At 45.9% G+C, this 72,089-nt stretch overlaps 3 protein-coding genes across 7 annotated transcripts; all 3 read right to left on the reverse strand.

The window, feature by feature from the left end:
- Nucleotides 1-16,153: 16,153 nt before the first annotated feature.
- LOC147976505 (uncharacterized) lies at nt 16,154-18,364 on the reverse strand. The gene is made up of 5 exons (XM_087519798.1): nt 17,679-18,364; nt 17,182-17,341; nt 16,897-17,063; nt 16,495-16,768; nt 16,154-16,331 (listed from the first exon to the last, which is right to left on the reverse strand). The coding sequence occupies exons 1-5, from the start codon at nt 18,362-18,364 to the stop codon at nt 16,191-16,193; spliced, it is 1,428 nt and encodes a 475-aa protein (XP_087375924.1). The 3' UTR covers nt 16,154-16,190.
- Nucleotides 18,365-21,404: 3,040 nt separating this feature from the next.
- Nucleotides 21,405-23,655, reverse strand: LOC147976506 (uncharacterized). The gene is made up of 5 exons (XM_087520884.1): nt 22,819-23,655; nt 22,347-22,512; nt 22,051-22,229; nt 21,651-21,933; nt 21,405-21,545 (listed from the first exon to the last, which is right to left on the reverse strand). Exons 1-5 carry the CDS (start codon nt 23,604-23,606, stop codon nt 21,405-21,407), a joined length of 1,557 nt encoding a protein of 518 aa, XP_087377010.1. The 5' UTR covers nt 23,607-23,655.
- Nucleotides 23,656-26,459: 2,804 nt separating this feature from the next.
- On the reverse strand, nt 26,460-31,675 carry LOC125552636 (scarecrow-like protein 21). Of its 5 annotated transcripts, none has more exons than XM_048716257.2 (4): nt 31,510-31,664; nt 29,859-29,933; nt 27,831-29,596; nt 26,460-26,944 (listed from the first exon to the last, which is right to left on the reverse strand). In XM_048716257.2, the coding sequence occupies exon 3, from the start codon at nt 29,469-29,471 to the stop codon at nt 27,861-27,863; it is 1,611 nt and encodes a 536-aa protein (XP_048572214.2). In that variant the 5' UTR covers nt 29,472-29,596; nt 29,859-29,933; nt 31,510-31,664; the 3' UTR covers nt 26,460-26,944; nt 27,831-27,860. The 5 variants fall into 5 exon arrangements, with proteins under 5 accessions (XP_048572214.2, XP_048572215.2, XP_048572216.2 ...); XM_048716258.2 differs by having other exon boundaries at nt 29,859-29,936; nt 31,510-31,646; XM_048716259.2 differs by lacking the exon at nt 31,510-31,664 and adding an exon at nt 31,152-31,343.
- Nucleotides 31,676-72,089: the final 40,414 nt, after the last annotated feature.

Consider the following 72,089-nt stretch of genomic DNA (forward strand, 5'->3'; position numbering starts at 1 on the left):
GACATTTGGAATGCACTAAAATGTTGGTATGAGTAGGTTACATGCATTATACAACAAGCGAAAAAAATTAATCGGACATAACATGGATTCATACTCCCTCCTTCCATCTATATAGGGTGTAATGAGATTTTTAAGACCGCCTTTGACTATTGACAAGATTAATAGTACATGACATGCACAATGTGAAAATTATATCATTGAAAGAACCTTTCACAGACGAATTTAACGGTGTGCTTTGTGTAAGTTGCATGACATATATCATTGCTCTAATATTTGGTCAAAGTTAGCATTGAAAAACGCATTAGGCCCTATATAGATGGAAGGAGGGAGTAGCTTTGAATAGCATTTGTATAGTAAAACGGGGCAAGACTCTCTCTTTGTGTGGTGTGAATAGTTTTATTTTTTTTGTTTTCTTTTTGGTTGAGGGAAGTGCGAATTGATTTGGTACGTACAAGTACAATATTAATACACATTAGGCTTGTCCCTAAAATTCAACCCGCGTCTTGTTATATCCCGAAAATTCAGATATCGTGCTCCCAAAACTGGCGCCTTCACAACCCGCGCCTTGCTATCCCGAAATTACAACGCGCGCGAAAACTCCCTCCAGCTGCCAAATCCTGACACGCGAAATCCCCCTTCTAACCCTGAGCCGAAAGGGACGCTAGTTCAAATCGGTGGGGGGTACTTTTGTAACACACCCTACATTTTGGACAAGCGCGTTCCTAAGTCATGCTTCACCCCCTCCCATCGCCCCCTTTTCGCCATTCGAAATCCCAGGCCGCCATAACCTCTCCGCTCCAGCCGCGAAACCCCACCCTCCTCCGTCCGCCACGTCACCGCTGCCCAGCCGGAGCCTCTTCCCCGATGATGTCGTCCACCGCAACAGCTCGACGTCCCTCGTCCACCTCCCCGGATGAGGATCCTCGTCCATCTCGCCGTCCCGCCGGTTCAGCCGCCCCGTCCTCCACCTCCAAGGAGCTGCTCCGACGATCGCCTCATCTATCGCGGCTGCTCCATCCCCACAGCGCCGCCTTAAGCTGCTCCACCGGAACCGCAGCATCCTCACTGACTCCTCGGACGAAGCCGAGGCCTACTCGGCGGCACCAAAGAGGTTGTACACTCATCGCATCGCACCTTCTCCTTAACTCGACCTCCCGGCGCCAACGGTGCTCCATCCCGCACCCCCATGGAGCGGCTACCTTGAAGCCGGCGCCACGGGCGACATCTCCACGGCGGCTCTCCCCCAGTGCGAGGCCCCTTCGGCGGCGGCGGCCATACCAGCCAGATCTCCTGCTGCTGCTCCGGCTCTCGCTCGATCGCTCACTCGCCCAGCTACTGCTGCTGCTCTCCCCCTCGCTCGTGCTGCTGCTCTGCTCCGATTAAGCCACACTTCAGTCCACTGAATCGACTTTTGGGTCAGTCGATTTTCAGGGGTTGGGGGGCTCACCGGAGTTAAGGAAGAACCACCCGCAGCGGGGACGGGGGCTCGCCGGAGAGGTACCCCACTATCTATCTTAGGGTTCAGGGCGGCGGGTGGGGGCGGTGGGCCTAGAGGGCTGGCCGGGGCGGCGGTGGCGAGTTGTTTCGGGGCGGCGAGGCAGCGCTGGGGCAGGCGGTTCGGCCGGTGGTGGCTGGCGGCTCAGGGGGGTGCAGGTTGAAGATGAACTGCAGGCCCCCCCTAAACTACATGTCAAGTGCCTCTCTGCTACCATTGCGTTCAGTTTCAACAGTAGCATTCAGATTCCACAGTAAATTTCAGTTTCGACAGTTAAGTTCAGAGTCAACAGTTTTTACCTCATCTATTGTAGTCAGGTGGTTTTTGGTGATGTTAATTTTACATCCATTTTACATCATCTATTGGAGATACTATTAGAATCCCACTTGAGATTGACGATGTCTGTCTTGTGCTGCTTTAGCCTTGACGTCTTACGGCTCACCGGAGCTGCTCCAACGACAAAATGATCCATCACAACAAAGCAGTGCCCTGGACACCATCTACAGATTCCTCAGATCTTCCTCCACACCTCCGACAGCCACCTCTGCCTCAACTGCTTCAGCGACCAACCCAATGATGTTGAGGTCGACACGGCTACGGCAAAGAGGTTGTACACTTGTTGCATCACTTATTACTATACATTCACGTCGATCCATTAGGGCTATTTTGGTTCAACGGAAAAACATCGATCCACTGGTTGTTACCATCACTCTAAATTTCTGCATGCTCTCCTTACATAATCTCACCATATTTTTTCGTATGCATGTCAGATATTGTACACAGTCATGCTGAACATGTAGAGAAAAAGAGAAGAGTTTTGCGCGGCAATACAATGTCATGCAGACATCGCTCCATGGTGGGTTCAATGGCAAACCCTCCCCACCCCTCTCCAGATTGTAATCCAGAGGAAGATATCTGTTCTGAGGCGGATTCGGACGCCGCTGACCACTCCTATTTACCCCCCAAGGTGTTTGCTCTACCTTGGCATGATGATGTTAGTCATATCATGCATATGTTGCCTTGCAGTGCCTACTTTTGACATCATATATGTCATCTGCTTAGTTTAGACATGTTCTGTAATGCCACCTGTTTAGTTTCTATATCATATATGGGAATTATGCAGTCTCATGTCTTTTAGCCAGTCATAATATATGTGAAATGTGCAATGCCATCCTGTTTAACCAGGCATCATATATTTGAATGATATCTTGCCCATCCTTTTCTTCATTACATTTCCATTTGTCGACAATGTTTGTACATTAAACTACTCTTCCTGTGAATCAGCCATTTGGGTGGGAGATGGAAAAATCTGGAGTGAAAACAAGGCCTTCGGAGCAGACAGTGCTACCTGTCGAAGCAGATCTCTTGTTGGGTCCCGATAGCTCCTCAGAGATGGATTCAAAGACAGATGGCCAGTCCTATTCCCCCACTGAGGTGTATGCTCTAACTTGGCACGGTTATACTGCTCATATCATGCATACGTTGTCTTGCATTGCATAGTTTAGACATCATATACACAATATTCAACACCATGTTCTTAGTTCAGGCATCATATCGAATGCCCTCTGTTTAGCATATAAATCACATATGTGAATTAAATGATGTGATCCTGATTACTTAGATAACATGTAGGTGAATTATGTCATGCGATCCTATTTAGTTATTCATCATATCTTTGAATTATGTTATGCTATGCTATCTAGTTTAGATAGACATCATATATATGAAAATGTCATGCTATCCGTTTTAGTTAAACAATATACATGTCAACTATTTCATGCCCTCTTTTTTCCGCACTATCTATTGCATCTGTCTCTCATACAATGTCTGCACATTCAACTATGTTTCCTGTTTATCGGCCATTTGAATTGGAGCGGGTGATGCCAGTATCTAGCGGACTAAAAACACGGTCTTCAAATAAAACAGTGCTACCTCTTGGTGGAGATAGCACCCCGGTTGTACATGCGCAAGAACCAGCCCTACCACACATAACCCAAACTCTCGCAGATTGTACCCCTACTACAATGGACAGAGAACCAGCTTCACCCAATCTAACCCCAACCCCAGCCGATAGTAACCCAGTTCCTGTTGACACAGCACCATCTCCACCACAGAGCTCCCAAACAAGAGCAGTTAGTAAGGCAGATCCAGTGCCCAAAGGGCCAGTACTATCACGGCGAACCCCAACTCCACCAGTTAGTACGCCTATTCCTGTGGAGGAAGGACAACCAGCTAGTCGTAGTTTAGCATCTATCGCATTTGATGTTGTTAAATTGTATGTGCGTATCTTCCCATCTTGGAAATATTATACTGAAGAGGAAGGAAAATGATAGTTGCAGGTGTTTGTCCAGGAGTTATGTGTAAGTAATGTTATTCATGGCAATTACTTTGCTTCGTCCCATACATCCTACCTCCATGATGGTTACTAATGAACTGGTTCACCGAAATGAGTTTCATATACTAGTACATGCTAAACTTGTTATGTGTCTGCTTGTTTCTTCTTTTAGAATGCTGACAGAATATTGGGGAAGAGTGCCTTATTAAGCAACGGTAAAGGAAGTAATGCAGATAAGGTTCAGGATAGTGACACACTGTCTTGGTTTAGTGTTGGAGTTACTGGCCACTACCGCTTGCACAAGCTATTCAAACTCACTGTCTGAATCAGTTCGGTTTCTTGAGTCTCAACTACAAACTGAAAGACAACGTTTAGCTATGCTGTGACAAGAAGCGGAAGGACTGCGGAAGTCCCTAGAGCATTCAGATGCATACTTTCTAGTGCAATAGCAAGCATTGGAGGATTTTAGCGCCAAACAGGACAAAGCTAATCAACTTGCTAAGCTTACTGCCAGCATGGTGGATACCCAGGATAACGTTTCTTGAGCTCTTCTGAAGTTGTTTCAGTTATGCTCTTGTTTTGCTGCCGCGTTTATTTGCACTGGTGGCCAATTTTGACGGCCAGCGTATATGATATGCTGCTTTGTTCCCTATATTTGCACTGGTGGCGAACTTTGATGCCCAGTGGATGTAATATGTGTAATAGCCGTGATAGCCTATCGTTAGTTGCTTGCTTATTTATTTCCTTGTTGTCTTGTTTATTTGTTTGCTTGTAGTCATTGCAGTTCTTTTTCCGCGGTTAACTAGTGGCTGCAATAACCTATTTTTTAAAACTAGGCCACAATAACTATGGGCTAATATTTACTGTAGTGACACTGGGCCTCCTACGGGCCGTAGAAACAGTGGGCCTTCTACGGGCCGTAGAAACAGTTAGGCCTTCTACGGGTCGTATCATCAATGGGCCTTATACGGGCCGTATGATCGATTGGCCAAACATGGGCCAATAACAGGCCGCATTATGGCCGTAAACGGGCTAGAGTTGGAATCGTCCGTTCATGGGCCGACCGTAACGGGCAATCGTTAATAGGCCGTATTTGATGACGCTATGGAAACGGCCCAACATATTAACGGACCACAAATGGGCCGACTGTAACCACGGGCTGAATTTGGCCCACAAGAAGAAAATGACAGTCACGGGCCATAAGTAAACGAATGCTGGAAATGAGCCCAACAATAAATGGGCTCTGAGAAGGCCGAAAGATAACATGGGCTGGAAACGGCCCAACGGAATAACGGGCCGTTAATGGGTATAAAGTGATACACTGTTCATTACGGGCCAGTTTCACCACGGGCCGTTAATAGGCCAAGAGTTACATAGGGCCTCATATGGGCCAAAAGACGTCATGGGCCATACATGGGCCAGAAGTGAAAACGGGCTGGAATCATATTGGATGGCCCAGATGACACTACTGGGCCTAATTCGGATAGGGCGTAACGGGCCTTGGGTTAGCGGGCTGTAAATGGGCTATATGTGAACAGGCCGTTAACAGGCTTTCCATGGGCCGGCCCGCCACCTTTTGACCAAGTCAAATGGGCCGGCCTTTTCACAGGAATGGGCCTTTGTTGGGCCGTGCCACGTGTCGACGTATCATAGGCGCCTATCTGACCCACTGACGAGCTGACACGTGTTTCGTCCGGCCAATAAGATTTTACACGTGGAAATTTCCCATTGGTCGGGGCTGTTAATGGGTTATCGGATCCAAAACCCGACCCAATAGCTTAACGGTGTTCCGTTACGGTGGATGCCACGTGTCGGTCACCCTTGATGAAAGCACTTCTGTGACGCGCAATTTATCGTCATGGAAGTGGACACTTCCGTGATGATAATTTTGGTAATGTCATGGAACACTTCTATGACAGCACATGTATGACTATCTTGATTCTGTCATAAATTTGTCATGGATGTACATGCATGACAAAAAAAGCGACCTACTGTGACAAACACGTATCATCACAGAAGTGTATTTTTTTGTAGTGTAATACAGGCAAGAACCCTTTCTTTGCCTGATCCATTTTGAACTTCTTCAAAACTTTGTCAAGGTATGTGCTTTGTGAAATTCCAATTAAGCGTCTTGATCTATCTCTATAGATCTTGATGCCCAATATGTAAGCAGCTTCACCGAGGTCTTTCATTGAAAAACTCTTATTCAAGTATCCCTTTATGCTATTCAGAAATTCTATATCATTTCCAATCAACAATATGACATCCACATATAATATTAGAAATGCTACAGAGCTCCCACTCACTTTCTTGTAAATACAGGCTTCTCCAAAAGTCTGTATAAAACCATATGCTTTGATCACACTATCAAAACGTTTATTCCAACTCCGAGAGGCTTGCACCAGTCCATAAATGGATCGCTGGAGCTTGCACGCTTTGTTAGCACCTTTTGGATCGATAAAACCTTCAGGTTGCATCATATACCACTATTCGTCCAGAAATTCATTCAGGAATGCAGTCTTTACATCCATTTGCCAGATTTCATAATCATAAAATGCGGCAATAGCTAACATGATTCGGACGGACTTAAGCATCGCTACGGGTGCGAAGGTCTCATCGTAGTCAACTCCTTGAACTTGTCGAAAACCTTTTGCAACAAGTCGAGCTTTGTAGACAGTAACATTACCATCAGCGTCGGTCTTCTTCTTGAAGATCCATTTATTCTCGATGGCTTGCCGATCATCAGGCAAGTCAACCAAAGTCCACACTTTGTTCTCATACATGGATCCCATCTCATATTTCATGGCCTCAAGCCATTTTCCGGAATCTGGGCTCATCATCGCTTCCTCATAGTTCGTAGGTTCATCATGGTCTAGTAACATGACCTCCAGAACAGGATTACCGTACCACTCTGGTGCGGATCTTACTCTGGTTGACCTACGAGGTTCATTAGTAACTTGATCTGAAGTTTCATGATCATCATCATTAGCTTCCTCACTAATTGGTGTAGGTGTCACAGGAACTGGTTTCTGTGACGAACTACTTTCCAATAAGGGAGCAGGTACAGTTACCTCATCAAGTTCTACTTTCCTCCCACTCACTTCTTTCGAGAGAAACTCCTTCTCTAGAAAGGATCCATTCTTAGCAACGAATTTCTTGCCTTCGGATCTGTGATAGAAGGTGTACCCAACAATTTCCTTTGGGTATCCTATGAAGACAGATTTCTCCGATTTGGGTTCGAGCTTATCAGGTTGAAGCTTTTTCACATAAGCATCGCAGCCCCAAACTTTAAGAAACGACAACTTTGGTTTCTTGCCAAACCATAGTTCATAAGGCGTCGTCTCAACGGATTTTTATGGTGCCCTGTTCAACGTGAATGCAGCCGTCTCTAAAGCATAACCCCAAAACGATAGCGGCAAATCAGTAAGAGACATCATAGATCGCACCATATCTAGTAAAGTACGATTACGACGTTCGGACACACCATTACGCTGTGGTGTTCTAGGTGGCGTAAGTTGCGAAACTATTCCGCATTGTTACAAATGTAAACCAAACTCGTAACTCAAATATTCTCCTCCATGATCAGATCGTAGAAACTTTATTTTCTTGTTACGATGATTTTCCACTTCACTCTGAAATTCTTTGAACTTTTCAAATGTTTCAGACTTATGTTTCATTCAGTAGATATACCCATATCTGCTCAAATCATCTGTGAAGGTGAGAAAATAACGATACCCGCCGCGAGCCTCAATATTCATTGGACCACATACATCAGTATGTATGATCTCCAAAAAATCTGTTGCTCGCTCCATTGTTCCGGAGAACGGTGTCTTAGTCATCTTGCCCATAAGGCATGGTTCGCAAGTACCAAGTGATTCATAATCAAGTGATTCCAAAAGTCCAATAGTATGGAGTTTCTTCATGCGCTTTACACCAATATGACCTAAATGGCAATGCCACAAATAAGTTGCACTATCATTATCAACTCTGCATCTTTTAGCTTCAACATTATGAATATGTGTATCACTACTATCGAGATTCAACAAAAATAGACCACTCTTTAAGGGTGCGTGACCATAAAAGATATTACTCATATAAATAGAACAACCATTATTCTCAGATTGAAATGAATAACCGTCTCGCATCAAACAAGATCCAGATATAATGTTCATGCTTAACGCTGGCACCGAATAACAATTATTTAGGTCTAAAACTAATCCCGAAGGTAGATGTAGAGGTAGCGTGCCGACGGCGATCACATCGACTTTGGAACCATTTCCCACGCGCATCGTCACCTCATCCTTAGCCAGTCTTCGCTTAATCCGTAGTCCCTGTTTCGAGTTGCAAATATTAGCAATAGAACCAGTATCAAATACCCAGGTGCTACTGCGAGCTCTGGTAAGGTACACATCAATAACATGTATATCACATATACCTTTGTTCACCTTGCCATCCTTCTTATCCGCCAAATACTTGGGGCAGTTCCGCTTCCACTGACCAGTCTGTTTGCAGTAGAAGCACTCAGTCTCAGGCTTAGGTCCAGACTTGGGTTTCTTCTCCTGAGCAGCAACTTGTTTGTTGTTCTTCTTGAAGTTACCCTTCTTCTTTCCTTTACCCTTTTTCTTGAAACTGGTGGTCTTGTTGACCATCAACACTTGATGCTCCTTCTTGATTTCTACCTCCGCTGCCTTTAGCATTGCGAAGAGCTCGGGAATTGTTTTATTCATCCCTTGCATATTATAGTTCATCACGAAGATCTTGTAGCTTGGTGGTAGTGATTGAAGAACTCTGTCAATGACACTATCAACAGGAAGATTAACTCCCAGTTGAGTCAAGTGATTATGATACCCAGACATTTTGAGTATATGTTCACTGACAGAACTATTCTCCTCCATCTTGTAGCTATAGAACTTATTGGAGACTTCATATCTCTCAATCCGGGCATTTTCTTGAAATATTAACTTCAACTCCTAGAACATCTCATATGCTCCATGACGTTCAAAACGTCGTTGAAGTCCCGGTTCTAAGACGTAAAGCATGGCACACTGAACTATCGAGTAGTCATCAGCTTTACTCTGCCAGACATTCTTAACGTCATCAGCAGCATCTGTAGCAGGCCTGGCACCCAGCGGTGCTTCTAGGATGTAATTCTTCTGTGCAGCAATGAGGATAATCCTCAAGTTACGGACCCAGTCCATGTAATTGCTACCATCATCTTTCAACTTTGCTTTCTCAAGGAACGCATTAAAATTCAACGGAACAACAGCACGGGCCATCTATCTACAATCAACATAGAGAAGCAAAATACTATCAGGTACTAAGTTCATGATAAATTTAAGTTCAATTGATCATATTACTTAAGAACTCCCACTTAGATAGACATCCCTCTAATCATCTAAGTGATCACGTGATCCAAATCAACTAAACCATGTCCAATCATCACGTGAGATGGAGTAGTTTTCAATGGTGAACATCACTATGTTGATCATATCTACTATATGATTCACGCTCGACCTTTCAGTCTCAGTGTTCCGAGGCCATATCTGCATATGCTAGGCTCGTCAAGTTTAACCCGAGTATTCTGTGTGTGCAAAACTGGCTTGCGCCTGTTGTAGATGAACGTAGAGCTTATCACACCCGATCATCACGTGGTGTCTCGGCACGACGAACTTTGGCAATGGTGCATACTCAGGGAGAACACTTTTATCTTGAAATTTAGTGAGAGATCATCTTATAATGCTATCGTCAATCAAAGCAAAATAAGATGCATAAAAGATAAACATCACATGCAATCAATATAAGTGATACGATATGACCATCATCATCTTATGCTTGTGATCTCCATCTCTGAAGCACCGTCATGATCACCATTGTCACCGGCGTGACACCTTGATCTCCATCGTAGCATCGTTGTCGTCTCGCCAACTATTGCTTCTACGACTATCGCTACCGCTTAGTGATAAAGTAAAGCAATTACAGGGTGATTGCATTGCATACAATAAAGCGACAACCATATGGCTCCTGCCAGTTGCCGATAACTCGGTTACAAAACATGATCATCTCATACAATATAGCATCATGCTTTGACCATATCACATCACAACATGCCCTGCAAAAACAAGTTAGACGTCCTCTACTTTGTTGTTGCAAGTTTTACGTGGCTGCTACGGGCTTAGCAAGAACCGTTCCTACCTACGCATCAAAACCACAATGATAGTTTGTCAAGTTAGTGTTGTTTTAACCTTCTCAAGGACCGGGCATAGCCACACTCGGTTCTACTAAAGTTGGGGAAACGGACACCCACCAGGCACCTATGTGCAAAGCACGTCGGTAGAACCAGTCTCACGTAAGCGTACGCGTAATGTCGGTCCGGGCCGCTTCATCCAACAATACCGCCGAACCAAAGTGTGACATGCTGGTAAGCAGTATGACTTGTATCGCCCACAACTCACTTGTGTTCTACTCGTGCATATAACATCTACGCATAAAACTAGGCTCTGATGCCACTGTTGGGGAACGTAGTAATTTCAAAAAAAATCCTACGCACACTCAGGATCATGGTGATGCATAGCAACGAGAGGGGAGAGTGTGTCCACGTACCCTCATAGACCGAAAGCGGAAGCGTTAGCACAATGCGGTTGATGTAGTCGTACGTCTTCACGGTCCGACCGATCCAAGTACCGAACGTACGGCACCTCCGAGTTCAGCACACGTTCAGCTCGATGACGTCCCACGAACTCCGATCCAGCAGAGCTTCACGGGAGAGTTTCGTCAGCACGACGGCGTGATGACGGTGATGATGTTGCTACCGACACCGCGCTTCGCCTAAGCACCGCTACGATATAATCAAGGTGGAATATGGTGGAGGGGGGCACCGCACACGGCTGGAATAGATCAACAGATCAACTTGTGTGTTCTAGGGTGCCCCCTGCCCCCGTATATAAAGGAGCAAGGGGGGAGGCGGCCGGCTAGGAGGAGGGCGCGCCTGGGAGGGAGTCCTATTCCCACCGGGAGTAGGACTCCTCCTTTTCTTTGTTGGAGTAGGAGAGGGAAGGAAGGGAGAGAGGAGAAGAAGGAAAGAGGGGGCGCCGCCCCCCTCCCCTCCTTGTCCAATTCGGACTAGAGGGGGAGGGGGGGCGCGGCTGCCCTGGACGCCCCTCCTCTTCTCCCACTAAGGCCCATGAGGCCCAATTAACTCCCCAGGGGGTTCCAGTAACCCCTCGGTACTCTGATTTTTATCCGAAACCACTGAGAACACTTCCGGTGTCCGAATATAGTCATCCAATATATCGATCTTTATGTCTCAACCATTTCGAAACTCCTCGTCATGTCCGTGATCATATCCGGGACTCCGAACTACCTTCGGTACATCAAAACACAAAAACTCATAATACCAATCGTCACCAAACTTTAAGCATGCGGACCCTACAGGTTCGAGAACTTTGTAGACATGACCGAGACAGGTCTCCGGTCAATAACCAATAGCGGAACCTGGATGCTCATATTGGCTCCTACATATTCTACGAAGATCTTTATCGGTCAAACCGCATAACAACATACGTTGTTCCTTTTGTCATCGGTATGTTACTTGCCCGAGATTCGATCGTCGGTATCTCAATACCTAGTTCAATCTTGTTACTGGCAAGTCTCTTTACTCGTTCCGTAATGCATCATCCCGCAACTAACTCATTAGTTACATTGCTTGCAAGGCTTATAGTGATGTGCATTACCGAGAGGGCCCAGAGATATCTCTCCGACAATCTAAGTGACAAATCCTAATCTCGAAATACGCCAACTCAACAAGTACCTTCGGTGACACCTGTAGAGCACCTTTATAATCACCCAGTTACGTTGTGACGTTTGGTAGCACACAAAGTGTTCCTCCGGTAAACGGGAGTTGCATAATCTCATAGTCATAGGAACATGTATAAGTCATGAAGAAAGCAATAGCAACATACTAAACGATCAAGTGCTAAGCTAATGGAATGGGTCAAGTCAATCACATCATTCTCCTAATGATGTGATCCCGTTAATCAAATGACAACTCATGTCTATGGCTAGGAAACATAACCGTCTTTGGTCAACGAGCTAGTCAAGTAGAGGCATACTAGTGACACTTTGTTTGTCTATGTATTCACACATGTATTATGTTTCCGGTTAATACAGTTCTAGCATGAATAATAAACATTTATCATGATATAAGGAAATAAATAATAACTTTATTATTGCCTCTAGGGCATATTTCCTTCAAGCATATGGGTTGATAGTCTTCAAGCGGGTCCATAAGGGTGGTTGTTATACTTTTGCCAAGTGCTTACAACTCTCGCTTTCGATACATTTGGTTCTTTTGAGTTGTAACACTTAAACTTGATGGTCGTCTGCTACCTTTTCTGTCAACTATGTGATGCAATGATAAATTCCGCATGTTCGACGATAAATTCCGCACAAAGTCATTTTGCAGATGTCCATTTATCATTATTCATGTCATTATCTTCCTTATATTTTTTCATGCATCATGAATTGTCTTCATAAGTTGAAGAGGATCTCCACAAGTACAACCTGCCATGTGCATTTGCATTCAAACGCAAAATACGTATATATGCACTACTTCAGGGGGAGCCTTTTGCTACTTATGAAGACAATACCTTAATCCTTTACAATTTCACATACTTTTATCCCCGTTGAAAACTTCAACCAGTTTGTCATCAATCACCAAAAAGGGGGAGATTGTAAGTGCATCTAGTGCCACCCCTAGTTGGTTTTGGAGTATTGACGCTGGTTGAGGGACTAATGTGTTTGTGAGAATTGCAGGATAACACAGGTAGTAGTCCCTCATTGATTCGGTTTACCTACCGGAGATTACCCCTAAAAATGTGTGAAGACATTGAAGACAATGGTGGTCTGTGAAGAGTTGAACATTGAATACTATGACATGAGAATACATCGTATGAAGACTATGGATTGCGAAGACATAGTTGTTTCGTAGTTTCCTTTTCTTCTTTGTTGAGTCATAGGAACCACCGTACTGTTAAGTGTGGTCCAAGTGAACAAAGTCAAAGTGACTGAAGTGATGCTCAACCAAATCCTAAGTCTTCGAGTGAAGACAATGAGAGCAAATCTTATCCAGAGCTGGATGAGTCAGCTTTACTTGTAGCCCAAGTTAAGCTGTCGCGTGTGTTTGAAATCTGACCGTTGGAACACGTGTCAGTTCCTTAGTGACCCATGGTCATTTCGGACAAATCAGGTCGGGTTGCCTAGTGGCTATAAATAGCCCACCCCCTATACCATAAAATGATGGCTGCTCAGAGTTAGTGCACGGCTTTTGTCGTTTGAGAGCAACCCACCTCGAAGCCTTTGAGAGAGAAATACTTGCGAGGACAAAGCCCTAAACACCCAAAGCCAAAGAGTGTTAGGCATCACTGAAGTCTTTCTGTCTACGTGATCTGAAGACTTATTACACTCGATGACTGTAAATCCTCCAGCCGGTCAGGCGTCGCGTTTTGAGCATCCAAGAGTCATTGTGGATCGCCGGTGAACGAAGTCTGTGAAGGTTTGGAAGTCTACCTTGAAGACTTACCAGAGTGATTGGGCGAGGACTGTGTGTCCTTAGCTCAAGGGGAATAAGGTGAAGACACGGTCTTCTGAGTTGAATCTCAGTCTCCCTAACCAGACGTACAGTTGTCACAGCAACTGGAACTGGTCCAACAAATACCTGCCCTCACCAAGCAACTGGTTCTATCCTTACCTCTCTCTTTACTTACAGTTTGTCTTCGTGAAGTCATTGCCTGCGTGCATGATATGATTGACTTCACTGTGTGAAGACTGTTGTTGATTAGTTTTATACTTTCTTCCATCTTGATCCATACTACCTAGCTGCTGATAGTCTTCGTGTTTTCACTTCATTGCTTACTTGACTATGGCTTGTCTAGTGTAGTCTACCTTCCGCTGCATATCAATAGGTTCATTTCTACTGTTTTTCTTCAAAGCCCCCGTGTTTTGAAGACTTTCATAAAAATCGCCTATTCACCCCCCCCCCCCCCTCTAGTCGATAACTAGCACTTTCATCATCTACCCGTCAAGGTCCCAAAGTTCAGGCAACATAGCTTAATCCGAATAAACACATCGTCTAGGGAGTAGTCATCTACATAGATACTCACTCTGTCCCATAATATAATAGTGTTTTTGACACTAGTGTAGTGTTAAAAACGCTCGTAATTATGGGAAGGAGGGAGTAGATTATAAGACGATGTTTCCTTTTCTGCTAGTCAAGTGGGAGTTTAGGTGCTTATGCAAATTTACCTGGCTTCATAATTCGATTCATTTTCTCCCATTGATTTTACTTTTATAAACTATAATAGATGCTTGGATGATGTACCAGATCTATTCTATTTACTTGTAGCATAAACTTTGTCTCTAACCTCTTGCATGTATTATTTGCCCCATGTTTTAATGCTTTTTCAGCCATTTTATTTGCAAATAACTAGACAACTAAATTCTACATATATTGAGTGCAAGAGCACATTCACTCGCAAAAAAGGAGTGCGAGAATTCATGCCCTTGTTTTTAGAGAAAACATGCAAGCCGAGCCCGAAAAAAGGCTCGAACCTTGCCCGGCTTTGACTTAACAAATCCATCAACCGGCCAGGATTACAAGAGCAGGACAATACAGGGGAAGTAGAAAGCGAAACGGAAATAAAGGATACAAGGTACATAGTGGAACAAACTCTAAGGAAACGACAACCCCAGGCGAGAGCTTGAAGCACCGATGCTAACATCCACCGCAACGCCATCACCGGCATACCAACATGTACACGAGAAGGAAGCACACAACGCTTGCATTGTGTCACTAACCGCATCCAGAGGACCAAACCGGGGCCAAACATGGTCTGTCTCTGCTGCCACAAAGGGCCACTACCCTTCCCCCAGGCTCAATGGATGTCGTACCGCCAGCCGGCAGAATGGTTCCCAGAACCATGGTGCACAAGCTGTCAAACGGAGACATGGCAGAAACAGACCCCGCAAGCAGCAACAAACCAACCACCCTGGCGCTGTCATTGGCAACAGGCAAAAAAACACACGGGTTGACAGCTGTTAATCGAATGGAGCACCGATGGTCCATCATGCTACCGGAGATAAGAGCAAACCAAGAGCGCCGCCACCTAGCCATCACTACTCCCCAACACCTAGCAGATCCCGGCCGGCGCCTTCAAGAAGGAGCACAACACCACGGCACCGTCGTCGGCCAAAGCAGGGGACCAAGGGATTTCTCCCATGCTCAGGGGTGGGGGTGGGCAGGGGAGGATCCTCACCGGAGCCTCCAAGGAGGGGATCACGCCAAAAACCAGTGGCTCTTCTTGAATATGTTCCCGTCAGCCTGAAAAATCATTTGCAACGTGGATAGAAGCCGTCACGGAGGTGTTACCTTCTTGATGGTGGCACACGTACCTAGCGGTTATAAAACACGGCGTCATGAATGTACCGTCGCTTCGCGTCGGCTGGTCATCCTTGTCTGGACCGGCATTTCATTCATGACGGATGATGCGAGGCGTTATGAAAAATCTAGTCGTCTGCAATTTCTCATTTTTAGGTAGTGAGATGGTACTCAAAAGATGACCTTTATTGCATTGTTTTACTTCAGAAGAGTAGCGGCTCCCCTAATTATGTTAGGCTGTTGCCAATGCATGGGTGCTTAGATGAGGTGCTAAGCACATTAAATAGCTTAGCAACTATACTTTCCAATGCATAGGTGCTTAGCTTATGGTTGCTAAGCTTGCTTCATTTAATAATTTAGCAACTAAAGCTCTTCATGTATTGGTGGGCTCCTTTCTTTTAAATGTTTTGCCTAGGTTCATGCGCTTAGCATTGGTTCTTTCTGGGGTCACCACACTCATCTCTCTCCTCTTAAATAACTTGCCGCATCAAATTTTTTGCCTACGTGGAAGGCTTAGCACCTGTACAAGGTGGAGCATTGGGAGGGGCCTTAAGCAAGCAATCTTCTTATGAAGTAATAAAGTGTTGACAAGCAGAAGAAAAAAATGATGACCATTTTGATCCCGATTTCCAAAATATGGGCCAACAGCTAGCTATGAATTTTAACATGTTAACGCAGCATTTCAGCCTTCAGATCGATAACCATTCATGCAAAAAGGGAGGTAAACTTTGACATGCTGCAAGTATTCATCATGAACCGAGTTTAACCGGTACAGAGACACACTACACATAAAAGAGAAGTGAAGGAGGCCAGATAAGATGGCAGAAGTTCCAGCAACATGCCATATCATATCAGTTACATGCATGCATGGTGATCCAAGCATGGTGCAACGACAAGACATATGTAGAGGTTAATTTGATCAAGAGAAGCTAGTCGCCCAAGTTGGGCAGGTTATCGGCGAGGACCCTCGTGACGGCCGACATCAACGGCTCCAACTTATTGTGTTCCCGGATATGTGCAGGCAGTGCTTGAATCTTGAGCGCCAACCTCCTCGCCGTCACCGGGTAGTCCTGCAACGTCGGGCATCCTCACAGCATGTCAGTATCAAACCGAACAAAGTCGGGCAACGGAGAAACGTAAGTATGTGTTGCGTACTTGAACTAAGATATATAAGAGCTACTGTACTAGTCAAGATGCATGGGCGACGCTAATGAAGGCAGGGTGGGTACTTACATTGCCTTCCTGGAGCACCATGTGGAGGGGCAGGATCTGCATCACCAGCGCTTGGACGTCTCCCTGGGGCAGGTCAGCACAAGCCGTGAGCACGATGGGCTGCAGTTCCTTGTGCTTGCTCATGAAGCAGCGCCGCAGGACGAACCTCCCGTACCAGTGGTTGGACAGGCTAACGACGTGCTGCATGAGCCTGGACAGGAGCCGCCGCCTGAACTCATTCCTGTCCATGTCGGGGTCGCGGTCGCGGTCGAGGAGGCTCTGCACCAGGCGGTTGCTGCATGTGGTGGCGAGGCGAGTGCCCATGCATCCATGCAAATTGGGTGAGTAAAATCAGCGATCGGGAAGCACCAAACAAGCTAATAGTTGAGGCGAGAATTGTGTAACGATCGACCACTAAATTACCTGTTTGGTCCCATGGCCATTGTTACGGCTCGCTCAACGAGTGCATCCTCGAAAAGAGGGAGCTCCTCGCCTTCCGCGTACCGGAAGCATGTAGGCAAGCACGCCAACCGGCCGAGCGGGGAGTCCAGCTTGTCATCGATGGTGTCTATGGCGTCCCTGACCAGAGCCTGAAAGCATTCCAGACCGATCAGTAAGTACAAGATACGGAGCCAAACATGCAAATGATGCATCATGCATATATACAGTTCCCAGTAATTGCTGCTATATATTGTGGCCGGCACTTACCCTGGTCGCCTCGTAATCCATGCTGAGGAAACAGCGGGTAATCAGCTCGTTCCCTCCGACGTTGTCCATCACGCGGTCACGCAAGAAGTAGTTGACGAGCGCGGTGGACAGGCCGGGGTTCCACGCCACCGCCGTGATGAGCAGCTTCAGAGAAGTCACCCTGCACCATGCATGCATACAGATGAAGGCAAAACAAATTCAGCAGCAGGCCAGACAGGGCACTGCACTAGTACCATACATACAACTACTCCGTTTCGTTGTATATATATATAGTGCCTACCCACGATAATAATAATCTCACGACAGACAGAATCACAGCAGGTAAGACGATTGAAACTGTGTCATCTGCTGTTTATGCTATAGAGATGTTGATTTATTAGTACGTCGTAGTACTGTAATTTGGACATGCGAATCACAATGGTAAATTAGTTTCGATCAAACTGGCAGTGGTACTGAAATGGCAGTGAGGGAGGGGAGTCGTCGATCTTTGAACGTACCCGTGCGTGGAGGACCTCCCGACGAGCTCTGGCGTGACGGCGGCTTCCACGATGATCTCGAGCTCCTCGCGCCGCCTGTCGTCGTCTACGATGACCTGGATGCTGCGCAGGAGCGCTTCGAACACCGCATGCCCCTGCCTGTTCTCCATAATCCAGTGCGCGCACTGCTTGAACCTGTCGAGCACCATCCCGCGCATCTCCTCGTCGCCCACCTCGAGCTGGTGGAGCAGGATTGCCGAGCGCTCCTCGTCCAGGGACATCATCAGCTGATCAAGCGTCATCGGGGACCCGAGCAACTCCGATCGGATCTGCACCAGCCTCCAGTCTTGGTGAGTCGGTGGTGGCGGCTGCAACGGCTGCGGCACGAGCAACGGCGGATACTGCACGAACTGCGGCTGCTGCGGCCAGGTAGGCGCCGCGGACATCTGCGGGTGCAGCGGCGGGATCGGCCACGTCGCCGGTACCCCGAACTCGAAGGGAAGCGGCGGGGTCGGCTGCCACACCCACATCCACACGGGCTCATGCCCCTGCTGCTGTTGCTGCGGCGGCGGCGGCGGCACGGGCTGAATCGCGCACCCCTGCTGCTGCGGCGGCCGCGGGGACGACGACGACGAGGCCTCCCCGTGGCTGGCAGCGCGGCCACCGGCGTGGGAGGGCGCGGGGAGCGACGGCTTGCTCGGATCCATGGCTTGTACTAGTTGCGATTGCTCTTTGGATTCGGATGGCTGGGATTGGGGAAATGGAGATTGAATGAATTGGACGAGAGCTTGCACTGTGTGTTTGTTTATATAGTGGAGGAAGAGACGCGGCGGCCGAGAAAAGGACACCCGGCCGATTTACACGGGGAGGGGCCAGCTGGCACGCCACCCTACCAACTGAAGATCTGATCGCATAATTATTGCGTTGTGAATTACTGGCGCATTCACTGCATGGACGATCTGTTCAGATCAGTTGCGGTAAAACTAATTTGGTTACTGACCGAAAAGCATTTCGACTCTAATTTTTAATGCGCTTGACCATGCTCTCAATCTTGATCTCAATAGGAAGATGAGGCCTGACCGTGCTCGTGTAAATACAGGGGATTGACACCCACAACCCTTACAATAAACTCTGCTTTGTTTCATGTATATCTTGTTCCAAGTACATGGAGCTACATGAGGGGGGGGGGGGGGGGGGGGGGGGGGGGCTTTATATTGTTGTAACCCCTTTTTATTGACATCAATATTTGTTTAGTTCTGTTGGAAACAATTAAGTCATGCGCCGATTTTTAGTATTGCTTGAATCTACATCATTATCTCTTTCGTTTTTGGCCGCGTAAAAGCCATGCATCTCATCAACACAAGAACAAGCTCGGTGCCTAATTTTAACCAAAAAATGTGCATCCCTACTTTATAAATAAAGCACCACTACCATATAATCAGTCACAAATGATAAACTTTTTTTACGGAAGGATCGGGTCTATTGTAAAATCTCATCAAAGCAGCTCAAACATAATAAAAATTACGTCGAGATTCTGAGGTCACCGAACGACCACTACTACCATCAGAACAACTCGTTGTGGTCGCTTCTCTATCGGAGCCGGCTTGACCTTGTCGATGACAGCCGGGAAGTCTTCGAGCCAAAGTTGTCGTCATTGAACCCTTGCATAGATATGAAGCATCTGACACAAAATCCTGCCACATGATGAGAAATCCTAACCTCATTGCCCCAATAGACAGTATGGGTCTACGCCAAAGCTCCATCGACTACATCTAGAAGGACAAACTCGAGGACGATTGGAGCTCGGAAGACAAACTCAAAGAAGAAGCGCCGCCATCCGCCCGTCAAGGTCCCAAAGTTCAGGCAACATGGCTCAATTCAAATAAACACATCTACGGAGTAGTCATCTACATAGATACTCCCTTTATCCCATAATATAAGAGTTCGTCCTTGTTATGGACATTCTTGATGCAATTGTGCGGGCATCTATCAATGTTGAAGTGCTTCCCACTCTTGGGCGGAACCTACCGTCAATCAGAGCCTCATTCTATGCAGATGACGTTATGATTTTTGCCAGACCCAACCTTCACGAAGTCACTGCTGTTAAGAAGATTCTTGATATCTTTGAGATGCTTCCGGCCTTCGAACTAACTTCATTAAGAGAAGTTTCTGCTACATCCGGTGTGAGGGTATTGCCATTCATGACCTGGCTGCGATGCTACAATGCCCCATCAAAGAGTTTCCTGTCACATACGTTGGCATGCCTCTCAGTTCCACGAGACTTCAGAAAATACATTACCAGCCAATCTTTGACAAGCTTCAGCGCAACACATCTGGATGGAACAATCTTATGCTACCCACTGCCGGAAGACTAGCTCTGCTCACCTCCGTTTTATATGCCTGGACAATATTCCAAATTTTGGCTATTGAACCTCCTCGCTGGGCTGTCAAGAAGTTTGACAAATGTTTCCTAGGTTTCCTTTGGGAAAATAAAGATGAGGCTACTGGGGGCAAATGCCTAATTAATGAACTGGAAGCAAGTTTGCCTGCCTAAAAAGCTTGGTGGCCTTGGGATTCCTTGTCTGGACCAAAAAAGTGAGGCAATGCGATGCAAATGGTTATGGATCTCTTGGATGGACGCTTCTCGGACCTGACGTGGGTTACCTTTGCCTATTAATTGCTCGGTCAGGTGTCCTTTCGAGGCATCGGTTCAATTCAACATTGGCAATGGCGCAAACACCAAGTTTTTTGGACCGACCCTTGGCACAACAGAGAGAGTTTCTGTAAGAGGTTCCCTGACTTGTTCATGCAATGCACTATCAAAACAATCTCCATCCAATATGGTATGACAGATGGAAAATGGATGCGGCACTTCAAGGGTAATCTCTCTCAAGACTCAATCACTCAGTTCATGACCATGTAGAATGACCTGCAGCAGGTGCAGCTAGCTCAAAATCAGGAAGACACTTTAACTTGGCGTTGCTGCAAATGGCCAGTTCAGCTCAAGCTCGGCGTACACGACTACCCTTGCTGCAAACATCAAACTACTATTTGCAAAGTTGGCCTGGAGCTCTGATGTACTTGGCGATTATAAAACATGTCGTCATGAATATACCGTCGTTTCGCATCGGTTGGCCATCCTTATCCGGACGGGCATTTCATTCATGACGTTTGCAATTTCTCATTTTTAGGTAGTGAGATGGTACTCGAAGATAAAGATGACCTTTATTGCACTATTTTACTTCAGAAGAGTAGCGGCTCCGCTGATTATGTTAAGCAAGCAATCTTCTTATGAGGTAATCAAGTGTTGACAAGCAGAAAAAAAAACTGACGACCATTTTGATCGTGATTTCCAAAATATGGGCCTACAGCTAGCTATGAATTTTAACATGTTAACACAGCTTTTCTGCCTTTAGACCGATAACCATTCATGCAAAAAGGGAGGTAAACTTTGACATGCTGCAAGTATTCTTCATGAACCGAGTTTATTCGGTACACAGACAGACACTACACATAAAAGAGAAGAGAAAGTTTCTCAATGAAGCCATATAAGATGCCAAAAGTTGCAGCAACATGCCATATACTATCAGTTACATCATGGTGATCTAAGAATGCAAGCATCCGAGACAGCTAGCTAGCTCCAGATCCACAACCATCATGTATATGCAAGTTATCATGCATGCACACCTATCCAAATCTAAAGCAACTCCAAGCATATATATGTAGAGGCTAATTGATCAATAGAAGCTAGTCGCCCAAGTTGGGCAGGTTATCGGCGAGCACACTCCTGACGGCCGACATCAACAGCTCCAAGTCATCGTATTTCCGGATATGTGGAGGCAGTGCTTCAATCTTGTGCGCCAACTTCTTGGCTATCTCTGGGAAGGCCTGCACACGTACGTACGTCCTCACAACATGTCAGTACGTACGTATCAAACAGAACAAAGTCGGGCATGCAATGGGAGACGTTAATGAAAGCAGCAGGGTACTCACAGTGCTGCCTCTCTCGAGCAGGCTCTGGAGGAGGTGCAGGACGAAGTCGCGGCTGGCGCGCTGCGTCACCAGCAATTTTAGGTCTCCGGAGGCCAGGTCAGCACAGGCCCTGAGTGCGATGTTCAGCAGCTCCTTCTCCTCGCTCAGGACGCAGTGCTCCACGACGAACTGCCCTTGGCATATGCGGGACAGGTGAAGGACGTTTTGCATGAGATTGGACGCGAGCTCCTTCCTGAACTGCATGCTGCTGGCGTGGTCGAGGAGGTGCAGCACGAAGCGCTTGCTGCATGCATGCGTGGTAAGTAAAATCAGCGACAAGTACGCACGTCCTAGTAAGCTGAGAATCACCAGACAAGTTGACGCGAGAATTGTGCAAGCGTAACGACTAACGACCACTTACCCGGCACGTTGCGTGGCCATTGCTACGGCTTTGGCAAGGATTTCAGTCTGGAAACGCGGGACGTCCTTGTCTGGCGCGTACAGGAAGCATGTAGCCAAGAACGTCGTCCCGGCCGGGGACAGCATCTTGTCATCCATGGTGTATATATATGGCGTGATTGACCAGGGCCTGAAAGGAAACTAAACCGATCAGTACGTACACGTACAAAATATATACGGAGCCAAACATTCCGTATCACTGTCGCTGATCCCACATATATTCCCAGTGATTGCTGCGCATGCCATTGCGGCACTTACCGCGGTCACGTTCGTAGGCATCGTGGTGAAACAGTGGACAATCAGTTCGTTCCCTCGGTCGTCGTCGATCACGCGCTCCTTCACGAAGCTTTCGACGAGCAGCGCGGACAGGCCGGGGTACACCGAGCTCGCCACCGCCGTGATGAGCAACTCCAGAGAAGCCACCCTGCATCATCACACAGATGAAGGCAACACAAATTCAGCAGCAGGGCTCACCACACACAGGGCACTGCACTAGCTAACTTTGATCGGCTGGCTGTTTATGCTAAGTATGTAGAGATGTAATCAGAATCGCAGCAGGTGCTGCGATCGAAACTGTTTGTTAGATCAGCTAGCTAGCTGTTTATGCTATATAGAGAGAGATGTTAATTTACTACTGTAAATTGGACATGCGAATCACAGTGGTAAACTAGTTTTGATCAAACTGGCAGTAGCAGGGACCAGGGAGTCATGCGTTGATCTGTGAACGTACCCGTCGTCGGACCTCGGGACGAGCCTGGGCGTGACGGCGGCTTTCACGATGATCTCGAGCTCCCTGTAGTGCCCATGGAAGCTTCCCAGCAGCGCTTCGAACACCGGATGCCCCTGCCTGTTCCCCATGATCCAGTGCGCGCAGCGCTTGAGCCCGTCGGGCACCATCTTGCGCATCTCCTCGTCGCCCACCTCGAGCTGGTGGACCAGGATTTCCAAGTGCTCCGCGTCCAGGGACATCACCAGCTGCTCAAGCGTCATCGGGGAACTGAGCAACTCCGAGCGGATCTGCACCAGCCTCGAGTATTGGTAAATCCGTGGCACTGGCTGCCCCACATACACATAGTGCTGCGGCGGCGGTGGCTCGAACCACGGCGGACGCTGCGCGAACTGCGGCGGCTGCGCCACCGCCACCATGTCGGAGTTGGTGATGGGGAGGACGGCGGGGGGGAACGCGTCGCCGGCGCCGCTCCAGTTGTGCGGACCCATGGCGTCCAGGTAGCTCGGCGCCCACGCCAATGGGTGCATCGGCATCGGCGGGCCGAGCGAGTAGTAGATGTCTCCGGGGTGCTGCTGCGACCCAAAGAAGGGAGGCGCGCCCGCACGAAGATCCCAAGGCGTGCTCGGCTGCGGCATCCCCACGGCCTGAATCGCGTGCCCCTGGTGCTGCTGCTGCTGCGGGGGCGGCGGCCGCGGGGCCGGGGACGACGACGAGGAGGCCTCCGCGCGGTAGCCAGCGGGGCCGCCGGCGTAGGAGGGCGCGGGGCGGGGCGGCCCGCCCGGTTCCATGGCTTGCAAGCTTCGGCTGCGGTTGCTCTGGGGTTTCGGGTTGCTGGGATTTGGGGGAATGCGAAATGGGGATTGGGCGAGAGCCTTGCGCTGCTGCGGGTTTATATAGCGGAGGAAGAGAGGCGGCGCGCGGCCGGGTTGACTTGAGGGTGAGACCAGAGAGAGGTGGGAGGAGGAGGACACCCGTCCGAGTTATGCGGGGTGGGAAGGGAGGGGAGGCGCCAGCTGGCACGGCACCAGGGGCGTCGTATTAACTGAAGTTGGTTAAGATCTGATCGTGTAATTATTGTGTTATACTGTGAGATATTGGCACATTAAATGCATGGGCAATCAGATTAGTTTCGGCAATTTATTTCATCATGTATCAAAGCAGAGGACATTAAGCTTCTCTACATGGAGAGCTTCATAACCCCTTCTTATTTACACTGGTTCCGTTTTGCGGGGTTATTTACACTAATTTACTGAAGCTTCCTAATTTCCAAAGAGGAAAAAAATGGCACGTACTCTCTCCGTCCCACAATATAATACCATTTTTCAAGCTATTTTGCACTCCTTCTGTCCCATAATGTAAAATCCTTACACTACACTAGTGTTAAAAAAACGTCATATATTATGGGACGGATGGAGTACTATCTAGTTCTGCTGGGCCAATTAAGAGATGTTGCATACATTTTTAGTATTGCTCGAGTCCACATCATGGTGTCCTTAGTTTTTCGCAACGTAGGAGACATGCATGTATCTTCGTCATTACAAGAACAGCTAAGTTGGTGCCTAATTCAGGTTAACACATCGTTCTAGTAGTTATCTATACATAGATAGATCGTAAGATAATGTTTTCTTTCATTCTACTTTAGTGGGAGTTCAGATGCTTATGCAGATTTACCTGGCTCCATAATTTTATTTAATTTGTTTCACCATGCTATTTATAAACTATAATTAAATGTGCCTTGATTTTGCTTTCCGCCTAGCATAAATTTTCTCGGACCTCTTGCGTGTATTCTCTTTGTGTTTAAATGTATTCGCCCCTTTTTCTTTCAAAATAACCAAGCAATTATCTCCATTTTTATTTTATTTTTTGCGATAAGTAGACAACTCGCTTCTACTTATATTGAATGCAAGAGCTCATGTCCTTGTTCAGGCAAATAAAAAAATGCTCAGTTTGAAATAATAGGTGAGTTCAAGGGTTTGTGGTATACAATGCAAAATTTTGGACTCTAATGTGAAACTTCCATCCATTTTTGACCTAATGGTGTCAAGTGAGGCATGAAAGACCAAATTACCCATGACACTTTGACATTCAAAAGTCATTGTCTACCGAGCACCTTCCTCGCATCCTTTCCTTTCTCACCGCTAAGGAGGCTTGGGATCATCTCAACACTTTGTTCAAGGGCAGCTCAAGCATTCAACGTTCCAAGTTTGACTTTGTACAAGATGAAGCCAATGAATTTGCCATGCATGAAAACGAGACCCCTGAAGAACTCTACCGTTGATTGATGTCCCTTGCGATTTCATTCAGTGACCATGGTAGTAAGGACTCGGATGACAATTGGATCAAGCACAAGTTTCTTAAGGTGATCATGTCTTTTGACAAGAGCACTTCTTATGTGATTCACCAAAGACTGTACTTTCATTCCATATCATCCAGTGATGCGTTGGATGAGTTCGTCTCCATGGGAATCTTGAGCAAGACCGCCAACACTACTCTTGCTCGTGGGGTCAAGAAGTCCAATCTTGCATTGAAGGCCAAAGTGGTCCATGCTCAAGAGACTAGAGAAGAAAAAGAAGAAGGTGAGTGTTGTTCTGAAGACACCAAATATGCTTTCAATGAGCACACTTGCTCTAGCTTCAAGAGTTTTGGGGGGCAACAAGAGGAACTTCAAGTAGAACAACTCAAAGGACAACTCAAGTGGTTTCAAGTCAAAAGGTCAGTGAGTTAACTCTTGTAGAAATTTGGCTTTTCTTTCCTCTCTCCAAGGCGACTTGGGAAAGCCTTCCTCCCCTCGATCTCCGCCGGCGAGCCAGTGGATTCGCGTCCCCTCTGCCTGTCGCTCCGGCGGTCGGGAGGAGAATCCTAGTGTCTCGACTCCCACTAGTAGATAGGTAGGGTTTTAGTTCTCGTAGGGGCGACATTTGGACGGATGGCGAAGCTCCTTCTTCGAGTTAGTCTTCTAGCCTCCGATCCTCCTAAAATTCGTCCGTTGGGACGAATTAGACGGAGCTATGGCGTAGATTCCTGCCAGCTCCTTGGGGCTGCAAGGTTAGGGTTTCTCGCCATGCGTACGCGTCGGCGATATTTGGTGTCAGGTTCTTCAAATCGATTCATAGATTCAACGACGACGACTGCCACTCCAATGCGCTGGTCCTTAGGGACACGTGCACGAAGACTTCCCGGCTGTCATCGATAAGGTCAGACTGGCTCTGATATGGGAGCGGCGACAACGATGCGTCGACGGCTCATTCTGACGACAGCAATGATCGTTCAGTGGTCATGTAATTTTTATTATGTTTAAGGCGCTTTGTACTTGCGATGAATCTTTATAATAGATATGATCCCTTTTGCAAAAAAAAAGGGTCAAAAGAGTTAGGACTTACTACAATTATGGGAACGTGAGTCACTTTGTCGATTGCACATATGAGAAGATGGAAAACAATGGAGAGGCCTTTTTTTGCAAGGGACAATGAAGTGACTCCCGTTCCCATAACCCAGTGACACCTCTTCACTTCGGTGCATTCCACACGACCCAGGGGCCTTTCATCAGAACTAGTGTCTAGTGTGCAAAAATCCATCTATCTATAATCTGCTGGCACGGCACAGCAAAAAATAGAAACAGATGTTTAAAGAAATGTGAAGCGTTGCGACAAACAAACCTGAAATATATTACCAGAAGTTCAGTTCGTGTAACATATACATACAATAAATCATCCATCAATGGTACATACACAATCTACTTTTTTTGTGGAACATACACAATCTACCAGACAACTGTGTGCCGGCTACCATGGCCTAGCATAAGCTCCAGGTTTCGCATAAAGATGAGAGAGAGAAAAATGAAACTACCAAGGAACATAAAGATCCCCTTTAAGATTCAGGACGTGGTTCAGCAGCTAGAGATGGTCAGTAGACGGTAGCAGCAGCACGGTTTGTGCCTGTATTACAACAGGATGCCACGACGAGTATTTCAGTTATACCCATCAAATCTGAATGGTGTGAGCAGCGGAGGGTTGACAGCTGGGCGCCAAGAAGCAAGCAGCCACAGTCCTTTGGATTATGGAACTCACATTCGCTGATTAGGTTCCACCCTTGGATCTATGTGCCGAAGACAAAGCCATGAAAGAACCTGCAGGCAACAAAACTGTAAGCACCAGATGTTGAATGCATGACACAGGTATGTGAGAAGGTTATTATAAATAAACTTAACTTTTACCAAGACTGAATCATTGATTTAATCATACGGCAACACAGCAAAGCATGCACAAATTCACAATTCGTGTCAAGTTTACTTAATTGTTTCAGATCCATGAACATAGGCTAAGAACAGAATATGTGCCTCATGTATTGACATATATTGAACCATGTGAATTAGTATATCCGTCTCTATAATACCACTAACAGCAAGAAACCAATAGGTGTTTTTGATTAAAATTGTTGCTTACAAGAAACAAATTGAAGATTGTAAGCCAGAGCTGGCCTTCTAAGATGACATGTATTTCAGGTTGGAGCCTTGGAGGTACTAATACTACCTAAGAGCATCTTCAATTTCAGGTTGAACCAAGGGAAGGAGATCGCACAAATCTACAACAATCACAGTCGGTTACTCTTCCAGGTGCCATCTTCAACACAAAGAATTACCAAACACCAGAGGACTGTATCCAAGGTGTATGTAGAGGACTGTACTGTCGGCTAAAAACCCGACAGGATTACAAGCTTGGAGGTACAAACTATCAAAAATTAATTCAGAAATTTTCATAAAACACCAAAGTTTTATGGCTTCTGGCACAGAACCTCAAATTTTACTCCACCTGCATTGCTTGTTAACCTCAGCTGGGAATTAATTACAGTTGTGCTTTCTGAAACCTATGGTTGTTGTAAAACCCAAGAATACGTGCCACAGGCAGTAAAAAACGAGTGTGTTCTCCAACTAAAACCACACAACATGGGGTTTAAGTAATTGGATAGACCATAATACAAATGTACCATATGGTACAAGGTTACGAACAACATACCTAAACAAGCTTCTTCCATATTCAGGAATCTCACTGCCATGCAGAAGATACAACCAGCTTTCTGTTCTTCCATCCAAGATAAATGACACCATCTTTCTCCTCTAGCTTGTAGTAACTGTTGTAATCATTTAACAGTGTTCTGATAGTATTGTTCACCAATGCACTTAGGGGGTATGGTCTAAAGCCAGCCATTGCAAACCTAGACCGCCACTTTCCAAATGGTTCATGCCTCTCCACTCTTTCTGCACCTTCACATGCAATTAAATTGACAATATCTCTTGCAACACAGTGCTGCTCAGTGCTCATCCTCACCTTGTCATCCCTGGGGCAAGCAACATCTATTGCCTCGAACATGGCTGTGTAGTAGTCAAGGGTCTCCATGTATCTACTGAAGAATGGGGCAGTGTTTGTGTTAGCCTCCTGCTCTACAAGAGTTACCACCCTAGGAGAAAGGCTCTTAACCATTCTCAATATCCTATCCCGGTGGTTTTCTATGCAGACACTCTCATCAGGAGTATGATGCAGCTGATACGCAAAGTTGACAGCAATAGCCTCTCCCTTTCTTATATCGAGATGTTCAAGTGTAACCTCATGACTAGCTGCATTTACGGCGTTGAACTCAAAGGGCAGACAACATGACTGAGCAATGTTGCATAACCTACGCCCAACTATATCCAGTCCACCACCTCGGGCATAAGCCGAATCTGAATCATCTATACCAGTAATTCTTAGGTATGGTGGTCCGCTAACCCTCACAGCAAGGGCCTGTATCATAGTTACCCACTGGCTCCCTTGAGCAATTTGGAAATCAATGATGTGAATAAAGTTCTCACCCTTAACAGCCTCGGCTATAGCACCATTGGCAGACATGTAACCAAATCTGAAGAATGGACAGATATCATAGAGAAGATGCATGTAGGACATGAGCTCTGAATTTGTAGGTTGAGGTTCCTTGCACTTCAGAGATTTATACAACGCATGTCCAGTAGAATAACGCCTCGCAACAAGGCCTTCCAACATATATGCTCCCAGACGTTGGATTGGTTCTCCAGACACGGAGACCATCTTCTGTAACTCTGATATCAGCAAGTCCTCATGACAATTATTCTCATCAACAGCCTTACCACATGCTACAATTACCTGCTTCAAGTCCCCAGAGCTGATTCCCAGAAGCTCTCTCCAGTTACTTTGGTGCATTGCGGCGCCAATTACTAGGGATCTGTCAGAACTAACTGCATCTGAATCAGATCCAAACAGTGCATCTGCTAGCTCCTGAAGTGTTGTAAACCCCAAACCTGGAACCTCGGTGATGCCACTTGCAGGAGAATCATATGTGTGATCTGAGTGGCTATCATGCAGAGAAATGTGGCTCCCACTTATGCACTGAGGAGATGTAGAGCTATTGGCAGCATAAACACAATTGGCTGATGAAGACTCTAGAGTGCTGTACTGTGGGTGAATCACCTGAGACTTTGAATCGCTGTTCTGTGAGCCACCATCAGAGGACACGTAGTGATGATCCTCATGATTTTGTTGCACATAGCAAGTACCATTTCCCCCCACATGCATTGAACTGCTGTAGTATGGTATTTGAGAATTGTCTGGATATCTGTATGACATGTTAGAGGCCTTTGCTGACATATCTTCCAACCTTGTGGAGGTGATCTATTTGCCGGAATCCAAGGAGACAGTACACCTCCCAGAGATTAACAGCAGTGAGTTTTGACTAATTTATCAATAAATGTTCAGTGCGACGATGCCATCAACTGCATAAGACAAATATACGATAAGTTAGATAGAAATATAAATGTAGATCATAAAGAAAATAACTAAAAATCATTTTAGAGAGCCGGATGAACAAATTGAAACGCCGTCAATCTCTTCCTCTATGCTGGAAACAAGTAAGCGAAGCTAGCAAACCCAGGACTGGAATAATCTCTCTGCTGGATCTTAAGTCGTCCGACTCAAACGGATCTTAATTTGGGATGTTAAAATACAGAAATAGCCATGCAGAATTGGAAAGCATACTTATGCTGGAAACAAGCGAAGCTAGAAAACCCAGGACTGGATCAATCTCCTCCTCTATGCTGGAATCAAGTAAGCCTGCTAAAAAAATGGATTTTCAATTCTGCTAAAAAAATGAGGACACTCATGTGTGATGAACATTTGCTTGATGGATAAATGGATTTGGAAATTGATAAACATTAATGGCTTATGGCAACAGCTCCTTAAAAGGAAATAACTCTGTAGGGGGGTGTTATCACACACAGGTGTGGCTTATGGCAACAGCTCCTTAAGAGGAAATGACTCTGTAGGGAGGTGTTATCACACACAGGTGTGCAGTAAACCTGGAAATTCACATTTTTCAAAGGGAGGTCAACAAGATTGCGCATTAATACTAAAACTTTGGCCAATCAAGCAGTGAAGGTTGCTCACATACTAGGAGACACTTGGGCTTGTGTAAGATTCAGAAGAGAGCTGGTAAGAGAATTTGGTGTTATGGCAGAATCCAGAAGTCATGTGTGCAGATGGGCTGTTCAGCGATGAGCCCTAAACCACAAAACGGACTCGGTCAAGTCGTTGTATGTGACCCTGAAAACAGCAGCTTCTGTACTGCTGAGTAAGTTGGCTTGCCCGATTTCCTAAGGCCATCAGAAGGTTAATACAAATTGGTTTTGCAGCAGTTATTTAGGCCATATGGAAGGCTAGGAATACATCATGTTTTAGGAATGTAATCATGGTTTGTTATGCTTGTGCCCTGACTTATGAAATTAGCTATTGGTTGGATACTTGGGCTTTGTTGCAAAAGAACGACGACTGAGAGTGAGTTCATCAGGGGCCCATGGCACTACAATGAGTGGCAACGGAGGTGTTTGAGCAAGCAAAAGGATGGGAACCAAGAGATATGAGCTGGAAGATGTGCAAAGACTGAAACTAGTCCAGATCGTTTGCTGCGTCGTTCTGGGTTTGTGCAACTAACAATGTCAGCAGCTGCTGTGATGTGAGCACTGACAGAAGCAACTGTGAATCGAATCCAATGTCCAAATTGTCTCCGCATAATTATGGTTCTAACCCAAATGGAGCAAGAGAACACAACGAGAAAATTGTGCATCCCTATCAGCTACAATCAACCCCACAAATATACCTGCTGTCCAAAATATCCAAGCAGAGAAGATAACAGGAAATTTAGAAAAAGGACCAATGCTTGTAAATGTTACTACTCATAATCAGGGTCAGTGGATGGAGTTTAAAAAAAAAAGGGTCGGTGGGTGGTTGAACTACGGGTCACACACATTCTGTGGGCGACAAAAATGGTCCTACTTGGGAAACCAAGGGCCGAAAGCGCGGGCCGGGTTGAGGCAGCGGGGCCGCGACGATGTAGAAGGCGAACGGCGGCCGCGACGACACGCCTGTGATGTGATGGTGAGGGGCGGAGGGGTTGGGGGTATAACTGGCAAAGCGTCGGCGGTGACGCCGGCAGGGCGGCAGTTCTAGGACTAAGTGGTCCGCGGAGGGGATGGTACTCTTGAACCCCCCCCCCCCCCCCCCCCCCCCCACCTACCTCCTTGGTCGGATTCGGGGTAGGCGAGCGAGGAGGAAGACGGGTAGAAGAGGAAACGCACGGGACGGAGTGCACTGCATAATCAAAGAGAGGGCACGGAGGGGCGGCGGGGTATACCTTGGCGAGCGGCGCGATTCGTCGGAGCTTCCCGGCCCCGGCGGAGGAAAAGGCGGAGAAGAGGGGAGGAAACAAGGCTGAGCACCTACCAACCCGACGACTAGACAAGACGGGACGCGACGCGGAGTGAGAGGGTCAATAAAGAAAGTGGGGGCGGGGGCGGGGACGGAGAGCGGCATGTGCGGTTGGGAAGCGGGGGCTGCTCCGCGGACGCGGTTAGGGGCGGGCCCCGGGCGAACGCCCGACGTGCGATGCCCATCGGACGGCCCTGCGGTTGGATTAGTAGTTTAGTGGCCACTGAAGAGGGAGGGCAGGAACTGCGAATGATAGGCATGAGATAAACGAAGCATCGCGGTTCAGTGAGGTAGGAGTACCACGCAACCACTAATGATGATTGCCTGCCTTAATTGGTTTTGCTTCACGCGACGCGGGCATCTAGGACAGTCCAACTCGGGCGTCATCAAGGACGTCTAACTCGGGCGTCATTACGGACGTGTGTGCGGAGGGAGAGCTTCTTTTTAAACATCCGATCTGCTATTCATCTTCCATCATTGCAGTATAACGAACTTCAGAAATAATAAAAAATTACATTCAGATTCGTAGACCACCTAGCGACAGCTAAAGCACAAAAACGAGCCAAAGAGCCGGGCATTACTTGCTGTGGTCGATAGTCGGAAAGTCGTCGTGATAAAACCTTATTGGACCAACACCAGAACAACAATTGCTGCCAATAAAGAGTATTCCATCCGTTCCTAAATATAAGTCTTTTTAGATATTTTAATATGAACTATATAGGGAGCAAAATGAGTGAATCTACTCTAAAATACGTTTATATGCATCCGTATGTAGTCCATATAGAAATCTTTAAAAAAAAACTTATATTTAGGAGCGGAAAGAGTAGTATAGATTGGAAGGATCACACGAACGAACGTAGATGAACGACGAATAGATATGAGCAAATCCATCAAAGGCAGATCCGCCGGAGACACACCTTCACACGCCCACCGACATTGCTAGATGTACCACCGAAACCGGGGCTAGGCGGGAAGAACCTTATTGCATCATCAGGGAGCCATCATCGTCTCATCTTCCTGAATAGAACATGAACGCTAACAAAAATCAAAACCACATCTAAAAATGAAGCCCCCTTCTTCCCACCTGCAAGGGTCGGGATCCACCGTACCCCATGACCCTAAGGCCATCGGAGATAAGGCGGTCCAGCGACGGCGTCGACGGGAGGCGAGGAACTCTAATATTTTTAGAGGAAGAGGTGGATGTGTACTGGAGAACTTCTCACATCTTAATCCTTGCGGTTACCTGCTACTTGATCGCCCTGACAAGAGACTTCTATTTGAGTGCCCCTGCTTCTCGCTACTGTTTACTTTTGTTTCGGGGCGAGAGAAATGGGGTTTCGTTAATCCGCTACCCGTATGGTACTCTGCTTATCAACCTGGAGAAGTAAAGCACTGACTGTGGACTGTGTGCTTTTTTCGGTGACAATATGCATACTGTTGAACGGAGGCGCACGTCATCTTTTTGCCAGCGCTTTCTCTCTTGACATAGGCTTTCGCCCGTTTTATTCCACATACCGAATAAAAAGTCCGCTGATGAGCTTCGCTCATCAACCATGCCAGCGATCTCTTGAAGTTGTTCACGCCGGAGGAAAAGGCCCTCGTCTTCCCCGACGGGAAGGGCGACGTTGTGGTTGCCATCATCATCGTGTGGTGCTTGCTCGTGTAGGGTAACGTAGCAGAAACAAAACAAAAATCTTTACTACATACACGCTGAGGATCACGATGAATCTTTACTATTATTAAACAATTAAACAAAAACATTATTGGATGTATCCAGTAATTAGTCCCACAACAACGCAGAAACTAATCAGCACCACATAATTAGGCCCACAATTCTTAATCTACAGTCATTATCTTTACCACTGCTTCCTCCATTCCAGAATATAAGGTGTATTGATTTCTGTGCAAGTCAACCATTTGAATGTTTAACCAAGATTATAGAATAAAATAACAATATTTGCAATACCTAATAGATAAAATATGAAACTACTTTTCATAATGAAGTAAATGATACACATTTCGTACGGTGGATATTGATATATTTTTCTATAAACTTGGTTAAACACGCACTCGTGTGACTTTTGAAAAAACAAATACACCTTATATAAAGGAATTGAGGGAGTATTAAACAATCAAACAAGAACTTTCTTAGGTGTATCCCGTAATTAGTCCTACAACAACACACAAACTAATCAGGTCCACACGATTAGGCCCACAATTTTTAATCTACAGTCATTATTGATCTAATACTTTTGTGGCGTGTACTTAGCAATTTTCAATGACTGGCCGTACTTCACCAGGAGAGGAGTACTCAGAACAACCGGTCCCTACAATCACAGATCGGGAGAGGCGTCCACCACCGCCGACGCTGCCGCGCCCAACCTCCACCACGGGCGACTGCCTCCGTGCGAATTCCCTTGCGAGGCTCTCCCGCCACCACACCGTCTACTCTCGATGGGGATCCGCTCCAGCAGTGCCAGGCCGTTCACCATCGCCACATCAGGCCGTCACCACGGACGCCACATGCCTGCACCCCACGGCCGGCCACTGCGCGCCTGGAGCACGCTCTTCCGCCTGTTCCCAGTGTGTTGCTGCCAGCTCACCCGAGCGCGCCGATGATGGCCTTCGGTGCTCTCCCATACACCAAGACTATCGCCGTCCTGGTCAGTCCTCTTCCCCCGCTGGTGCTGCGCCCGGTTCTACTATCTCTCTTCCATGGTCGTTGCAACACCTTCTCTCCTGTGTCATTGCTACTGCCGCCACCGTGCTGCTCCTCCCTGCTTCTGCCATTGTCGCTGGAGCTAGCCAAAATGGATCAAACATAGGTGAGTTAAATTGGGGGTGCATCCTTTATCTTGCTTGATACAATCTTCTTCAGTTGCCTTCTGATTTCTGTCACATATGTTGCCATGTTCGTTCTAGCACAGCAGGTGTTTGTGTGTATGCCTATGCAATGATAGCACATGTGGTTTCACGCATGTATCCTCCTTTGTGTATGCCTACAACTATTACGGTGGTTGGCGATTTTAGGAGCCGTCCATCTACTCTAATCTAACGGTGAAAAAATATGAGTTACGAGGAGTTACGAGTCTTCAATTACATGAAATCTATACCTACTATTAAAAGAAATAAATATTCTTAGTTTGGTTTAGTCATTTTCGTTTGGTTTACACATGCTAAGCGATATGGGCCAAGTACTTGTATGTTGATGGGTCTTTTATGGGCTTTTATAGAGACCGCGGAAAATAATTGGGTTAAAATAAATCAACATTGTGGGAATTGAACATAGGACCTCCTGTCTAGCTCTTCGATGTAAAACAACCAATGATGTATGCGTCTTTCACATTTACTAATCCCAACTCGCTCTAAATATACGAGTGGCAGTCATCATGTTTAGGATGAGCTAATTAAACGAATGAGCTAATAGAAGAAGGATTGTGGGCTTAAATAGAATATTAAACGGATGTGGCTAATTAAACAAAGGAGTATGCGTAAAACGGTGGAATACCTAAAAGAAAGATTGTGGTCTTAATAAATTCTACATGAAAGATTTGAGGTAAAAAGGTAGGATAATTAAAAGGAAGGATATGTAGGCTTCAATGTGTTAGGGCTACTAAATTAGAAAATGGGCGAGAATATCATGATAATTAATGAAAGAATTATAGTTAAATGCCATTAAATATACTTAAAATGGAATTGGTGGAAGATTATGCCCGGCAAAGAAAATATGAACACGGCTAAATTGCAATGCATTTTTATGTTCATTTTGTAGAAGGATGCTGCATTACAGCATGTTCTTCATAATGAATTCGATGATGTGGGGCATCATGCTTGCACAAAACATTAATTTTTCCCGTTGCAACGCACGGGCATATGTGCTAGTTACAAATAAAGGTGGGCCCGTTACAAAATTTAGGTGGACTAGTAAGTTTCTAAAAGGGTAGATCCGTCAGAAAACAAATTGATAAATCTCGCTCATGGCCCCTCTCCCCCGACAGATCCATCCGCCCTCGGTTGCCGGCGTACGCCCTTGTTCCTGTTGGGGAACGTAGCAGAATTTTAAAATTTTCTACGCATCACCAAGATCAATCTATGGAGTCATCTAGCAACGAAGGAGAGAGGAGTGCATCTACATACCCTTGTAGATCGCGCGCGAAAGCGTTCAAGAGAACGGGGTTGATGGAGTCCTACTCGACGTGATCCAAATCACCGATGACCAAGTGCCGAACGGACGACACCTCCGCGTTCAACACACGTACGGTTGGGAACACGTCTCCTCCAACTTGATCCAGCAAGGGGGAAGGAGAGGTTGATGAAGATCCAGCAGCACAACGGCGTGGTGGTGGAAGCAACGGTGATCTCGGCAGGGCTTCGCCAAGCGCAGGGAGACGGAGGAGTGTCACGGGAGGGAGAGGGAGAGGCCAGGGGCTTGGGTGTGGCTGCCCTCCCTCCCCCAACTATATATAGGGTGCCTAGGGGGGGCGGCGGCCAAGGGGGTGCCTTGCCCCCCAAGGCAAGGGTGGCGCCCCCCACCCCTAGGGTTTCCAACCCTAGGCGCAGGGGGAGGCCCAAGGGGGGCGCACCAGCCCACTAGGGGCTGGTTCCCCTCCCACTTCAGCCCATGGGGCCCTCCGGGATAGGTGGCCCCACCCGGTGGACCCCCGGGACCCTTCCGGTGGTCCCGGTACAATACCGATTACCCCCAAAACTTTCCCGATGGCCGAAACTTGACTTCCTATATATAAATCTTCACCTCCGGACCATTCCGGAACTCCTCGTGACGTCCGGGATCTCATCCGGGACTCCAAACAACTTTCGGGTTACCGTATGCTAATATCTCAACAACCCTAGCGTCACCGAACCTTAAGTGTGTAGACCCTACGGGTTCAGGAGACATGCAGACATGACCGAGACGCCTCTCCGGTCAATAACCAACAGCGGGATCTGGATACCCATGTTGGTTCCCACATGCTCCACGATGATCTCATCGGATGAACCACGATGCCGAGGATTCAATCAATCCGTATACAATTCCCTTTGTCAATCGGTACGTTACTTACCCGAGACTCGATCGTCGGTATCCCAATACCTAGTTCAATCTCATTACCGGCAAGTCACTTTACTCGTGCCGTAATGCATGATCCCGTGATCAACCACTTGGTCACATTGAGCTCATTATGATGATGCATTACCGAGTGGGCCCAGAGATACCTCTCTGTCATACGGAGTGACAAATCCCAGTCTCGATTCATGCCAACCCAACAGACACTTTCGGAGATACCTGTAATGTACCTTTATAGTCACCCAGTTACGTTGTGACGTTTGGCACACCCAAGGCACTCCTACGGTATCCGGGAGTTGCACAATCTCATGGTCTAAGGAAATGATACTTGACATTCAGAAAAGCTACAACAAATGAACTACACGATCTTTGAGCTAAGCTTAGGATTGGGTCTTGTCCATCACATCATTCTCCTAATGATGTGATCCCATTATCGATGACATCCAATGTCCATAGTCAGGAAACCATGACTATCCTTTGATCAACGAGCTAGTCAACTAGAGGCTCACTAGGGACGTGTTGTGGTCTATGTATTCACACATGTATTACGATTTCCGGATAACACAATTATAGCATGAACAATAGACAATTATCATGAACAAAGAAATATAATAATAACCATTTTATTATTGCCTCTAGGGCATATTTCCAATAGTCTCCCACTTGCACTAGAGTCAATAGTCTAGTTACATTGTGATGAATCGAACACCCATGCAGTTCTGGTGTTGATCATGTTTTGTTCTAGGGAGAGGTTTAGTCAATGGATCTGCCACATTCAGATCCGTATGTACTTTACAAATCTCTATGTCTCCATTTTGAACACTTTCACGAATGGAGTTGAAGCGACGCTTGATATGCCTGGTCTTCCTGTGAAACCTGGGCTCCTTGGCAAGGGCAATAGCTCCAGTGTTGTCACAGAAGAGAGTCATCGGGCCCGACGCATTGGGTATGACTCCTAGGTCGGTAATGAACTCCTTCACCCAGACTGCTTCTTGTGCTGCCTCCGAGGCTGCCATGTACTCCGCTTCACATGTAGATCCTGCCACAACACTTTGCTTGCAACTACACCAGCTTACTGCCCCACCATTCAAAATATACACGTATCCGGTTTGTGACTTAGAGTCATCCAGATCTGTGTCGAAGCTAGCATCGACGTAACCCTTTACGATGAGCTCTTCGTCACCTCCATACACGAGAAACATGTCCTTAGTCCTTTTCAGGTACTTCAGGATATTCTTGACCGCTGTCCAGTGTTCCATGCCGGGATTACTTTGGTACCTTCCTACCAAACTTACGACAAGGTTTACATCAGGTCTGGTACACAGCATAGCATACATGATAGACCCTATGGCCGAGGCATAGGGGACGACACTCATCTTTTCTCTATCTTCTGTCGTGGTCGGGCATTGAGCCGTGCTCAATCTCGTACCTTGTAATACAGGCAAGAACCCCTTCTTTGACTGATCCATTTTGAACTTCTTCAATATCTTGTCAAGGTACGTACTCTGTGAAAGACCAATGAGGCGTCTCGATCTATCTCTATAGATCTTGATGCCTAATATATAAGCAGCTTCTCCAAGGTCCTTCATTGAAAAACACTTGTTCAAGTAGGCCTTTATGCTTTCCAAGAATTCTATATCATTTCCCATCAACAGTATGTCATCCACATACAATATGAGAAATGCTACAGAGCTCCCACTCACTTTCTTGTAAATGCAGACTTCTCCATAAGTCTGCGTAAACCCAAACGCTTTGATCATCTCATCAAAACGAATGTTCCAACTCCGAGATGCTTGCACCAGCCCATAAATCGAGCGTTGGAGCTTGCACACCTTGTCAGCATTCTTAGGATCGACAAAACCTTCCGGCTGCATCATATACAATTCTTCCTTAAGGAAACCATTAAGGAATGCCGTTTTGACGTCCATTTGCCATATCTCATAATCATAGAATGCGGCAATTGCTAACATGATTCGGACGGACTTCAGCTTCGCTACTGGTGAGAAAGTCTCATCGTAGTCAACCCCTTGAACTTGTCGATAACCCTTAGTGACAAGCCGAGCTTTATAGATGGTCACATTACCATCCGCGTCTGTCTTCTTCTTAAAGATCCATTTATTTTCTATGGCTCGCCGATCATCGGGCAAGTCAGTCAAAGTCCATACTTCGTTTTCATACATGGATCCTATCTCGGATTTCATGGCTTCCAGCCATTTGTCGGAATCCGGGCCCGCTATCGCTTCTTCATAGTTCGAAGGTTCACCGTTGTCTAACAACATGATTTCCAAGACAGGGTTGCCGTACCACTCTGGTGCGGAACGTGTCCTCGTGGACCTACGAAGTTCAGTAGCAACTTGATCTAAAGTTTCATGATCATCATCATTAACTTCCTCTCTAGTCGGTGCAGGCACCTCAGGAACATTTTCTTGAGCTGCGCCACTTACCGGTTCAAGAGGTAATACTTCATCAAGTTCTACTTTCCTCCCACTTATTTCTTTCGAGAGAAACTCTTTCTCTAGAAAGGACCCATTCTTGGCAACAACGATCTTGCCTTCGGCTCTGAGGTAGAAGGTATACCCAACAGTTTCTTTAGGGTATCCTATGAAGACGCATTTTTCCGACTTGGGTTCGAGCTTTTCAGGTTGAAGTTTCTTGACATAAGCATCGCATCCCCAAACTTTTAGAAATGACAGCTTAGGTTTCTTCCCAAACCATAATTCATACGGTGTCGTCTCAACGGATTTCGACGGAGCCCTATTTAAAGTGAATGCGGCAGTCTCTAAAGCATAGCCCCAAAATGACAGCGGTAAATCGGTAAGAGACATCATAGATCGCACCATATCCAATAGAGTGCGATTGCGACGTTCATACACACCATTACGCTATGGTGTTCCAGGTGGCGTGAGTTGTGAAACTATTCCACATTTTCTCAAGTGTGTGCCAAATTCGTGACTCAAGTATTCTCCCCCATGATCTGATCGCAAGAACTTGATTTTCTTGTCACGTTGATTCTCAACCTCACTCTGAAATTCCTTGAACTTTTCAAAGGTCTCAGACTTGTGTTTCATTAAGTAGACATACCCATATCTACTTAAGTCATCAGTGAGGGTGAGAACATAACGATAGCCACTGCGAGCCTCAACACTCATTGGACCGCACACATCAGTATGTATGATTTCCAATAAGTTGGTTGCTCGCTCTATTGTTCCTGAGAACGGAGTCTTGGTCATTTTACCCATGAGGCATGGTTCACACGTGTCAAATGATTCGTAATCAAGAGACTCTAAAAGTCCATCTGCATGGAGCTTCTTCATGCGTTTGACACCTATGTGACCAAGGCGGCAGTGCCACAAGTATGTGGGACTATCATTATCAACCTTACATCTTTTGGTATTCACACTATGAATACGTGTAGCATTACGCTCGAGATTCATTAAGAATAAACCATTCACCATCGGAGCATGACCATATAATATATCTCTCATATAAATAGAACAACCATTATTCTCGGATTTAAATGAGTAGCCATCTCGAATTAAACAAGATCCTGATACAATGTTCATGCTCAAAGATGGCACTAAATAACAATTATTGAGGTTTAAAACTAATCCCGTAGGTAAATGTAGAGGCAGCGTGCCGACGGCGATCACATCGACCTTGGAACCATTCCCGACGCGCATCGTCACCTGGTCCTTCGTCAGTCTCCGCTTATTCCGCAGCTCCTGCTTTGAGTTACAAATGTGAGCAACCGCACCGGTATCAAATACCCAGGAGCTACTACGAGTACTGGTAAGGTACACATCAATTACATGTATATCACATATACCTTTAGTGTTGCCGGCCTTCTTGTCCGCTAAGTATTTGGGGCAGTTCCGCTTCCAGTGACCACTTCCCTTGCAATAAAAACACTCAGTCTCGGGCTTGGGTCCATTCTTTGGCTTCTTCTCGGCAGCTTGCTTACCGAGCGCGGCAACTCCCTTGCCGTCCTTCTTGAAGTTCTTCTTACCCTTGCCTTTCTTGAACTTAGTGGTTTTATTCACCATCAACACTTGATGTTCCTTTTTGATTTCCACCTCTGCTAATTTCAGCATTGAATACACCTCAGGAATGGTCTTTTCCATCCCCTGCATATTGAAGTTCATCACAAAGCTCTTGTAGCTTGGTGGAAGCGACTGAAGGATTCTGTCAATGACCGCGTCATCCAGGAGATTAACTCCCAGCTGAGTCAAGCGGTTATGCAACCCAGACATTCTGAGTATGTGCTCACTGACAGAACTATTTTCCTCCATCTTACAGCTGAAGAACTTGTTGGAGACTTCATATCTCTCGACCCGGGCATGAGCTTGAAAAACCATTTTCAGCTCTTCGAACATCTCATATGCTCCGTGTCTCTCAAAACGCTTTTGGAGCCCCGGTTCTAAGCTGTAAAGCATGCCGCACTGAACGAGGGAGTAATCATCAGCACGTGACTGCCAAGCGTTCATAACGTCTTGGTTCTCTGGGACAGGTGCGTCACCTAGCGGTGCTTCTAGGACATAATCTTTCTTGGCAGCTATGAGGATGATCCTCAGGTTCCGGACCCAGTTCGTATAGTTGCTGCCATCGTCTTTCAGCTTGGTTTTCTCTAGGAACGCGTTGTAGTTGAGGACAACGCGGGCCATTTGATCTACAAGACATATTGTAAAGATTTTAGACTAAGTTCATGATAATTAAGTTCATCTAATCAAATTACTCAATGAACTCCCACTCAGATAGACATCCCTCCAGTCATCTAAGTGAAACATGATCCGAGTTAACTAGGCCGTGTCCGATCATCACGTGAGACGGACTAGCCAACATCTGTGAACATCTTCATGTTGATCGTATCTTTTATACGACTCATGCTCGACCTTTCGGTCTTCCGTGTTCCGAGGCCATGTCTGTACATGCTAGGCTCGTCAAGTCAAACTAAGTGTATTGCGTGTGTAAATCTGGCTTACACCCGTTGTATTCGAACGTTAGAATCTATCACACCCGATCACCACGTGGTGCTTCGAAACAACGAACCTCCGCAACGGTGCACAGTTAGGGGGAACACTTACTTGAAATTATTACGAGGGATCATCTTATTTAAGCTACCGTCGTTCTAAGCGAATAAGATGTAAAACATGATAAACATCACATGCAATCAAATAGTGACATGATATGGCCAATATCATTTGCTCCTTTTGATCTCCATCTTCGGGGCTCCATGATCATCGTTGTCACCGGCATGACACCATGATCTCCATCATCATGATCTCCATCATCATGATCTCCATCATCGTGTCTTCTTGAAGTTGTCTCGTCATCTATTACTTCTACTACTATGGCTAACGCTTTAGCAATAAAGTAAAGTAATTACATGACGTTTATGTTGACACGCAGGTCATAAATAAATAAAGACAACTCCTATGGCTCCTGCCGGTTGTCATACTCATCGACATGCAAGTCGTGATTCCTATTACAAGAACATGATCATCTCATACATCACATATATCATTCATCACATCCTTTGGCCATATCACATCACAAAACACTTGCTGCAAAAACAAGTTAGACGTCCTTTAATTGTTGTTGCAAGTTTTTACGTGGCTGCTATAGGTTTCTAGCAAGAACGTTTCTTACCTACGCCAAAACCACAATGTGAATTGCCAATTTCTATTTACCCTTCATAAGGACCCTGTTCATCGAATCCGATCCGACTAAAGTGGGAGAGACAGACACCCGCCAGCCACCTTATGCAACTAGTGCATGTCAGTCGGTGGAACCAGTCTCACGTAAGCGTACGTGTAAGGTCGGTCCGGGCCGCTTCATCCCACGATGCCGCCGAATCAAGATAAGACTAGTAATGGCAAGCAAATTGACAATATCGACGCCCACAACTGCTTTGTGTTCTACTCGTGCATAGTAACTACGCATAGACCTAGCTCATGATGCCACTGTTGGGGAACGTAGCAAAATTTTAAAATTTTCTACGCATCACCAAGATCAATCTATGGAGTCATCTAGCAACGAGGGAGAGAGGAGTGCATCTACATACCCTTGTAGATCGCGCGCGGAAGCGTTCAAGAGAACGGGGTTGATGGAGTCGTACTCGACATGATCCAAATCACCGATGACCAAGTGCCGAACGGACGGCACCTCCGCGTTCAACACACGTACGGTTGGGAATACGTCTCCTCCAACTTGATCTAGCAAGGGGGAAGGAGAGGTTGATGAAGATCCAGCAGCACGACGGCGTGGTGGTGGAAGCAACGGTGATCTCGGTAGGGCTTCGCCAAGCGCAGGGAGACGGAGGAGTGTCACGGGAGGGAGAGGGAGAGGCCAGGGGCTTGGGTGCGGCTGCCCTCCCTCCCCCACTATATATAGGGTGCCTAGGGGGGGCGCCGGCCCTAGGAGATCCAATCTCCTAGGGGGGCGGCGGCCAAGGGGGTGCCTTGCCCCCCAAGGCAAGGGTGGCGCCCCCACCCCTAGGGTTTCCAACCCTAGGCGCAGGGGGAGGCCCAAGGGGGGCGCACCAGCCCACTAGGGGCTGGTTCCCCTCCCACTTCAGCCCATGGGGCCCTCCGGGATAGGTGGCCCCACCCGGTGGACCCCCGGGACCCTTCCGGTGGTCCCGGTACAATACCAATTACCCCCGAAACTTTCCCGATGGCCGAAACTTGACTTCCTATATATAAATCTTCACCTCCGGACCATTCCGGAACTCCTCGTGACGTCCGGGATCTCATCCGGGACTCCAAACAACTTTCGGGTTACCGTATGCTAATATCTCAACAACCCTAGCGTCACCGAACCTTAAGTGTGTAGACCATACGGGTTCAGGAGACATGCAGACATGACCGAGACGCCTCTCCGGTCAATAACCAACAGCGGGATCTAGATACCCATGTTGGTTCCCACATGCTCCACGATGATCTCATCGGATGAACCACGATGTCGAGGATTCAATCAATCCGTATACAATTCCCTTTGTCATTCGGTACGTTACTTGCCCAAGACTCGATCGTCGGTATCCCAATACCTAGTTCAATATCGTTACCGGCAAGTCACTTTACTCGTTCCGTAATGCATGATCCCGTGATCAACCACTTGGTCACATTGAGCTCATTATGATGATGCATTACCGAGTGGGCCTAGAGATACCTCTCCGTCATACGGAGTGACAAATCCCAGTCTCGATTCGTGCCAACCCAACAGACACTTTCTGATATACCTGTAATGTACCTTTATAGTCACCCAGTTACGTTGTGACGTTTGGCACACCCAAGGCACTTCTACGGTATCTGGGAGTTGCACAATCTCATGGTCTAAGGAAATGACACTTGACATTCAGAAAAGCTACAACAAATGAACTACACGATCTTTGAGCTAAGCTTAGGATTGGGTCTTGTCCATCACATCATTATCCTAATGATGTGATCCCGTTATCAATGACATCCAATGTCCATAGTCAGGAAACCATGACTATCCTTTGATCAACGAGCTAGTCAACTAGAGGCTCACTAGGGACGTGTTGTGGTCTATGTATTCACAGATGTATTACGATTTCCGGATAACACAATTATAGCATGAACAATAGATAATTATCATGAACAAAGAAATATAATAATAACCATTTTATTATTGCCTCTAGGTCATATTTCCAACTGTTCCCCGATACCCATCCTCAATCTCGCAGGGTCGCGGCCCGCGGCGCCGCCTTATTCCGAACTCGGCGGCCTCCGAGTACGAGCAGTCTTGCCCACTGCCGCCTGCAAGCTCCGACCGATCACGTCCGAGGACCTGAACGGGCGTCTGAACCCGTCGGGGCATTGAGCTCGACGCGCCTCCCGTCTCCACGACTGCCCCGGGCCGACCTTCTTTGTTGCTTCACTGTGCAGTGGCCGCCAAGTACCATGAGATGGCCATGGTGCCCCGCAAGATGATACTGAAGATTGAAGTGGAGTCTCTCGACTGAATCAAGGGGACTTTGGTGTTGTTTTCTTCTCTTCATGGGACTCATGCAGGTTGATTTCTACTGTTCTATTTATTTTTTAAGGAAATTTCTACTATTATATGGTATTTGGGTCTCCATGAATAGTTGCGTACAGGATCTGAATTAAGAATTATGTCATCTGTTGATCTTGTGCAGGTTTATGCTGTCGTCCCGGTGAGGTGTAGGGTGGCTGCAGGTGCTTCGTTCAAGGTGTTGCAAATACCATGAGGCTGTGCAAACAAGTGGGTCAGTTATCATTTTACTTTCGATTGTAATTACCAGGGGAAAAATGTGTGGTTATCTACTATAGCCAAGTGTTTGTTTTCTTTTGCTAACATCTTGATAATAGTATGGCACACACACATTCCTTGTATTATGTAACTTCTTCATTGTCCTTTGCACATAAATTAAAGAGAATTCCTTATTTAACATCGTGTCTAAATTTTATGCCCTATTTGACATTCACAAATAATTTCTTCCCTATCTAACAACGAGTCTAAATTTTATGCCTTTTATAACAATTTTATTCATTTTGAGCCAAAATGACACCTAAAAAGACTCTTTTGCCCTTAAGTGGTATGTTTGTGTGCGCGTGTATGTTGTTACGTGCGTGCGCTTGTACGTGTACGTGTGTGCTACTGCTGAGTGTCTGTGTGTGTGCGTGTGTGTCTGCTACTGCATGTGTACGTGTGTGTTTGCTGGTGGGTGTGTAGGTGCATGTGTGTGTGGGCGCGCGTGCTGTTGCGTGCATGCGTGTTTATGCATTACCAAAAGGTATTAGATGTATTTGTTCTACCTATCTGACTCCTTAATTTTTGCCCTGGTCAGTCTACGGTAAAGATAAAAAAGGCCCACGAATGGATTGCCTAACAAAAGGCCCCACCAATGCAGCGTGGTGATTTCATCTCTTCTTCAATTTTCATGCATGCAATCACTGGACAGATCCGAAAATAAATTATGCATGCAGTTGGGAGTTCCACGAGAGAAAATACTCCCTCCGGTTCTTTTTAGTTCGCATATAAGTTCTTTTCGAAGTCAAACTATCTCTACTTTGACCAAACTTATAGGAAAAAATACCAACATTCACAATGCCAAATCAATATTGTTAGATTCATTATGAAATGTAGTTTCATAGTATATATATATATTTGGTATTGTAGACGTTGGTATTTTTTAACATAAATTTGGTTAAACTTTGCAAAGTTTGACTGGACACAAATCTAATATGCAGAGTAAAAAGGATCGGAGGGAGTATCATTCTCGCGTGAGATGGAAAGGAATCCCATGCATGCAGGGAGATAGTTAAGGAGACCGCGGGGCCGTGAGTAAGCAGGAAATAAATCACTAGCTTGTTGCTACGTGCGTATGTGCTGCTACGTGTGTGCTACTGTTCTTGAACTGATGCTACGTGTGTGCTATTGTCCTTGCACTGATGCTACGTGTGTGCTACTGCCTTGCACACACACATACCACATGAAGGGTAAAAGAGTCTTTTTCGATGTTATTTAGGCTCAAAATAGACAAAAGTGTTAGAAAAGACATAAAATTTAGACTCTTTGCTAGATAGGGAAGAAAAAGTTTTTTGATGTCAAATAAGGAAACGAAATTTAAGATAATGTTAAATAAGGAATTCTTTCCATAAATTATTATATGCTATGCCACAAAATGGACAAATTGGGAGTCAAATTTTTCTATTAGCTGTAACTGACTGGCAGTATACAAAAACAATGTTTGTATTTTTTTATGGTTGTTTTATTTGAGTTTCCTAACATACAGAAATGCCTGATTTTGTCTCCTGGAGAGGTGATCGAGGCCCAAGGGCAGCAGTGCATGTAAGGAGCGAGCGGAGGGGGATGTCGTCGCTGGCTGATCTAGCATCTAGCCATAGGAGATGAGACGATGCTCCTGGTTTGGGATGGTCGTCCAAGAGGTACTTGACCGCCGAGGCATCCCTGGTCCTCATCCTGCGCCGGTTCGGCGGCCGCTCCAGCAAGCCTGTCCAAGAGGTATATCCCCCCTTCTCAGTAAGGAGGTCGCTCCAGTGCTTTTGATTATAGTGATTTCAGTCAGTAGGTAATACTCTCTCCGTCCCATAATATAAGAACGTTTTTGGCACCACACTCCAAAAGGTATATTCCCCCTTCTCAGTAAGGAGGTCGCTCCGGTGCTTTTGATTATAGTGATTTCAGTCAGTAGGTAATACTCCCTCCGTCCCATAATATAAGAACGTTTTTGGCACTACACTAGCTTGTTGAGATGGACAGTGTAGTGCCAAAAACGTTCTTATATTACGGGACAGAGGAAGTACTAAACATGCTAAAATTCATTAGAATATGACTTGCAAGGTGATGGGTTCACAACCTTTTTGCTGTGAAAAACAGTTATAATAGGAGATTCAGACAATGTTTTTCTGATTAGGCACTGGAATATGACCTTTTCCCTTAAAATTAGCTAATAAACTGTATATTTAGGCAGTGTATGGCGCCATATAGAATGGCCAGTAATTATGTATAGTATTTCTTCGAAAACCAGAATTAGCTAAATTTGGAGGAATGGCTGCTTTATGTGAAATTCTTGCACGCGTTGGTACAAGTACATTACCCCGCCTCAGCGATAATCATCGTTGACAAATATGGCAGTCACCTTTTGTTATTGGTAGTAATCAATAATGCTAGCTACATCATGCATTTGTAAGTAGTCACTTATGGTACTGTTTTAAAAGTAAGGACGTTGTGATGCAGGTAGGTTTGGATCAGTTGGTGCAAATGATAGAAGCGGAACATGTAACTCATCAACAACTTCTGAGATGTCCCCGCAAAATAATAATTCTGAGATGACATGGCGCCTATTCCATAGGATTTAGGGGCCATAATAGCGACCACATTTTTCTCCATTAGTTGCAGTGCTGCAACAAAGTACCATTTTATGATTCATTTCATAGCCTATTGAAGCAAGTAGCAACTGACTTACATACACAATTGGAGGCAATAAGGCAATAAAAATTGCACATGAAAAAGACTATGATATTGTGGTATTATTATCTTGGGAAAAAGAGAAGTAGATTTTAACTGGTAGATAAAACTTTGAGAATATATGTAGCCGAATTAAATTCCGAGGACATATGTAGTTGTTAGCAGGCCACTGAATTTCATTAACTGGTCTTTAGAAAAGACCCAATAAAAAATCAGGCCAAACTAAGTCCCTGAGAAGAGACCATCAATGCAGCACGTGACTATCATCACTTATTATGACAAGTGGCACAATAGCAACAGAAGCCTCCTGACAATTGGATGGACACTAAGTATCACACATTCACAATGCAAAACATAAGCATACAAAGACAAGTCTTTTATCTATCTTTCATGTCATCAGATTAATTTCCATTATTTGTCAAGTTCCATCCTTCTCTCCTCAAATAGATTTCTGGTTCGTTATACATACATGTCCATGACAAGAACAACCAAATAACAAATGACTTGTCAAGGGTATTGTTACATATTTGCATCTCAGCAATACAAAATAAGCTTACATGCTGAAAATGCATTCATATCTAGACAGAAGCAGCATCTAGCATCGCCAGAGACTGCAACTCGGCAATTGCAGTTTTTTGCTGCTCTATGTGGTGAGATAAGGACGAAGGTGTTTAGATTCCACTCTCGGCACGAGGACCGAGTAGGTTAGGAGATGCCCAGGGAGGTCATCGTTCAGCTCATCGCTAGCGTAGAGGTCCTAGTACTTGTTTGCCATCTTGTTCGCCCTTTGGACAAACTCCAGGCTCCCCGGGTAGATGAAATCATCCTGCAGCATGCTGAGGTGCTCACCTAGCAGCAGAAAGTCACCTAGCATGTGGTACAAGGATTCTTTTTTGCATCTAACAGATCTTGCAGCTGCAAGGTACTTTTAAAGCTTTGCCTGCACAATTATAACAGATCTTGCAGCTGCAGATCAACATTATGAGTAATAGTTTCTTCTTCAACTTTAGTAGATTCTACTACTTTCACTTCAGGAGGATGATATTTAAATCACTTCTCCTTAGGGAGATCAACATGGTAGCAAAAGATTCACAAAAAGAAGCTACTATATCAGAGTCAAGTCCATATTTAGTGCGAAAATGACGAAAAGCATCGGTATCCATAAAAGATTTAACACAATCAAACTTAATCTTTATACCTGACTCTTTACCTTCATCGAGTTCCCAATCTTCAGAGTTGCGTTTAATTCTCTCCAATAAATCTCATTTGAATTTAATATCTTTCTTCATAAAAGAACCAGTACAAGAAGTATCGAGCATGGACCGATCATTATGAGAAAGCCGAGAATAAATTTTTTGAATAATAATTTCTCTTGAGAGCTCATGATTGGGGCATGAATATAACATTGACTTAAGCCTCCCCCAAGCTTGAGCGATACTTTCTCCTTCACGAGGCCAAAAATTATATATATAATTCCGATCACGATGAACCAGATTCATAGGATAAAACTTCTGATGAAATTCCAATTTCAATCGGTTGTAGTTCAAAGATCCAATATCATCACATAGCCTATACCATGTTAATGATTTTCTCTTCAAAGATAAAGGGAAGACCATCTTCTTGACAACATCCTCGGGTAAACCTGCAAGCTTAAATAATCCACAAACTTCATCAAGTGCATATCAGGATGTAATGTTCCATCTCCTGCATAAGGATTAGCTAGCAGTTTCTCTATCATACCCGAAGGAATGTCATAATAAATATTTTCAGTAGGTGCAGTAGGTTGAGGAGAAACTCTTTGCTCTACCGGTCAAAGTGAAGATACCCCGAATAAGCCTCTCAAAGGATTATTTTCCATAGTAACAAGTGACAGTAAATTTTAAAGCACTATATAAATGTTTCCTTACCAAAGGCGCTTCACTCCCCGGCAACGGCGCCAGAAAAGAATCTTGATGACCCACAAGTATAGGGGATCTATCGTAGTCCTTTCGATAAGTAAGAGTGTCGAACCCAACAAGGAGCAGAAGGAAATGACAATCGGTTTTCAGCAAGGTATTCTCTGCAAGCACTGGAATTATCGGCAACAGATAGTTGTGTGATAAGATAATTCGTAATGGGTAACAAGTAACAAAATTAAATAAGGTGCAGCAGGGTGGCCAATCCTTTTTGTAGCAAAGGGCAAGCCTAGATGACCTCTTATATAAAGCAAAGCGCTCCCGAGGACACATGGGAATTACTGTCAAGCTAGTTTTCATCATGCTCATATGATTTGTGTTCGTTACTTTGATAATTTGATATGTCGGTGGACCGGTGCTTGGGTGTTGCCCTTCCTTGGACAATTCTCCCACTTATGATTAACCCCTCTTGCAAGAATCCGTGACCATGAAAGAAGAATTAAGATAAATCTAACCATAACATGAAACATATGGATCCAAATCAGCCCCTTACGAAGCAACGCATAAACTAGGGTTTAAGCTTCTATCACTCTAGCAACCCATCATCTACTTATTACTTCACAATGCCTTCCCCTTGGTCCAAATCATTGCAAAGTAGTCGACGTTCACATAACACCACTAGAGGAAAGACAACATATATCTCATCAAAATATCAAACGAATACCAAATTCACATGATTACTTATAACAAGACTTCTCCCATGTCCTCAGGAACAAACGTAACTACTCACAAAGCATATTCATGTTCATCTATTGATTATCATTAAGGATCTGAACATATGATCTTTCACCGAATAAACCAACTAGCATCAACTACAAGGAGTAATACAAATCTGAGGTTTTCAGACAAAGATCAGATACAAGAGATGAACTAGGGTTTGAGAGGAGATGGTGCTGGTGAAGATGTTGATGGAGATTGACCCCCTCTTGATGAGAGGATCATTGGTGATGACGATGGCTTTGATTTCCCCCCCAGAGAGAAGTTTCCCCGGCAGAACAGCTCCGCCGGAGCCCTAGATTGGTTCTGCCCAAGTTCCGCCTCAAGACGGCGGCGCTTTGTCCCAAAAGCTTCCTTCTAATTTTTCCAGGTCAAAACACACCATATAGTAGAAGATGGGCATCGGCGGCCTGTCAGGTGGCCCATAAGGCAGGGGGTGTGCCCAGGGGGGTAGGGCGCGCCCTCCACCCTTGTGGATGGCAAGTGGCTCCCTTTGGTGCTTTCTTCGTCTAATATTTTTTTATTCCAAAATAATTCTCCGTGAAGTTTCAGGACTTTTGGAGTTGTGCAAAATAGGTCTCTAATATTTGCTCCTTTTCCAGTCCAGAATTCCAGCTGCCGGCATTCTCCCTCTTCATGTAAACCTTATAAAATAAGAGAAAAAGGCACAAGTATTGTGATATAATATGTAATAACAGCCCATAATGCAATAAATATCAACATAAAAGCATGATGCAAAATGGACGTATCACACGTGCACACTTACTAGGTTGTATACAAGGTTTGATCTGATCATTACCAACTCATAGCAGCAATGGGAGGAGATGACGGTGTAATACACCGGGGGTGGCTCATCATCGGGGAGCCTGACAGAAGGCTTGACAGTAAGCCCAAGAGGCCCATCACTTATCCAACAATACGAGGGAGCGACATCCTTGGACCATCTTGATCCCCTAGCTGGTGGCGGCGGCCACCTAGATCGCATGTCCCCTTGTAAAACCCTAGCCTCCGTCGTGTATATAAGGGGAGGCTAGAGGTCTCTCAGAAGAGGCACTACTCTCCGTAGAATAACTTGAGGTAGCCATATCCATCGACACCATTGTAACCCCTCATACGAGGTATCCCCAGCATGAATAACAACAAGGTATTTCTCTCCGGAGGCCCAAACTTGAATAAATTCCCCGTGAGACCTCCGATCTATGACTTCCAGCTACGCAAAGCACCATACTGAGGGACATAATGGTTTTCTGCACAGTTAGTTGGCGCACCAGGAACGGACCACATCTCAGATTAGATCTTCCTCAGCCGCCGGCGATCTCCCGCCGAGGGAGAACCTTACTTTTGGCTTCGCCACCTTCATCGTTGACGGGGCAGGCGGGGTCAACATCAACCCACCAGCCCACCCTACCCCTCATGATATACATCGGTGTCATGCCCTTCATCATAAACAACCACAGTGACCTCCATATGCGCCTCCCGCTGATTCGCCAGATCGAATCAGCATCTTCACCAACAAGAGAGACATCTCCGCCGCCCACCTCCGGCCTAGGACGCCTTCTTGGGCCCCGGGATGCCAGAGCCCCACACCAACAGGCGATGTTCAAACGCCTACACGACCAGATCAATTGCAAGGCCGACGGCTAGCCAAATGCATCGGGCAACACGACACCTTCAACGCCGACCTCTGACTCCGAGGATGGCGGTGCGCCAGTAACTCCAACGCAGCTCCCGGGTGTTGCGGGTCGGACGCTGCGGCAACCTCGCACGTTTCCACTAGCCCACCCAGCCTCACACCTTATCGTGATGGTTTGCGACAACTGCTTGAACACACACATACGGGAGGATTGCATCGTTGATGGTTCCACCTCTGACGGCAACACAAACACGATCAACCTCATCCCGCTCTCAGATGACGAGAGCCACGACAACAGGGTGATCCGCTTTCGATGCTTTGTGCTCTGAGCTCAGAACGATTCTGTGAGAACTTTAAGATAACCGAGTGTTTTTGCTTGCTTGGCCTTACCTCACCCGCCTTACACCTCATGATCCATTTGTACTCATGCGGACATGACACACTCCAGAAAGCTACATGTTATAGATGGTTGCAACACTAGGAAGAGTACCTTTTACTTGATACTTTCCGTGAGAGATCACCCTAATAATTGACTACTTCGCAATCAAAGGTTTCAAACAACAAAGGGATAAACATCTCGGGCAATTCATAATCGCATGATATGGTATAACCCTTGGCGCCGGGAACGTCTCCATGATCCTCCAAGGTCTTCATGAAAGTACTCCTAGATGATGTTGTAGCCACCATCATGTTCTTATGTTACTACAAAAAAATACACTTCCGTGATGATACATGTTTGTCACAGTAGGTCGCGTTTTTTGTCATGCATGTACATCCATGACGATTTTATGATAGAAGCAAGATAGTCATACCTGTGCTGTCGTAGAAGTGTTCCATGACATTACCAAAATTATCATCACGAAAGTGTCCACTTCCATGACGATAAATCGCGTGTCACGGAAGTGCTTTCGTCAAGGGTGACCGACATGTGGCATCCACCGTAACGGAATGCCATTAAGCTATCGGGTCCGGTTTTGGATCCGATAACCCGTTAATAGCCCGGACCAATGGGGATTTTCCACGTGTAAAATCATCATTTGTCGGAGGAAACACGTGTTGCCTCACCGTTGGGACAGATGTCATCCACTCATTGGACAGGAGGTGCCTATGATAGGTCGACACATGGCACGGCCCAACAGTGGCCCATTCCGGTGAAAAAGGCCAGCCCAGTAAAAATTAGCAGGCCGGCCCATATAAGGCCTACTTGTGTCAGGTCCATTTAAGCCCACGGCCCATACGAGATGTGCCAATTTGGCCCGTTAAAGATTTGATACCATTGCAGCCCATCGTCAGTTCGAGCCTGTTAACAACCCGCTATATATTTGGGCTCAATATCGGCCCGATGAGATTTCGGCCTGTTAACGACCCATTCAGTGGATGGGCCAATTTTCACGATGTACATCTTTCGGCCTTTTAGCGGCCCATTTAAATGTTGGGCTAATTTCTGGCCCGGTGTGTCTTTCAGCCTGTTGACGGCCCATAAATCAGTTAGGCCATTTGTAGTCGAACCTGAGTTTCGGCCTTTAGCGACCCATTTAAGTGTTGGGCCAATTTCCGGCCCAGTGTGGCTTTTAGCATGTTGACGGCCCATATATCATTTGTAGTCGGACCTGAGTTTTGGCCCTTTAATGGCCCATGCCTTTCATGGTCCAATACCAGCCCGATTTCTCTTTCGGCCTGCTAAAGGCCCACAACACAGTTGGGCCATTTACAATACGACCTGACTTTCGGCCTCTTAGCGGCCCATGCTCTTCATGGTCCAGTACAAGCCCACTGTCTCTTTCGGCCTGCTAAAGGCCCACGGTATAGTTGGGCCATATGTAGCCCGAACTTAGTAACGGCATGTTAACATCCCGTGAAATCAATTGGGCCCACCTATTACCCGCTTCGATGTCGGCCTGTTAACGACCCGGGAGTTAAGAGGGCCGACAATTAACTTTCGGCCTGGTAACGGCCCATTAACTTAATGGGCCCACTAAAGTCCGTACATGTCTTTAGGCCAAATTAGATAATTTGAGCCCATTACGATGAGCAATTATGCATAGGACCAAAACCGATCATGCAAAGGTATGGCATACAGGGAAAAACGTTGCACATCCAACATATATTACATGAAATTACATCCACTGGGAAATCAAAGATTGATGCCAGTGCAAATAAATGAACAGAACCTAACGATCTACAACGTCACAATATGCAACCTCAGCACGGATGACGTCCATAAGCATGTGGGCAAGTTCTTGCTGCTTTGCTACACTGTCTCTGAAAACATTGATTAGTTGTTGTATCGCACGACTCTGCACCTCTGATTCCTCCACCATTTCCATCATTCCTTCAGCCATTAATTGGTTCACAAACATACATTTTTTCCGTTGCATTCGAGACAGAGGATACTGAACAGATTCGGATGGCGATTTTGGCAGGCTTGTATTATTGATAGTGGAGAGTGTCTCGACCACTACATCATAACATAAATTAGGAGGGGAACCAAACAGATTAATCATGAGTTATTGCCACATTACCTGGCCTAGATTCATTGGAAAGAAACAATGGGGTTGCCTTGCTGTTTTTAGAGTTTGTATTCTTATCTTCAGCAGCCTGCACCAAATTAAGACACTAGCGTTGCTATCATTGGCCAAGTCAGATAATAGGAAAGCAACATTGACACAACAAACGTTTGGGCAACTAGCCAACACCAAATTAACACAATATGGCACAACTATCATCAGCCAGGTAAGGTAATACGAAAGCAATATTGACACAATGAATGAATGGGCAACCAGAGCAGCACTACAATTTAGTAATGTGCATGATATGAGATAGTACACTCATGCAACTCAGTTTGCAAAACTACCAGGAAGTTTTCTTTAAAAAAATCAACATTGGCACCTTTAACATTTTTCTACAACTAATTTTAGATCAGATAAAGGTTGGATTCATGCCGATTAACAAAATACATACTGATGTAAAAATATAGTGATATACAACAGGTACTTACATCAGCATTGGAGCACAGAGAATTCCTGCAAGATAATTTCCTCGAATACAATCCCAATGAAGGAATTCTTCTACCATTTAACCTTATCTAAAAGAGAGATGTGTAAGAAACATGTAGAAAATATGATCAGAATGCTATAAAATTTCATGATGCGAGGATACGCACACGCTTCTTAGAATGGAGTTGGCATTCTTTTGCTGGACTGGATCGGACTAGTTCTTTGGCCACTGGAATCTGCTTATTATCAGTGGGAGTTGGGTTTCTCTGTGCTGGAGCAGTATCTATGAAAAATGGAGTTGGTTTATTATCTCCTGGCATTTGGATCTTTTGCAAAGACCTGGTTTGTAACCCTTCAGATTCTAACATAGCCGTCTTCCCCTTGCATGCCTTATATAGAAGAATGGTGCTTCAATTATAAAACATGCTACATCAGAGATGGAATAGGTACTGAAGAATAGAAAGGCATGACATATTGACATGTATTCCCTCCATCTGGAAATAAATGGATGGGTCTAGGCGTATTTCAGTTCTAGATACATCCAATTTTATCCATTTCTGCGACATGTAATCCAGACGCAGGGAGTATGATGTAAGAGCTAGGGATACGACAGGACAACACAGTAAAAAAACACTGAAAACCCACTGCAGAATCAAAGTAATCAAACCCATTGATATGAGACAGTACACTCATGCAGCTCAGGATGCAAAACTACCAGACATTTTTCCTTACAAAAATCAACATTGTGGCATTTAATCATACATTTTGGTACAACTAAATTTAGATCAGATAAAGGTTGGATTCACGCCGATTAACAAAATACATGCTGATGTAAAAATATAGTGATATACAACATGTACTTACATCTGCATTGGAGCACAGAGAATTCCTGCAAGAATCTTTCCTCACAGACGATACCAGTGCATAAATTCTTCTATCTGTTAAGCTTATTTTTCTAAAAGAGAGATGGGTAATAAACATGTAGAAAATATGACCAGCATGCTATAAAATTTCATGATGCAAGGATACGCACACGCTTCTTAGAATGGAGTTGACATATTTTGCTGGACTGGAGCAGACTAGTTCTTTGGCCACTGGAATCTGCTTATTATCAGTAGGAGTTGGGTTTCTCTGTGCTGGAGCAGTATTTATAAAAACTGGAGTTGGTTTATTATCTCCTGGCATTTGGATCTTTTGCAAAGACCTGGTTTGTAACCCTTCATATTCTAACATAGTCGTCTTCCCCTTGCATGCCTTGTATAGAAGAATGGTGCTTCAATTATAAAACATGCTACAACAGAGAGATGGAATAGGTACTGAAAAATAGAAAGGCATGACATATTGACATGTATTCCCTCCATCGAAAAAAATGGATGGGTCTAGGCGTATTTCGGTTCTAGATACATCCTTTTTATCCATTTCGGCAACATGTAATCCGGACGGAGGGAGTATGGTGTAAGAGCTAGGGATACGACAGGACAACACAGTAAAAAAACACTAGTTGAATGTAAAACTGTATGCTAGCAGAATACGTACAGAAAAAACTAAGGCAACATACACGTGTATGATTGGGAAACTAAGATGGCATTGCAACAGAGCACTAGAACAACACTTCAATGTAAAAAACATGGTATGGTAGACAGATGAAGTACATACTGATGAATAACAACACATAAGATATTCAGAAGCATGATGTCCAAATTAAGCAGATGGCATTGCGATAGAGTAGAATGACAGTACTTGAATTTGAAAGCATGTTATCATGAATGGAATAGGCACTGAAAAATAGGAAGGCACGACATATTTACATGCATGATCAGCATGCTAAGCGCATGGCATTGCAACAGAGTAGATACACTCCAGGACATTATATGCATGTTGTACCCATATCACGGGCCAAGTTAGAGCAAGGACCTTGTGGGGTGAATAGGACTCAACATCTTTCTGCAAGTCTTCTGAAGAACTGCCTTTACATGTTCCATCATATTGGGTATCATTGACATCAAGTTTATTGGACTTTACATTGCTCTGTGAGGTTCTTGTGGATATATCAGTGTGTGCAATTATATCTGACATGCATGGAAGATAACTAGTAGTTAGATTTATGTAATGAGTGCCTGTAGGAGACGACATAAATAGTAGGAATGGGCTTAACTAGCAGCAACAGGTCTCAAAAACTAAAGGGAGAACACAAATGAAAGCTACAAAATATGTATCGTTTGTACTCGAGATTAACCAGATGGCACAAAAAAGTATTAAAGAACAACATAGATAATACTAGAAGTGGTATAATACTATAATCACCAGCCTGTGGGATAGTATTGGTTGATGGATGATAACTATGGAACAACGTTACCTAAAGAACAAGTATCTTAGCGGAACTATGGAACAACGTTAACTCCTGAACAAGACCCATAAGAGATCAGTATAAATATACAGTGAAATGTGATAATCTATTTTCCATGCTTAGATGAATAACAAAGCCATAAATGTTGCACACAAGTAAGATGAGGGTACAACCTATCTGGCCGCCATCCATAGGAGTGAGCATCATGTGCTGACTTATCGATGGCCCTGCAGTTGTTGTGGCTGTCCATGTCGGGCACGCGCATTCGATGCAGGGAATTGCTGAGTGGGGACTATAGCTCCCTTCTGGTGTATGCTTCCCTTGTTGGAGCAGTTGCGGTGAGTCGGAAGATGGTGTGGCTGAAGATGTAGATAACGCATAATGTTAAGAACAACACATCTCTTTGATCTGAAGAAATACACTAAGAGATCAACAGCAAGGTACAAGAGTGGTCACACGTCTGCTGACTGAAGACTAAATTGGGGTCACACGATTTTATTTTATTTTGGCACTGTCCGATCTACGCCAGATGGCTTGATGGCCGTCTTGTGCCTCCCGGCTGACACTGTTAGGAATATTCCCCGAAGAGCCAGCAATCAACGGCAGAGCAGCCTGCCTCCACCGTCCGTGGCCCTGGCTAAAACCCCGCTCCCCGCCCCACCACACTGTCGTGGTTGTGCCGCCCCGGGCCAATCCACAAAGACTCCCCCTCATCCAGATCCGAAGGCGGCAGTACCTTCAACCCACGCAACTCTAGGATAGCCATCTAAGCGCTGCTGGCGAACTTGTGGCCCCGCACCCTTACGTTAGACACCAGCCAACCGGCAGCCTAGGAGCTCCGCCGCCTTGAGGGGTGTTGCTTCCCATTGGGAATCGATTGGCCCAAAATAAAAATTCAGACAACCGACACCTAAATAAAGTGATTTGAGATGAGGGTGCGACCTACCTAGCGGCATGGTGAAGTAGGCAAGCTAGCTGCCGAGTCGGTGAGGACGGTGCGGTTGCAGTGACGACCGGCGGCAGGGAAATAGCGATGTTGTGACAGTCGACGGCTACAGGGAAGCAGCGCCGGGACTCTGGATGGATCCGAAGTTGGAGCCGCTCCAGCACCGTGAACAACGGCGGGGGTGAATCGGCTCCGGTACGGTTCACGCGGCCGTCGTCGAGGCAGCTCCAGTAGCACGGAGTAAGAGGCACACGACCCAGTGCACGACGACAAATGGACAGTGTCTCCGGCATTAGGGAGGAGGGCGGCTGTGAAATTGGTGCAGTGGGGGGCTCCATGGAGGAGGGGCTGAGGTTTCGTGGCTCGGGAGAAGGGAGCTTCCGGGGAGAAGGTGATTTGGCGCCCACGAGGTATGAATGGGGGGGATTGGGAGGGGAGTGGAACCATGTTTTACGGATGCATTTGTCTGAAATGTGAGGGGGAGTTATAGTTCTACCCTTGCCTTTAGGCTTCTCGGCTTGGGTCTGTGTACTGAGGGTCGGGGATAGTAGAGTAACTTTGCTTCTCCCCAAATAGTGGGCGGGAGCGATTTCGGGCGAGGAGGGCGTGTTTTGAAATATAGTGGGCGTGAGCGATTTAGGGCGAGGAGAGCATGTTTTGAAATAGTGGGCGCGAGCTATTTCGGGCGAGGAGAGCATGTTTTGCCGACCATGGTTTATGAATTATTCGGCACATGTCATTTCGGCCGAGGAGAAGGCACGCTTGGATGAAGTTACGAACCTACCCTCGATGTACAACGGGCCTATTGATGTGTGTCTCACATAGGATGGTAATTCCGCGTCTCCCATTTATTTGCTCGGGCGAATTCCACTGAGCAGAGGATGTTTAACGGTTTGTTCAAAATTTGGGAGAACGAGCATCCACGTCTACCTTACCAAGTCGTTTCGAATCAAATTTTGAAATGTTAGCTTGCCACTTCTTTTTTAGATGGAGAGATGATGCTCGGGAGTAATGTGTTTTTACATGCTCATTGCTAGCAATTTACTATATGACAAATAGTTGACTCACTCAAAAACAGGAATCAAACCCAAAATGAAATATCTCGATTCAATGAAATAGCTCGTTCACCAGGTCAAAATAGTGAACTAAATCCAAAATTGAACACCTCAATCGAGTAGCATGTTGTACAGTATTATAGTACTCCATGAACATGTTGAAAGTCAAATTAATGAACTTGTTTGATAAATGCATATATCTATTCATGTGTGGATTGCAGACAACATGTTCTCAATATTTGAATGCAAGTTTATATCGAAACATGGTTTATATCAGTCTTTGATGCATAAAACGCGACCTCCCCCTCTCCCGGACTCCTGCTCTCTCTCTCTCTCTCTCTCTCTCTCTCTGTCTCTCTCTGTCGCCGACAATCTTCAATTCTGTCGCACGCATCCAACACACAAACCTTGTTGGCCCCTCTCGCTTTCTCTTCATCTCTCTCTCTCTCTCTCTTTGTGTGTGTGGGGGGGTCTTTCTAGTTCGCATGCATATATACTCCATCTATAGGTCTCTCTCGCACACTAAGTATGATTCTCTAGTCCAAGCTAGATATCTTGGGTGCACTCATCGTACGCAGACAAATTCCTTGGCTCGTTGCCCATAACTCTCTCACGCACCACTCTGTCGTCTCGGAGCTCTCCCCCCTCTCTCTCTCAAACTCTCCATCTACCTGGGTCACACATACACATGCATATCTCACTCGCACTCGATAGGCCCATCTAAAACTCTATCTCTCTCCCTCGTTCTCTCTCCATCTCACACGCACACACACACAATCTCATGCCTAGCTAGCCAAGTATGATGGCCTCTCACTCAATTGTAGGCACACACAGTCCCCCCCTATATGTATATGACTAGCTAATCTTAGTCTCCATCACAAAGATGTGCATGGTCTATCTCGATTTCTCTTGAGGCATCTTTCTATCGCGCACACACCTCCCTCGATCTCCCACCCATATAGTCCCCTCATGATCTCGAGGGGATCTCTCTATCACAAACACACCCTCTCGCCCTCCCCATGCGTCCATGTTCTCCATGTGTACCTCTCGACCTTTGTTCCTTGTTGGCCAGACCTCTATTGGACATGTGCTATAGGGGTGTCTCTCTCTGTTGCAAACAATCACACACTAGCTATCTTCGTGTATATCCTCGCCTCTCTTTTCTATCTCGGAGATGCATGCGTGAGATGTTCGCCTAAGAAACGAAAAAACACACACTCTCTCTAATTTATCATTTGTTGTCACTTTCTCTTTCACACACATACTCTTTTTGCACACTTACTCATTCTCCTTCACACGCACTTGATCTCTCTTAACTTAGGCACTCTCCTCGGTCCATAGCATATTGATTTATTGAAAAGTCAAACATCACAAAGTTTGACCATGTACGTGGAGAAAAACAATTACATCTTGAACGGTAAACATATACCATTAGATTCACCATGAGATGTAGTTTCGTATGATGTATCTTTGGTATTGTAGATATAAATAACATTTGTGTAAACCTGATAAAAGTTTCCAAAGTTTGACTTCTAAAAAATTTACATGCACTGCATTATCGAGCGGATGGAATATCTCTTTACCCCTCTCAGCTATCTGACGCACCACTCAGCCTTATCGTGGATCCTCAATCTCTCTCAAACTTTATACCTCCCTGGTTCACACATACACATGTCTCGCTCGCGCTATACATATAGACCCATCCAAAACTCTCCGCCCTTGTTCTCTCTCTATGTGACATACACCCCCCTAATAAGTACCATAATCCCTCACTCCATCGTGGCGCAAGCACTCCCCCCTAAGTATGATTATCTCTCACTAGCCATCAGGAAGACATGTATTGTCTTCTTCCATCCATACGTCTATCTATATCTCTCGGGGTATCTTCTATCGCGCACACACCTTGTCACTCAATCTCCCACCCATGTAGTCCCATCACGATCTCCAGGGGATCTCTCTATGACAAACATACACTCTCTCCTCCCCATGTCTGCATTTTCTCCGTACATCTCTCTCGACCTCTCTCCCTTGTTTGTCAGACCCCTCTTGGCTATGTGCTAGGGGTCTTGCTCTCTCGGTTGCAAACAACCACACACTATCTCCTCACCTTGCTTCCGTTGTCGAAGATGCATGTGTGATATGTTTGCGTAAGACACACACATTTTTTCTCGACTTTTATCGAGTGTTGTCCATGTCTCTTTCACACACGCACACACACTTTTTTCACTCACTCTTTCTATTTCACTCTCTCTGTCTCTCTCTCTAGTTAGGGACTCTCTCATGTCCATAAGCATATGGATGTTTTGAAAAGTCAAACCTCAGAAAAGTTTGACCAGGTATATGTGGAGAAAAACATTTATATCTGGAACGATCATTAGATTCATCACAACATGTACTTACTTCATACTATCATTTATCTTTGGTATTGTAGATATAAGTAATTTCTTTATAAACTTGGTCAAAGTTTCAAAATTGAACTTTTAAAAAAATGCTGGAACTACATTATCGAACGAAGGGAGTAGCTCTTTCTCTCTCTGCTATCTCTCACGGGCCTTCCCTCTCACTCGAACACTCTATACCGACGGATTATACGCTCACTGTGTGAGCGTATAGCTCCATATATTGTTTAGTTGACCGGTCAACCAGTCCACATACTGCCTTGTCAGCTCGTGTTCTGTATCTTCATGTGCTGGCCCATGTGGCAGTGGGTGAAAATAAGTAAACTAGAGGCCCATCTGACATGCGGTGAAGTAAACAAAGTTGAAACCACTCGGGGTAGCACCCCGCACGCTAGTAAATTGAGGGCGCATTGAGGACACACTTCTTCCGCGTGAAGGACGCACTCGCGCACAATTCACCACTGTGTGGCGGCATGCACAGAAGGACGCACTCGTGCACACCCAGCACACAACACACACCAGCACACGTGTACACAGGCGTCGTCGCCGATTGAGATGGACGGCGAGGCAGCCAACAAGCGGAGGCGGCTCGAGCCAAAACCACATCCGGCGAGCCTGGACTTCATCAGCAGCCTCCCCGATGACATGCTGCTCATCATCATTGGCCTCCTCCCCACCAAATCTGCTATGCGGACCGCCCTGCTCTCCCGGCAGTGGCGCCCCCTCTAGCGCCGCGTCCTCCTCAACCTCACCGTCGACAGCTGCCTCTGCGACGGGAATTGCAAACACATGGTCGCAATCTCCAAGATCCTTTCATCGCACCCTGGGCCAGCCAGATGCCTTGACAACCGCATGTTCGGTACCAACTGCAAGGTCCAACCCAAGTTCGACGAGTGGTTCTTATCCCCCGCCCTAGATCAGCTCGAGGAGCTCAACTTTGAAGCTAGACGATGTCGCTCTCTACCGCCGTCCGCGCTCCGCCTCGCGCCAACGCTGCGCCGTGCCAGCTTCAGCTCCTGCTATCTTCCCAGAAGAAGGCTATGGAGCAGCTCGACCTCTCCCTTCTTCTCCCTCAACTCAAGCAGCTCGACCTCTTCGACGTTCTCATCTCGAAGAAGGCTATGGAGCACCTGCTCCACAACTGTACCGCGCTCGAGTACCTTTGTCTTGAGCAGATCCACGGGTTCATTAGCCTCCACATCGCCTCGACAAATCTCCGATGGATTTATGTGTCTTGCTGGCCCCGCAACAAGACATCAATTGGGAAGAGATCACTCCACCTGTTCCACGTTATGGTCATTGAGAATGCGCCTTTCCTTGAGAGATCGCTTGTATCGGATCTAGAAGGTCCAACAAAAATCAGGGTCATTGACGCGCCGAAATTGACAGCGTTGGTTTTCGTAAGGTGACTTACACAACATTTTTGGTTACATGCATTAACATTTTATTAGTTAAATCAAAGGTCAAAACTTGGCGCAAAATGCAAAGGGGACCAATAAACCAGTAAACTTCAAAGTTCTCTCGTTTGGCCCCAACCAGAGGTCCCGTGAGATGACTATACTGCACCGACAAAGAGGGGGACACAGCTTCATTGACTTACTGCACCTGCCTTTGGGTGTATGACACGTGGGCCCAATGGGTGGATGGCCAACCTGTCATACAGCCAAAGGCAGGTGCAGTAGAGGGGCGAGGAGTAGATGGCCAACACGCACATGAATTCAACGCAGTCCGCACTTCTCATATAAAGGCTCCTGCCAGTCCAATCTACGAAATCCTACGCACCTACGCACCTAAGGGAAAGAGTGATCACTCCAATCGCAAGATTAGTTGACTAGAAGCTAGACCCTGGAGGTGACGAGCGCAAGCATCAGCTGGCTGTGCCAGATGGTCCACGACACCGGCCCACGGCCCGGCACCGAGGAACGTCTCCAGGTAGTGCTTGAGGATGCCAGGGCAAGGGGCTGCTTGGACGATAGCTTCGTCTCCTTGTTCGACGAGGTCCTCGTCGGCTTCCTCGACAAGTTCACCGTTGTCAAGAAGCTCGCGGACGACCTTGACGTACGCCTCCAGCCCATGGGCCCAGGCTCTGCGATGCCTGCCACCCTCAATGGCCTCTATGGTGACAACCTCTTCGACACATTGGTGGCCTTGCGACTGCCCGCCGTCGCGCTGGAGAATGTCCACCTCGAGGTCGCGCTCGCCGCTCAGCGCCTGGCGCAACAAGACACCATCGACATAATCACCCACGTCTATGCGCAAATCGTCCACAACGACTACTACATGCAAGAGGAGGACGATATAACGTTGGCCTTCTTGGACCGCATGGCAACCTTGGACGACATCATTCAGAAGCACGTTGAGCTTGCCGCCAACGCCGCTGCTCCTCACACGTCGGTTGGTGACCCGATGCACTAGGGTGTGAGGATGTCGTTGATGGATCCGTATGTATCTTTATCTTTCCGTCAAATCCATGTAGTAGTATATGGTACTACTAGTAATTATCTTACCTTTCACATCAACTTCATAATTTTCGTACGTACTCCATGCATGAACCGTGCCAGAACCAAACTTCTCATTACTCTAGGGAAAATCGTTATTTCTATCTATCGGTCGCGCCATGGAGCAGAACCAAATTTTACAAGTTACAAGTTCAAAAGGAAAAGCCTGCCGTGTTCGCGTCGCACCCCCACACGGTTGGTCCGGCACGCCACTCAAGGGGGAATGCGTGCTGTGTTGCATTTTCACTTACAAGTGGGACCGTAGTTGAGCAAACCGACAATCGGCAAACCCCCACCCCGCCCACCGCGCGATGGATGAGAAAATAGGAGGGAGAAGAGATGGCTGTAGCACGGCCTCCAAGAAAATTGGTGTCTGATGGGACTCGTGTGGGTGGCGTGTGCCATGCTGCTAGACATGAATGCTAGTTATGGCCCATGCCACCCCACTATATCGAGGTGCTGGTTACGGAGAACAAATTTCCTGGAGTCCGTGCTCAGCCCTCCTCTATCTCTCTTCTCAGACAGCCAGCAGACACGCGGAGCCCATCACCTGTTTGCTCATATGCGGTCCCACATGTCAGTGAAAACGCAAGAGGACCCACTGAACCTGCACATCTTACACCTCGACGTGCTGGTGATGAAAAACAAATCCAATAAAGATCTTTGGTGGCCGCTTTTGGAGTTACTCAAGAGTAGTAAGATTCTATTTACAGTTTAACCCAAGATGCACATCACGTGAATTCAAATACCACTTTATTTTCTTGCATGACACGACCTGGATGCTGGATGTCCCACGTGTCGGCAAAAGGAGGAAGAACTCGACCAAATCTTTGGTTGCGCTCTCGGATTAGACTAGTTATGCTAACTCAAAATTTTATTGTGTAGAATGGATGCAAGTTTTGGTATTGAGAAGAAGAGTACAATGATATATTGATAGAGCCCAATTTAGTAGATGTTCTAGCACTTTTAGCTAGCATAGAGGCTAGAGATGAGACTAGTGCACTTGTTGATAGAATAGAGGCTAGACACGTCTACTTCTTTACACTCGAAGAAGAAACAATCACGCAAGATTGAGCCTCCATAGATCAACAATGAATGCATCGAGAAGGCACTAATCCAACTTACAGGAGCAGTTATGGAAGTTGGATATCTTCTAAAATGTATTCTTGTGGTTCTTGTTTTCTTTGGTCTTGCTTTTCTAGTCAAAATTTTGGTGATGTATTTCCATGTACCAAAAAATCAATGATGAAAAAAAGATATGTGTTTGCAAAGAAAAATGTACGCGGCCGGGATGCGTCCGCGCGTTCGGCGCACGGCCACCGCATCCGAGAAATGGCCCGGACACGACCCCATTGCCCTACCCAAACAGACATAATCCGGGCAAAATGGAGGTCCATTTGGGGTTGTGCGTTGGAGTTGGCCTTACAAGTGGGACCGCGGTTGAGGAAACCGACTATCGGCAAACCCCCACCTCGCCCGCCGCGCGATGGCTGAGTTAGAGAAATGACGAGGTTGAAGAGATTGCTGTAGCACGGACTCCAAGAAATATGGTGTCAGATGGAAGTCGTGCTGGTGGCGTGTGCCGTACTCCTGGACGTGAATGCTTGTTCTGGCCCATGCCACCCTACTACTCCTACTACTTATAATAGTAGTATCAAGGATTCTAGGTGTTGGTTACGTACAGCAAACACATTAACATATGGCCCACCTCACACTGTGGCCAAATTTCCTGGAGTCTGTGCTAGGTTAAAAAGTGTTCTTTGTGAGGATGGGTGGCTGGTCTCAAGTTTAATACTTGTTGTATAACATACATAGACGTAGAGATAGTGCGGCATGTGAAGCTAGTACAAATAGTGTACTATTGTTGATTGGCCTCATCCGATAACCTGTTGCAATGCACATACAATTATGTATTCGGAAAATATTTTTTTGCCTCGTCGCAACACCCACTCAGAGAAGCGACTCGAAAGCCATTCATAAATTTAGTAAGTTTATCACAGGCATATCATTTTATTACATACAACAGGTCATCAACCCACAACGACAACGAGGATACATTATAAATACTAAACTTTTCATCACACAACAAATAACAAGCAATGAAATGAACTTCAACTCAACCAATCCTCGGCGTTGGAAATGATTTCTTTGAATCACAAGCGATTCTGTGGGAAGGGCCAGCTACTGTCAATCTCAAGACCAACGCAGGACTGATCATCCAGGCTGAAGCGGCCTACTATATCACGACCAGGGTAGGGAACCACCGCAATGTCCGACATATAGATACGGTTGCTTCTCATAAATGGTAGTAACGTTGTGTCAACAGCAGTTGGATCACCTTTCACCATCATTGGATAGTTTTGTCCAAGGAAGAATGCGTTTTCTCCAAGACTATCAATACTGTACAAGGGAGAAGGTGTTGGCGCTAGCACACTAGTATCCATCCCAAATACCATGCAACGGGTGTTGGAATAGGTCCGGAGAGTGCAACCATGGGAGACAACACCTGCTCCCTCAGTAGTAACATCAGAAGTGGGCTGTATACAGACAAGAAGGGGTGATCCATCGGAATTAGTTGCCAGCCGCCAGTGAGCATATGGGCCCTGCTCGTCCTCATGCTCGTGATCATCACCATCGTCATCTCCCCCTTGGTTATAAAAAAATTCAAGTATAGGTGGTGGAATGTTCACAGGATCTTGGAAACACAAGAAGAAGGTTAGTTAGTAGAGAAGGGAAACTTGCTAACTCGCATGCATGTGGATGAAACAATTATAATTATGGTGGAAGACAAACGTACTGAAACTACGAGGAACCCATGCAAAAAAAAAGTGCCACGAGTGGTGGCAACAAACACAAGACCCTCGTATTGAATTGCATCACAGTACACATCCGTGTATAGAAACTGATTTTTGAGCAATATCCATCCAGTCGAACCACGAAGGACGGCAACAAGCTTGTCGAAGATAGCAAAAACTTCATAGCTCTTGTAATTCCAAGAGCGGTTGGGAACTCGACAAATTGCTATCTTCCGTAGACGATCGTCACCATGATCGTATTTGAACGTACGTAGATCATCTGTGTGCTCAACCTCAGGGCACTCTGAGATTTTTGGAAGTGGAATCCGCTGATGAGTGTACACATTCACAAGTTCACACTCGCAATTGTACCCAATATAAACAACCCAATCTCCATTTGCGCCAGCCCAGCCCTTATCCTAAAGAGATGGCATCTTGACATCACACATATCGTTATCAAGCGGCATCAACTTGCACAAGGCGATGCCTCCGTCATCCGTGCCCATGCGAACAAGCTTATAGCAAAGAAGATAAGGGAGATCAAACTGCTCCTGGACCCTTGGGTTCCTTGTAATGATGTTATTAGTTGATTCAAGAATGGTCTTGAACGAACTTGCCATGCTAGTTGAGGTGATGATGTCGCACCGATCAATGAGTTCCCCCACCATGTCATCTTTCAGATCGGGGCAAGAATAACGGGGTCGTTTCCGGCTTGTTCCCTCCATGGAGAAGATGATCAAACAATGGCAGAAGGAAGGGTGAAGGCAAATGGAGGAGGGAGGAAGAGCGTGTGACAGCAGTTCCAAATCGAGAGGGAAAGGTGAAGAGTCAGTGGATGGTTGTCAGTTTGCCACAGTACACGAAGAGGTGCCCCGGCCTACACGTCCTTTCAGAAATTGTACAAAAGGACTCGCCGTCGTCTCACTGACATGTTGGAACGGGACCACATGTCAACGAAACATGGTGTGTAATTTCTCGTGCAAAATGCGATCAGGTCGCATTGGCCCGAGGTGCCGCATTAGTTATCGACCTTTATTTTTTAACATACAATCTGAGTGGATAGCTCCTGTGGTCATCACACGTGAGCGGATATATTGGTGGGCTAGGTGGGCAGGCGGCAACAATCTATGTGCTAAAAGAGTTGATCTCGAAAAAAGAGTTGATCCAATGCTTGGTTTTGTTTGGATTTTCCAACTATGACCATTGGATAGAGTGAATCAATGGCTTACTTCAAAGTTATTCTCATACTATAGAATGGTATAGGAACGTGGAGAGATTTGGTTGATTTTATATCGCTGAACAATATAAAATATTATGAGTGTAGACGCTCCACCCTGAGGTTTGTTGCTTCTTCTCGGTCGTCGGGAATCTATGTTCTTCCACTCTTTTGTCTAAGACATGAGCTTTGTTCATCCTTTTGCCAACACACGGGACATCTATATGCCTCCATTTTACAAAATCACAATATATGCCTCCATGACACGTGGGACATCTAGCATCAAGGTGGTGTGTCATGCAAGAAAATGGAGATATGAAGTGCGTAAGTGAGTCGTGCACTTCAATGACACCTAGTACTACTACGTAATATTTTTTCTCCTCGATGGCACGTGAATAGTGCATGTACTCAATGACAGAGCACGGGATGGTAGCCATGGATATGGTCAGCCCTTTTTGAAGAGAGTACTAATAAATAACTTTGATGTGTCCCGTCAACTCGCAGAACGACGAGAAGCTTGCTTATTATGCCTTCTCCCTCGCCAACGCGTGTGCGGTGGCTCGCAGCACGATGAGAAACTTTTGCTTACAAGCGGTGGAGGTGCAGCAGTTCATTTGGTGTCAGATTGCCAGAAGTACTACTGTAGTACCGTCATTATTGTTCGACTTTCGAAAGAGGAGAAGAGCCAAGCGCAAGGTCACCTACTAACCTAGTACAGTACTACTATAGCCAAAGCTGGTCCACCTTTTTAGAGCATGGTTAATTAATATAGGCGGCTTTTGCAGTGGCACATCATTTAGAGCAAGTAATCTCTTCGTAGGAACAAAGGAAGAGAAACAAAAGTTGGAGTGGATGCTAGATTGCCAATTAAAACATGATTACATAGAAAAAAAAATCTTATATCATTCTATCCTATGAATCAAACGGCCAATGTAGGAAAATTATGAGGGGGGTCTCTCCAATAGTGTTCCTCGGCTCGCACCTAGCATCACGGTGGTCAAACTTGGAGTCATTCATCTGGTACACGTGGCATCTCAGATCTGGACACAAGGTGACACGACCTCTCACTTCCTCAGCCATTTGAAGCGGCGCGCCGGTGGAGGGCTAGCATACTCCAACATTAGGTTGGCTCTATGTGATGTGGCAACTTCATATACTAACTGGATGCTGGCTATACTACTATGGTACTCACACTCCAAGAAGTGACTCGAAAACCATTCATAAATTGAGTCTATGACATGCATTTGCAAATGTACCATTCATTACATACAACAAGTCATCAACACACAACGACAACAAGGATACATGTTGGATTATAGATTATTTCCAACAAAACATTCTAGTAAATATTGAAGTTTTCATCACACAACAAATAACAAGCAATGAAATGAACTTCAACTCAACCAATCCTCGGCGTTGGAAACGCTTGCTTTGAACCATAGGTGCTCTGGGAAGGGCTAGCTATTGTCAATATCGAGAGCAACGCAGGACTGATCATCCAGGCTGAAGCGGCATATATCAGGACCAGGGTAGGGAACCACCGCAATGTCCGAGGTATAGATACAGTTGCTTCTCATAAATGGTAGTAACGTTGTGTCAACAGCAGCTGGATCGCCTTTCACTATCATTGGATAGTTTTGTCCAAGGAAGAGCGAGTTTTCTCCAAGACTATCAATACTGAACTAGGGAGAAGGTGTTGGCGCTAGCACACTAGTATCCATCCCAAATACCCTACAACGGGTGTTGGAATAGGTCTGGAGAGGGCGACCATGGGACACAACACCTGCTCCCTCAATAGTAACAATCTCAGTGCACTCTATACAGACAAGAAGAGGTGATCCATTGGAATTAGTTGCCAGGCGCCACTAAGTATATAAGTTCTGCTCGTCCTCATGCTCGTGATCATCACCATGGTCATCTCCCCCTTGGTTATAAATTTTTTCAAGTATAGGTGGTGGAATGTTCACAAGACCTTGGAAACACAAGAAGAAGGTTAATTAGTAAAGGGAAACTTTCTAACCCGCACGCATGTGGATGAAACAATTATAATTACGGTGGAAGACAAACATACCAAAACTATGAGGATCCCATGCAAAAATAGTGCCACAAGTGGTGGCAGCAAACACAAGATCCTCGTATTCAATTGCATCACAGTACTCATTCGTGTACAGAAACTGATTTTTGAGCAATATCCATGGACGAACCATGGAATCAGTAATGACGGCAACAAGCCTGTCGAAGATAGCAACAACTTCATAGTTCTTGTAATTCCAAGAGCGGTTGGGAACTCGACAAATTGCTATCTTCCGTAGATGACAGTCACCATGATCGTATTTGAACGTACGTAGATCATCTGTGTGCTCAACCTCAGGGCACTCTGAGATTTTTGGAAGTGGAATCCGCTGACGAGTGTACACATTCACAAGTTCCCACTCGCAATTGTACCCAATATAAACTACCCAATCTCTATTTGCGCCAGCCCAGGCCTTACCCTGAAGCGATGGCATCTTGACATCACATGTATCGTTATCAAGCGGCATCAACTTGCACAGGGCGAGGCCTCCATCGTCCGCGCCCATGCAAACAGGCTTATAGCGAAGAAGATAAGGGAGATCAAACCGCTCCTGGACCCTTGGGTTCCTTGTAATGATGTTATTAGTTGAGTCGAGAATGGTCTTGAACGAACCTGCCATGCTAGCCGAGGTGATGACGTTGCACCGATCAATGAGTTCCCCCACCACGTCATCTTTTAGATCGGGGCAAGAATAACGGGGTCGTTTCCGCTTGTTCCCTCCATGAAGAAGACGACCGAACAATGGAAGAAGGAAGGGTGAAGGCAAATGGAGGAGGGAGGAAGAGCGTGCGACAACAGTTCCAAATCGAGAGGGAAAGGCGAAGAGTCGGTGGACGGTTCCCAGTTTGCCACGGTACATGAAGAGGTGCCCTGTCCTACATGTCCTTTCGGAAATTGTACAAAAGGACTCGCCGTCGTCTCACTGACATGTTGGAACAGGACCACATGTGAACGAAACATGGTTTGTAATTTCTCGTGCAAAATGCGATCTGGCCGCGTTGGCCCGAGGTGCCACATTAGTTATCGACCTTTATTTTTTTAATGGCGTGCCGTTTAGTTTTGAAGCACGACTAACTGGTACTGTTTGCAGAGAAAATATAAACTACTCTACCACTACTCCACCTCTAGTACTAGTAGTATAAAAAAGATATATAGGCTGGAGCTTCAGAGCTTTCTTGCTAAGGGCTGCCCACTTGCTTCTCACATTATCACCCTCTCTCCAGATCTAAAAAAGACGGCCTCTCTCTCCCTCCTCACCGGTGGTCACAGATCTGCCGGGGAAGAAAAGGACGTGCAATGTTGACGCACTCGTCATCGGTGAGCGAGGTCATGCACTAACGACAAGGCCGTCCTCTCAGACCTAGCGCCCACGCGGGATGGCCTCCGTCCCCAAGCTCGCTGCCGTAGTGCGTGCGGAGGACGACGACCATGAGTGAAGCCACTTCCCGCCGACCCTCAGGTATGCTACCTCTTTTTGAACCATACCCTTGTTCTATTGCCCCATCTGCCACATCGCTGCATGTGGATCTTTTTCCAGTCCACCATCTTCCCAATTTCCTATCCTCTGCTCTGATGGTCATGCAGATGAAAACCTTAATTTGCACTATTAAAGGAAACCCTACTTCATGCAGACTAATCCATGTCTGGGTTGAATAAGGAAAGGAAGGGAGACTATACTATCCAAGAGAGTAGGCATCGAACCCGCATCTAGGTTGAAAAGGGGAAAATCAGTAGCTAAGGAATGAGTCTCGTGTCTCTTGGTTGAAGAAGGGTAGAAAGGCATGACAACACAATAGAGAATGACCAGGTTGATCGGTTTGTTGTCCTCACATAGGAAAAAGG

This window comes from Triticum urartu, chromosome 4A (genome assembly GCF_056163025.1).
Source record: "Triticum urartu cultivar PI428250 chromosome 4A, HENAU_Tu73, whole genome shotgun sequence".
Taxonomy (NCBI): Eukaryota; Viridiplantae; Streptophyta; class Magnoliopsida; order Poales; family Poaceae; genus Triticum; species Triticum urartu.

Coding starts and splice junctions, on each gene's coding strand:
- LOC147976505 (XM_087519798.1), bottom strand. CDS start 18,364: ATGGATCCGAGCAAGCCGTCGCTCCCCGCGCCCTCCCACGCCGGTGGC. Junction 17,064..17,181: donor TGGATTACGAGGCGACCAGG/GTAAGTGCCGGC, acceptor GAATGCTTTCAG/GCTCTGGTCAGGGACGCCAT. Junction 16,769..16,896: donor ATGGCCATGGGACCAAACAG/GTAATTTAGTGG, acceptor CACCACATGCAG/CAACCGCCTGGTGCAGAGCC.
- LOC125552636 (XM_048716256.2), bottom strand. CDS start 29,471: ATGTCAGCAAAGGCCTCTAACATGTCATACAGATATCCAGACAATTCT.
- LOC147976506 (XM_087520884.1), bottom strand. CDS start 23,606: ATGGAACCGGGCGGGCCGCCCCGCCCCGCGCCCTCCTACGCCGGCGGC. Junction 22,513..22,818: donor GTCCCGAGGTCCGACGACGG/GTACGTTCACAG, acceptor GTGATGATGCAG/GGTGGCTTCTCTGGAGTTGC. Junction 21,934..22,050: donor ATGGCCACGCAACGTGCCGG/GTAAGTGGTCGT, acceptor GCATGCATGCAG/CAAGCGCTTCGTGCTGCACC.